General features: G+C 34.8%; 2 protein-coding genes across 4 annotated transcripts in view; one reads left to right on the top strand and one right to left on the bottom strand.

Annotated features, from left to right (window-relative positions):
- Positions 1-14912: 14912 nt before the first annotated feature.
- Positions 14913-36693, bottom strand: LOC115976023 (alpha-glucosidase 2-like). The gene is made up of 23 exons (XM_031097094.1): positions 36417-36693; positions 35325-35616; positions 35132-35200; positions 34914-35051; positions 34689-34806; positions 34027-34109; positions 33574-33669; positions 32891-33059; positions 32677-32819; positions 32521-32607; positions 32154-32339; positions 31181-31348; positions 30020-30140; positions 29855-29924; positions 28874-28961; positions 28643-28763; positions 28196-28389; positions 27957-28065; positions 27291-27446; positions 26265-26367; positions 24386-24559; positions 21047-21192; positions 14913-15242 (listed from the first exon to the last, which is right to left on the bottom strand). Exons 1-23 carry the CDS (start codon positions 36638-36640, stop codon positions 15043-15045), a joined length of 3255 nt encoding a protein of 1084 aa, XP_030952954.1. The 5' UTR covers positions 36641-36693; the 3' UTR covers positions 14913-15042.
- A 28266-nt stretch (positions 36694-64959) lies between these two features.
- LOC115976019 (glutamate decarboxylase 1) overlaps positions 64960-72089 on the top strand; it is an 87726-nt gene continuing 80596 nt past the window's right edge. Inside the window, exons 1-2 of one of the 3 annotated variants that reach the window (XM_031097089.1) lie at positions 64975-65158; positions 68146-68350. In XM_031097089.1, the coding sequence (XP_030952949.1) occupies positions 65073-65158; positions 68146-68350 (291 nt within the window). In that variant the 5' untranslated portion in view covers positions 64975-65072. Of the gene's footprint in view, positions 65159-67746; positions 67892-68145; positions 68351-72089 lie in introns of those variants that run through there. The other 2 variants (XM_031097087.1, XM_031097090.1) reach the window with 2 other exon arrangements.

Below are 72089 nucleotides of genomic sequence, written 5' to 3'. Positions count from 1 at the left end.
CTCTCCACTAAGTTGAAGCCGGCATTGAAGATCTTCATCGTTTTGTTAATGGATGAGACTTCATCGGAATTGTTTACTGAGTTGTGAAAGAATCATTCATGGAAACTTTAAAAGCTTCCTCTCCTTCTTGAAAACTACCATGATATATGCTCTGCCGAAACCACTCCTTCATCCAACTCATGGTTTCTTTCACAAGTTCTAATCTTTTATTCATTAATTTGTTTATTCATTTATCTAATTAATTCCCCTTTCTCTTCACATTTGAATCACAATTAATAAAACCCAAATCAAAGACTCAATTCATTGTTCCGTTCCCCATCAAATTGTTGAAGCTCCTGAAAGAGTTTTGAGCATGCTGGAGATGGGTTTGGAGTGGCTGACCATTCTGTACTAGTGGAAACCATCAAAGATCATTTTCAAAGATCAATTTTTGTTATAGGTTACACAAACCCAGAAAAAAAAAATGGAACTTTAATAGTATAACCTTTATTTTAAATTTTAATTTTGATTCGGTGTTGTTTAATTGGTCAACACCCAATGAAAAATGCTTGATAATAGCTGGCTTCATGTGTCCCCATGACTCTGATCAAGTTTTGATCTTGTTGGAGAAAGGCATTACAGTGGCATGTGGACAGCGGTTTTTCTAGGGAGCTGCTAAAAAGGGTTGAGAAAGAATGAGAGGGTATAATGTTAGACATGGCTTATTTTTAAGCCTTGGATTTGTTGTTAGCCACGTGTCTCTCATTTGTGTAAAAATGGGAGACAACAGGAGAAATTAGAACGGGAGGGAAGCCAGCACCGAATTATTTCCCACAATCATGCTTTAGAATTTCTTCTAATTATTTGCCACAATTATTAATTTAGAATTGCTTCTTTTCACTCTTCAACTGGTTTGCAATATAACCAATAACGGATTAAAGAAAAAGGTTCGAATTTGGTAAGGATGGGGTGTAAAACTCAGGTTTTACACCATCCAATAAGAAATTGTTGCATTAACATTTTACTTAAATTTCAATACATCTTACCACAACTAATAACATCTTAATAAACTTCTAATTTGATTGGATTTATATATGGGTATTAGAATTAATTGAGTGTGGTTGTGCTTATTCTTAGATATATATGATAAGATGATGTGGCATGTTAGGATTAGAGGGGTAAAACATAGATTTTGCATCACATCCTTACAAAATTTAATCTCTAAAGAAAATATTAAACTTTTCAACTCCAGAAAAATTAATAGATGGTGTAGCAATGGTCTTTAGGAAATCAATTGGATTTTGGGAATTTTGAGCTCACCATCACATTCACCTTTAATTGGTCTTCCACAATAATCTCCATTTTATGATTTTCTACAATCTCCTAAATTAGCTCCATTTTCTTCTCTTTAACCACCACATCAATTTCTTAAGAAGAATTATCTTCAAGTTTCAATTTGTCAAATTGTCAAAAGACTTGATTTTTTTTCAACCACTTAAAATTTTTCTTCAAAGCTTGGTTCTATATTGTTGATTCCCAATTTTATATCTTCTCTTGATTGTTGAATGCAAAATTCATCAATATAATTCAGTTTGAACTAATTGACTTATAATTTTGCTTTGTATATGACACAATTACATCATAAAAAAAGAGAGGGAAAAACTCAATTGTAAGCATCTTTGACAATGAACAAATTTTGTCTTAACCTAATTAGATTCTATGATGTTGTATTCATTCTCACCAATCTAGGGTGTAGGGCCCTTGGGCCTAGAAGTTCATTATTTATCCATATATTGGGCCTATGGCCCAAGCCGAGGACAAGGATCTACCTGAGGAGGAGAAGTCTTCGTCAGAGGTGACTGCGCTAATAAATAAAAGGTAGGGTTTGGTCATAATAGCTCCGGAGAGTGTGCTGAGGATGAAAACGTCCTCGGCCAGACTGGGTCGAGGTCTTGGAAGATGGTTTGACAGCAAGGATGACAACCCCGAAAATTCAGTTGGGGTGGACAAGCATTGCAAAGATATCAGAAAAAGAAGAACCCCAAAATATATGGGGAGAAAGCTGCTACCTCCGTATTAAATGCACTGCAGCTAACTCCCTGATCGCATTAATGTAGAAGTGATACATGAACAGTGTATTTCAGCCTTACAGCTACTACATGAGAATTTATGAGAAGTGCTGATGAGACAAGTATCAGCACTAACCATTTAGCATACAGGTGGAAGGTGGTGATGAAAATGAGGGAGAGTATAAAAGAAGAAGGAGGAAATGAGATTGAGGGATCGAAAAAAAGAGAGAAAAACAAAATAGCATTCCAAAATCAAACTTGTAATCAGACTTGTGAGTAATATAAAAGAACAGACCTCCTCGGACTTTGTCGAGGACGATTTTTTCAATACAACCCTTTTTTTCTTTTCATTCTCTTATCATTTGAATCCTTCCCAGTGTTCGTTTGATTAACTAAAGCCCAATTTTCCAACCCACTCTCTACAAATTCATTATTTTTAGGCTTTTTGGGCCTAAGTCCATCCATATAGTGGGCTGGGAACTCAAATTTGGTCCTTACAATTGGCGCCGTCTGTGGGAAGAAATACCAGTGCGATAGTGAGTTAGAAGCTGAACGATGGTAGGATCAAGTCCAAACCAGCAGAATCAATGGGCTTTCAGCATCAAGATCATTTCCGTGAACTTGAGCGAATGAGAGACTAGGAGGGAAGTGTACACACTACCCACACCAATAAGAGTCAGTCTCAAGGTAAAAACCATATCTCTCATGAGGAAAATGCCAGAAACATGCAGAAGGAGATTGATCACCTAAAAAGAAGCTTACGCCACAAGCACAGAAGGCGAGCTCCTTCTAATTCTGACTACTCTTCCGATGATGAGGAGGACAAAGACTACAGGCAAAGGTCAAGAACTCCCTCCAACGAATCTTTCTCATATGATGAAGATTATCGCCATAGACGCAGGGACAATAATTCATCTTCGGGAGCTGGTAAATGACGCCATGAGTAAAGCACTCAACCAAATTTCCAAATCACCCTTCACCTGTTGGATTGAGGAAGGAAGACTTCCTCGACGATTCACTCAACCCACTTTCACCTTGTATAACGGCAGAACGGACCCTGTTGAACATGTTAGCTACTTTAATCAAAAGATGGTTGTACATTCCAAGAACGAAGCCTTGATGTACAAGATTTTTCTGTCCAGTTTGGGGCCTGTGGCGATAAGGTGGTTTGATGGTCTGAAGGCACGTTCCATTAGTTCCTTTAAGGAACTCACCCAAACGTTTAGGTCCTGTTTTATTACGTGCAGCAGAATTCCTCATCCTTTGGCTTCTTTGCTATCTCTGTCTATGAGAGAGGGAGAAACTCTAAAAACATACTTGGACCGATATTGGGAGATGTTCAACGAGATAAAGGGTGATTTTAAAGACGTGGCTATCAGTACTTTCAAGCTCGGCCTGCCTACGGAGCACGGCTTAAGGAAGTCTTTGATGGGTAAACCTGTCACCAGTATACGTTAACTCATGGATTGGATTGTCAAATATAAAAGGGTTGAGGAAGACCAGCTGCAAGATAAGGGGAAGGGTAAGGTTATCCCTCAAGAGGGGAGAGATTTCAGGTCGGAACGCTACAATAATAATAAACCCTGGCGAGATTTTGCCGGACAATCTGGGCTTGCTGCCCCACAAGTGGTAAACACTATGTTCTGAGAACCAGTGCATCAAGTTTTAGAGAAGATCAAGAACGAGCCGTATTTCAAATGGCCGAACAAGATGAGTGGAGATCCTTTAAGACGCAACCAAAGCCTCCATTTCCAGTATCGCCAAGACCGAGGATTGTCAAACATTGTGGAACCATCTGGAACAACTAGTTAAGGAGGGGAAGTTGCAACAATTTCTGTACCGACCCAACGGACAGGGAGACCAGTCAAGATCAGGGGCTCAGGGGAATGCTTCTTCAAGGCCCCTGTTAGGCACAATCAATGTTATATTTGTTGCGCCTGGAAGGACTGGCTCTCAACCTGCTAGGGTGATGTCTGTGGCCAGGTCACCAACTGGGGACCCCAACTCTGAGCCAAAGAAAGCTAGATTAGAGATCTGACCTTCATTGAGTTTCTCAGATGAAGACAAGATCGAAACTATCCAACCACATGATGACGCTTTAGTGATCACCCTTAGAATAAGGGAGTATGATGTGAAGAGGGTAATGGTGGACCAGGGCAGTTGTGTAGAAGTCATGTATCCTGACCTGTATAAAGGACTAAACTTGAAACTTGAAAACCTAACAGCTTACGATTCGCCTCTGGTAAGTTTTGATGGGAAGCTTGTTGCCCCGAAGAGCCAGATTAGGTTGCCCGTGCAGGCTGGCTCAGAAGTGGTGGAAGTGGACTTCATAGTGGTTGATGCATACTCCCCCTACATGGCCATTGTTGGCAGACCTTGGCTTCAAACCTTGGGTGCCGTTTCTTCAACTCTACATCAGAAGGTTAAGTATCTGTCTGGAGACCAGGTTGAGGAACTGGTAGGGAGCCAATCTATGGTTAGGCAGTGCCTCGTGTCTGCAATTTTGCATCAGCCAGCAGCTGTGTTCTTGGCCATAGTTAAGGAAGGTTTATATGACGATTTGGAGAAATTCCCCATTAGTGACGATCCGGAAAAGATTTTTCAGGTTGGGGCTCAGTTGCCACCTCGGGAGAAGGAGGAGTTGGTAGTCTTTCTTAAGAACAACATTGATGTATTTGCTTAGAATGCTTACGAGGCTCCAGGAGTGGATCTGAGCTTTATTTGCCATCATCTGAATGTCAATCCATCTGTCATCCCCAAGAAACAACCACCTCGGCGTTCATCTAAGGAGCATTCAGATGCTGTAAAAGACGAGGTGATGAAACTTAAGAAGGCTGGGGCTATTAAAGAGGTTTTTTACCCTGAATGGTTGGCTAATATCGTAGTGGTCAAGAAGAAGACAGGGAAGTGGCGTGTATGTGTAGATTTTACGGACTTGAACAAAACTTGCCTAAAGGACCATTTCCTTATGCCTCAAATTGTCCAACTGGTAGATGCAACTGTGAGCCATCCTCGAATGAGCTTTCTGGATGCCTTTCAAGGGTATCATCAGATACCTTTAGCCTTGGACGACCAAGAGAGGACAACTTTTGTTACTCCTATAGGAAACTACTATTATAAAGTGATGCCCTTTGGTTTAAAGAACGTAGAGGTTACCTACCAAAGGATGATGACTAGGATGTTTAAACCACAGTTAGGGAAAAACATTGAAATTTATATCGATGATATGGTAGTAAAAAGCAAGACAAAGTCTGAGCATGTTAACGATCTCAGAAATTTTTTTGATATCTTAAGGAAACACAAACTACGACTTAATGCTTTCAAGTGTTCTTTTGGTGTCGGGTCAGGCAAGTTTTTAGGCTATATGGTCACACACCGTGGAATTGAAGTCAATCCCAATCAGATTAAGGCAATCAACAACCTACAACCACCTCGGAATCCAAAAGAAGTCCAAAAGTTAACCGGGATGACTGCCGCCTTAAATCGATTCATCTCTCGGTCAGCTGATCGGTGTAGACCTTTCTTTAAGTTGTTAAACAAGTGGAAGGGGTTTAAATGGACTGAGGAATGCGTCCTAGCGTTCCAGCAGTTGAAGGAATATTTGTCTCAGTCGCCCATCATGTCCAGTCCTGAGGAAGATGAATTCTTGTTTGCCTACATCTTAGTGGCATCTCATGCGGTGAGTTTGGTGTTAATTCGAGTAGATAGTGGTATACAGAGGCCGGTTTATTATGTGAGCAAGTCATTACATGAGGCCGAGGTCCGTTACTTACCACTGAAGAAGGCCATTTTGGCAATGGTGCATGGCACGCATAAGCTCCCCCATTATTTCCAATCACACACGGTTGTTGTTTTGACCCAACTCCCTCTCAGATATTTACTTTGGAGTGTTGACTATATAGGGAGAATTGCTTAATAGGGCACGATCCTAGGGGCTTTTGATATCAAATATATGCCCTGCACCTCTGTCAAGGGTCAGGTCCTCGCCGACTTGGTGGTTGAGTTCACCGAAACACCATCAAAAGATGAATTAGAAGAGCGAAACATGGATGGAAAATCGGTTGGCATAATCTCCTTGCAAGAGCCCCTGCCATGGATGGTCTACGTTGATGGTGCAGCTAACCACAGAGGATCTGGGGTGGGACTTGTTGTGATATCTCCAGAGAAGATCACAATTGAAAAGTCCCTAAGATCGGGATTCTCAGCTACGAACAATGAAGTCGAGTACGAAACTCTATTGGTAGGAATGACCATGGTTCAGAAGATGGGCGGAAAAACAGTGGAGATTTTCTCTAATTCAAGGTTGGTTGTAGGCCAGGTCCAAGGGGAGTTGGAGGTAAGAGATCCCAGAATGAAGGAATATTTGTGTCATGTTAGACATTTACAATCTAATTTTGAGTCTTTTGTTTTATCACAAGTTCCTAGAAGTAGGAATGCCCATGCGAATTCTCTTGCCACACTAGCAACATTCTCGGCACAAGGCTTGCCTAGGGTAATCCTTGTGGAAGACTTGTGCAAACCCTATGAGGAGGGAAGGCATGTGGACCATGTTCACTAAATAAGGGCGGGGCCTAGCTAGATGGACCCTATTGTATTATTCCTTAAGGAAGACATCCTGCTTGAAAGTAAATTTGAAGCTGACAAGATACGAAGAAAAGCTCCTCGGTTCTAGTTGTCTGTGGACCAAAAGCTGTATAAAAGATCCTTCTTTGGCCCATACCTGCTATGCGTACAACCTGAAGCAGTTGAGCTGCTCCTAGAAGAGTTGCATAACAGGATTTGTGGAAGTCACATGGGAGGCAGATCTTTATCTCACAGAGCTCTCACACAAGGTTATTGGTGGCCAAGCATGTAGAAAGAAGCATAGGAATATGTGAAGAGGTGCAACCAATGCCAAAGGTTTGCACCAAACATTCATCAACCAGGAGGAGTCCTTAATCCCTTAACCAGCCCTTTATCCTTTCGCTCAATGGGGCTTGGATATTGTGGGGCCTTTCCTTAAAGCAGCAGAGAATAAGAGATATTTGTTGGTCGGCACAGATTATTTCACTAAATGGGTTGAAGCTGAGCCTCTGGCGAATATCAGGGATGTGGATGTCAAAAAATTCATTTGGAAAAACATTGTCACCAGGTTTGGAGTCCCCCGAACCCTTATCTAAGACAATGGACTTCAATTTGATAGTAAAACCTTCAGAAGATATTGCTGTGACCTGTGCATAACGAATAGATACTCCACTCCGGCGTATCCACAGGGAAATGGGCATGCCAAGGTTGTCAACAAAGTCATAATAAGTGGACTTAAAAAGAGTCTGGATGATGCAAAGGGGAAATGGGTAGAAGAGCTATCCCATGTCCTATAGGCCTATCGGACTACACCTCGAAGGTCCATAGGGGAGACGCCTTTCTCTATGACTTATGGGGCTGAGGCTGTTATCCCTCTAGAAACCGGATTCCCCACGTTGAGATCAAATTCCTTCATTTCAAGAAAAAATGATGAGTTGTTGGAGAAGAGCTTGGATTTAATTGAAGAACGGAGAGAAAACGCCATGGTCCAATTGGTCTGCTACCAAAACAAGCTCAAGCAGGGATGATGCCAACGTGAAGTTAAGGCCACTAACAGTTGGCGACTTGGTCTTAAGAAAAGTCCTAGAAATGGCAAGGAACCCAACATGGGGAAAGTTAGGACCCAACTGGGAAGGGCCATATTGTATTACATCAGCGGCCGAGATAGGTGCCTATTATCTAGAGGATGTAGAGGAAAAAGTTGTACCATACCCTTGGAATGTAAACAACCTTAAGAGGTATTATTATTAATAAAGGCTTCCTTCACCCTATTTGGGTTTGTTGTATTATGTGTCATGCGTTATCAACATCTATCTAAGAACCTAGGTCATGCCTGACTCCTCGGACCACATACCTTGGGAAAATTGATATCTTTCAATTATATTTCTAAGTGTTAAACAGAACCTAGGTCATGCCTAACTCCTCGGACCACATACCTTGGGAAAATTGATATCCTTCAATTATATTTCTAAGTGTTAAATAGAAGCTTAGCTATGCTTGGTTCCTCGAACCATCTATTTTGGGAAAATTAACATATTATGACAACTATCTAAGAATCAAACAGAACCTAGGTCATGCCTGGCTCTTCGAACCATATACCTTGGGAAAATTGATATATTTCAATTATATTTCTAAGTGTTAAACAGAACCTTAGCTACGTTTGGTTCCTCGGACCATCTGCTTTGGAAAAGTTAACACATTATTACAGCCACCTAAGTACCAAACAGAAACTTGGTCATGCCTGACTCCTCGAACTGCATACCTTGGACGAATTGACACTTCCTTTCAAATGGCTAAATGTCAGGGCAAAACTTTAGGTATAGCGAACTTTGTGAAGTATTTGTTTATGGTAAATTAGTAAGCTTTATTAACTATTTTTGGCATCAGGTTTAATTACTCCCAAACAACAATGATTTTCATTGCAACAAGAGGTCCCAAATGGATGCTCATGAGCATCACTTAAAGCATTTGCAGGCATGCTTATGTCTGTATGAAAGTGGCCTACCTCTCAAGTCTTATAAAGTTGTTTTTAAGTAAGGCAGATTGTAATTTTAAAACCTATGTTCACGTCACAATGTTGTGCAAGTTTTTCAAGTTAGAATTAGGCATGTCCGAGGTGATTAACTTAGCAGATTTAATCTATTTTAATACTGATCATATTTTTGTGTGAGGTATGGGTTGTTACTTGGACGGATTGGTCACTCAAGATATATTCCATCACAACAAGCAAAGTTTAAAGTAGGGGCAACATAAAAACCAAAATCATAAGAAGAAAATCTGCAACTTCCATTAAGTTTAGGCCTTTAACAAAGGCTGCTAGATAACAATAAAAAGATACAACTATTTTTTCATCTTTATTACAAGTTTTTCCTTTGCATCTTTGAGAGGCTGGGTATCCGTTGCTGTGGGGGGTACTTGGGCCTTATCCTTAGGGTCCACTATTGGGGGTATGGCAAGAGTTGCCGACACCAGCTCCATGCTTTGGGAAGTTCCTTTTTCTTTGAGGAGATCCCCTAGAACAGCTGGAGCTAAGTTAGTGCCTTGGACCGTGCCTTCGTTGACATCCCCAGCTTTGGTAGTGTCCTCGGCCTGTTCCCCACCCTTAGAAGAAGTATTAGCTGTAGGAGGGGCTTTGGGTGGACTTCCTTGGACTTCACCTGCTTCTGAGGGTGCTGGGTCGACTTTGGAATCTGAAGAGCTCGCAAGGCGTAGGGCTGGCAGGTAGTAGACATTTCTTGCCTTCCTAAGCACAAAAGAGGCCTTAACCCCAACCTGGTTGAGGGATTCATCCCATGTCAGGGTGCAGTAAGTTCTACATACAGCAGGGACCTCGGCCCTAAGGGCGTCCTCGGTTTCAGCCACGCCAACATCATAGCCGTGCTACTCTGCTTCATCTTTGGCTTTCTTTGCCTCCTCTTGGGCCTTCTCAGCGAGAACTCTAGCCTTCTTGACCTCCTCCAATTTATTTTTTAATGCAGTAATTTGAGTCCTGGAGGAGGCCAGGTTGTCCTCAGCAATACGCAACAATAGCCTTTGGTTTTCAACTTGCTTTTCAACATTTTCCAGGGCTGCCACTGCATACTTCCTTTCTTTCTCCTCCTCCTGTAGCTTCTTTTTGAGTTCCTGGTTGCTCTTCTCGGCCACGCTAAAGGCCTCCATAGCAGCGTTATGCCTCCCTTCCTCTTCCTTCATCTGTCGATGGCAGGAGTTAGCCATCTTCTCGGCCCGGAAAGAGGCTTGAACAGCTTGCCAAGGAAAGAAACAAGAGTTAGAAGAGGAAAGTTATGAGAATAAGTTAGAAAGAAAAGAGGGGGACATACCATGGCAAGATATCTTTTGAGACTGAGAAAAATCTCATGTTTCCTCATATCACGTAGCTCGGCCATGTCCTCGGAGAGCAACAAGGCTTGCTCCACTGTGTCAGCCACGTAACCGGCTACTCTTCCTTGAAAGTCGCGAATGGAGGCGTTAGCAAGGAGGGGTTCCCCATTCAGCATTGGGGCAGGGAGCCAGGCTAGAGACCCAACATGGGGATCACTCCTCTTCTCGGCACCCCTCTCGGTGCCCTTCTGCCCCGTTCTGGCTTGTTTTAATGCCTTTTGAACATCATCCTCACTGGGGGGAAGGGTTTGCCCTGCTTCCATCACCTTTTTCCTTTTTGGCTCCTTCTTCCTCTTTAAGTTAGCCGCCTAGGAGGGTAGAGCAGGTGGAGGGATCGGAGGATTGGTGCGTGTTGCCTTCCTAAGTGCATCATCCCCGAGTTGGGACTCTATCAAGTCTAGCAAACTGGATTTAGGTTTGCGTTGTATCCCCCATTTCGTCGATTATTGGTGAAAATGGTGGGCCAAGATCAGGGGTTGAAGCTTCTGGGGACAAAGGATAGTTGAAGGCCGCAAATTCGTCCTCAGACTCTAATATTTCAACTACTTCTTCTTTATCGGTATGTTTAGAAGTACCAGATGCACCAGCTGTGTATTGGGAGGGGAGATCTGTTCTAGGAATACCCTCCGGGATCGATTGAATAAGAAGATCGCTGTCTCGGACGGGTTGGGTCGAGAAGGTGCCTTCTGGAACGGGGGCACCCTCAGGAAGGAGAAAGCCGGGGACGGCTACACTGATGCAGTGAAGACAGGGGTCTCTGGCTCTAATCATGCACTTTGGTGCCTGAAAGTCGGACGAGATCAGCTTGTACCCTAAGATTATGTGAGCCGCTCGTAGTTGGCCGTCGTCGTGTACAAAGACCTCGACGTGGAGTATTTTATCTAAACTTTCTTTGTTGACCAAGTTAAAATTCGATTCCACAGTGCGTCTATCTGCAAATCTATCAGGGAAATAAAATTTTATTAGATATGAAAATACAACAAATCAGAGAAAGGACTTATAAATGAGTACCCTAGACCTAGTACCCCACTTGGTTCTCCCTCACTAGTCGGGCAAGGGAGACCATCACTCCACTCCCTTAATAAGATCAGGAACTCTTTGTTTAGCCCCTTGTTGGATTCGGGGAGGCATTGAATGAGCCTAACCTCGGGATACCTTGATTTCAAGTAGTATCCCTGCCCCTTTAGACGGTGAAGGTTATAGACCCAATTGACATCATGATGAGTTAGACCTAAACTCATTTTTTCGTTAAGGGCATCCACGGAGCCTAAGATCCTAAACATATTAGGGGCGCACTGAGTGGTGGCCAACCTATAAGATCTAAGGTAGTCTCTAGTGACTCCACCCATGGGGATTTTCATCCCTTTTTCTATGAAGGCAATCATTGGGATTACTACCTCCCCGACTTGCTTATCCTCATGCCATTGACCCTCACTACAGTACCTAATTCCTATTCCTGGAGGGATCCTATAACGAGCCCTAAAGCTTTCTATCCCTTCCTCAGAATATACTAAGCTCTTAAATCTACCCATCTCTAGAAAAGGCTGGGAAAACTAAAGAGATTGAGAAAGGAAATTAGAACCGAGGAGAAAAAGAAAGAATGTGAAGAAAAGAGGAATGTGTAGAAAATTAAAGAGTAAAAGTTCAAGAAGACTTACGGAAAGAATAAAGGTGTCCTTGGACAGGTCTTTAGTATTTGTAAGGGCTCAGGTGTTCAAGGTATGAGCGCTAGAACGAAATGAATGCTAAAGTGAGAAAAGAAGTTGATTTAATAGATATTTATACCAAGGAGAGAGCAGAAAGCGGGAAAGCTCCCGCTCAATTCCCAATGAAGCCTTCAACCTTATGATTCGCATCATGCCGTAGAACGTAGGGGACAAAGAGCCGCCAAAATTTAATACGGATGTGTCTCGAATGCTGTAGTGCCAGGAGCGTGCCTTGGGTAGACAAAAGGGCGTCTTTATAAGCAGAGGAAGGGTGAAATAGGCATGGAGCTAATTTAGGGACATTGAAATCCTCCTTTCTTCTCGAGAAGCTAGAAAGGGGAATCTCGAAGGGCTATTGTAGGGCCCTTGGGCCCAGAAGTTCATTATTTATCCATATATTGGGCCTATGACCTAAACCAAGGACAATGATCTGCCCAAGGAGGAGAAGTCTTTGTCAGAGGTGACAGTGCTGATAAATAAAAGGTGGGGTTTGGTCATAATAGCTTCGGAGAGTGTGCTGAGGATGAAAACGTCCTTAGCCAAACTGGGCCGAGGTCCTGGAAGATGGTTTGACAGCAAGGATGACAACCCCGAAAATTCAGTTGGGGCGGACAAGCATTGCAGAGATATCAGATAAGAAAGAGCCCCAAAATATCTGGAGAGAAAGCTGCTACCTCCGCATTAAATGCACTGTAGCTAACTCCCTGGTTGCATTAATGTAGAAGTGATACCTGAACAGTGTATTTCAGCCTTACAACTACTACATGAGGACTTATGAGAAGTGCTGATGGGACAAGTATCAGCACTAACCATCTAGTATACAGGTGGAAGGTGGAGATGAAAATGAGGGAGAGTATAAAAGAAGAAGGAGGAAACGAGATTGAGGGATCGAAAAAAAGAGAGAAAAACAAAATAGCATTCTAGAATCAAACTTGTAATCGGACTTGTGAGTAATATAAAAGAACAAACCTCCTCGGACTTTGCTGAGGACGATTTTTTCAATACAACCCTTTTTTCTTTTCATTCTCTTATCATCTGAATCCTTTCCAGTGTTCGTTTGATTAACTAAAACCCAATTTTCCAACCCACCTTCTATAAATTCATTGTTTTTGGGCTTTTTGGGCCTAAGTCCATCCACATAGTGGGCTGGGAACTCAAATATGGCCCTTACATAGGGCATATCAACTAAGTTTATACAAAGAAAATTTAACCTTTCTTTCTTTAGGACTATCCATATAATCAAAAAAATCCTCTAAATCAAGTCTTAAGAAGGAATTCTTCTTTATAAAAACAGACATTAAATTTTATAATTCTTCAAAAAAAAAAATTTCTATAATCCTTATAAATTTCATGAAAGGAATTATGATTACCAATAAGCTTATTATGAGTCATATTTCGTGAATGTTATCCTTCTTGTTATTCAATTCAAATCTAACTTGAAGAGCATGTCTCAACTCTCATTGAGTTCACGAGTAATCTTCTCACCATTAGTTTGAATCGCCATCTAGAAGGCTTACACTTTCACGGTCGCCTTTCACTATTTCAGGATACTAACAAATTCTTATACAAATTGACTTAGAATAGTAAGTGTGAAAGGACTAGATCTTGTTCTAGCACAATGGAACCCTTATGTCCATAAGTGATTCATTGATTCCACAAGGAAAACCTAGAATCCACACGCACATAATATATATAAATATATATATATATATTGTTTTATTTGGAAATAATCCTAATTGACCACAATAGGATTCTAATTTGAGTAGAAAAGCCTTTAAAAACACCTAAAATCAAGAAAATAAAATGCTAAATCCTAAAATAACAAAAACTACAGAAAAATAAGTTTAAAAATTAACAAATAATAAAAATTGAATAATGCTATTGTGGGGGCTGATCAGTCACTGAAGTTATTAACGTCAAGTTAATTGGGCCTGTGGCCCATCCGAGGATGCAAACCTGTTCGAGGAGGTCCACATCAGATTGAAGGGGTAATCAAACGAAGGGAAGAATGAATATCACGAAAGGAGAGTTCAGTATTCGTCCGAGGACAAAACCCTTCTCAGCAATATGAGTCCGAGGACGATCAGGACGCCATTTTGTTACAAACATACCTCGGAGCTACGTCACTACTAAAGGTAGGATAAGGGGCCAGAGGAGAGAGAGAGAGAAGGCAAACAAATATCTATGGTAACAGCTGTCTCCGCATTAATTGCCTCTCAACCAACTCTCTGACCACATTAATGTGGAAGTGATGCTTGAATAGTGATGAAGTAGCCTTACAGCTGCTAGAAGGAGGTTCCAGAAGGTGTTAGATGGGACAGAAAGAGATCTCCTGAACCCAACCTACACGTGTGTGGTGAAGATGGAATAAAGAGAGCGGTATATAACATGAAAGAGAGGCATGTAGAAAGAGGGACGGGAATATCGAGAGAAACAAGGAGAAGACTCAGGAAGAAAACTTGGAAAGAAAAGAACTGTATTTGTTTCAAAGAAAAACCACTTGTTGTATCAGTTCTGATCCATCTATAAACGTGAGGTTGACTCTTTTTACTTTTACGGAGGTTAATCTAGTTCTTGAACACCCACGCTCTACAAATTATATTGTTTGGGCCTTTTAACATACGAACCCAAGATTGGTTTTGAGATCGTTACAAATTGAGTCCTTACAGCTATAATCACAAATTATTTTACAACATTTTTACAAAATGTTGATAAACCAATGTCTTATTAGTTTTCATCTAAACCCACCATTAATATCATTTTTTCATTTATCAATAATCATCTATCATATCAGCAGTTTGTAAAATTTTTTATAGAATAATTTGTATCTCTAGCATTATTCATAAAAATTAAACCTCATATTCTATCCCACGTCAGATTGGCACTATTAATCGATCAAAGTTCGTCGAGACTCAAGATGGTTCACTCATCATGTAAGAGGCAGCACCTGTTTAAGGATTATAGGGATTGATCATGGATGCATGTAACCGGTGAAATTAAGAGAGTTCATATAGTGGACCCCATTATGATGTCAGGTGTGGTGTCAAAAAAATGTTGAAAGGGAACGGTAGCCCGGGGCAGTAATTGTAAGACCCTTTTTTTTTTTTTTTTTTTTTTTTTTTTTTTTTTTGATAACCAATAACCAAATGTAAGACACATTTAAAGTGAATATAAGTTTGATTTCAAGATCGTTACAAAAGTCATAATATTTTATTTTATTTTAAATAGACAAATAACAAAATGTCATTATCGTTGGGCTATAACTTAATCCTCATACAAGACATACTTAAAAAGTTTTATTATACAGAATCTTCTGACAGCAACTCTATAATCTATATGTTGGATCACAATTTTGGGATTTCTATCACCTCGTACTCATGGGAGATCCTGAGAGGTGATTGATTTGAAACAGGTCTATCTTCTGACCACAACTCCAAATTAACTGTCCCAGTTCCCCAGTGGATGAGACACTTGAAAACCTCTTTGACATTAAACCGATTGACTAGCCCCAAGCCCAGACATTTATCAATAAGTATCCATTCACCTGAAACAACAACGGCAATAGAAAGTTAGAAACCAACTTCTGATCAATGTGATAGGAAAATAATTTCTACAAACTGAGTTAACTAATAAACAAGTCAGGCCCAATAATGGGGTTTTTCACAGTTTCTTAAGGATTGCATCAGCCTTTAAAAAGCTGAACGGTGCTTTAGCTTTCTGCCAATTTTGTGAAGTGGCTTAGACTTTTTTGGTGGCTTTTGAGAAGAAGTCCTAGGATAGCTTTTAAAAGTAATTGCAGCTTCTTATAAAAAATGTGAACTGAGAAAATATATTTCAGAGAAGAGAAAGCAATAACTTATAAAACTTGTTTCGGCAATCTTTGGATATATGGCAGTAATGGCAGTCACTAACTACAGATTGAATTGGTCATACCTTAAAATGTGTAAAGAGCATTTATATAGAAGGATATCTACAATACCCAGTATGATTTACAGATATTCAATGAATATGTAGTTTATGCTCATTTTATACCAGTTTCTTCTCTATTGTTGAGTGGATCAAATTCGTTGCTGTTCATCCACTGTAATCTTAGATATTTTTGGGCATGTAATCTAGGATTAATCGTGGGACATATAATTATAACACCTGGAAACAAAGTGCATATCTTGTCTCAGTTGCATCAACTGAGTAATCATTTTCTACCGTGGTAAGCATAGAGCATAGCTAATATTTTCAAACCATGCATTATCAATTTCTGACATAATAATTATACGTGTTACTAAGTGTAACGATATTCCTGAGAATAAGTCCTAACTCTTAGGGTTTTCTTTTTTATATAAGAAAAATAAAAGGCTTTAGGTTTGTAAGTACCATACTTTGTCTATATCTGCATAACTGAGTCATCCTTACTTCCAAGACCCTCTAATGACTCAAGCCTACAGCTGAACAAAGCAGCCAATGTGCTGTTCCTTCTTCAAGCTCTAAGCTCTTTCTAAGACTTGAAATTCATATTTTGATTTCTTCATCCAGATCCAAGCATCCGCACCTAATTTGATGACTCTTGTCCACAATGGAGATGGATAAAAACTACAACTGACATCCTTTCTTCAAGTTTTTTTTTTTTTGATAAGTAATAAAGATTCATTGATAATAAAAAGAGAGAGACACCCAAGTACACAGGGAGTATACAGGAGTGAACAAATCAAGAACGAACATTACAAAAATCAAGTAAATCCAAAATAGAAGAAAAAGGATGGTTCCTCCACACAGAGAACCAGTCCAATAAAGTTCTGAAAAATAGAAGCTTGAGGTCAGGCATGGAACGCTCAATGTCTTCAAAACACCTACTATTTCTCTCCTTCTAAATGCACCACATCAAACAATGAGGAACAACCATCCATATATCTTCATTATGATGGCGACCAAATCGACCTTGCCAGCAAGCAAATAGCCCAACGACAGACGTTGGCATAACCCAATAAACTCCAAATAAACCAAACACCATATCCCACAACACCAAAGCAACCAGGCAATGAAGGAAAAGATGGTCAATAGTTTCACAATTACACTTGCACATATAACACCAATCCAAAATGCAAACCTTTCTTTTCCTTAAATTGTCAATTGTCAGACATTTCTCCAAGGCAGCAGTCCAAACAAAGAAAGCTACTTAGAAGGAATCTTCTGCTTCTAAATGCTTTTCTGAGGGAAAAACTACTCACTATGGCCAACTAGAAGATGATAGTATGCACTACCCGTGAACCCCTTACTCTTACAAGGCAGCCAACATCTCTAATCCTCCTCGATCCCCCTTACAGGAGTGCTATAAATGGTATTGATGAAGCTCCTGGAAGCTTCCAATTCCCGATTATTAGTCTAATATTTCTGGCAACACAGCTTTATTCAGAAACTTAACAACAACAAAGCTTTAGCCCCAAAACCTTGGATCAACTATAGATACTCAACAAACTAATCAGTGTTGGCGACATGTATTCTTCTTTGTCATTCTATCCCATTCAACATCATATTTTGCATCACCATTTAATTAACAGGTCCTTTCTACTACTTCTAACAACATTAGTTTAGAACTTTCTCTTCCTCTTTACCCGACTTAAATCAAGAGACTCTTTCACATTGGTGCATTAATCACTCTCTTTTGCACATGATCAAACAATCTCTAGCGACTGTCCCTCATCTTTTCATCAATAAGAGCGATCACTTTCTTTAAATGAATTTCTTCACTTCGTATCCTATGTTTCTTTATATTTCCAATATCTTAACATTCTCATTTCCGGTACTTTTATTTGATGACATGACCTATTACTTCTTATTTATTAACTTTTTTTATAATTAACCTGTTACTTCTTAATAGTTCTATATTCAATACCACAGGGCATAATTGATCTTATAACACTCTTAAAAAACTTTGTACTTAATTTAGTGGGAATTTTACTATCACACAATACTCCAAATATATTTCCCCACTTCATCCACCATGCCCTTATCCTATGATTCACATTTCCTTCAATTTGTCCATCTTTATGAATTACAAATTCAACATATCAAAACACTCACTCTTTGGTATCTCTCGACCATCCAATTTTACAACTTTTTCATCTTTATTTCTCCTTTTACCAAACTTACATAAGTGACATTGTCTCTACATCTAGGTAGAATTGTATAGTTCACTCACTTTTCCCTCTGCTGCTGGGACCTCCACCACCAAGTCTTTGTGGTCAATATCATACATCCTTTATATTCTCCAATAACTTCTTTAGGCACTCTTTTAATACCACTGGTCATTTCATTCGACATCCTATCAAAAACTTCATCTAGGTCTCACTTGCTTTCAATCATTCTATCTTTAAACACAACTTGTTTCTCTCCCTTCAAACCCCACCACCTAATTCTTGTGTTACTCATTCTAATATCTCTTCTTTTCAATCTTCTAATACAAATATCTAGTACCACCAATCTAAGTCTGAGTGGTTATCTTGAGTTATATGCGATTTCAGCTAATAAGGCTTGTATCTTTGAGGTGTTGTGTCATCAAGTGGGGAGAAATGTTAGAACCTGGAACCGGAGATTTTATAGGGAATTCCAAGACTGGGAGTTAGCTGCATTTTTCTCTCTACTTGCTTTTATTCAAGCTCGTCTTCCATAGGGAGTAGGCAGCGACACACTGAGTTGGGGCCTTAATGGAAACGGTAAGTTTGATGCTCATTCTTTTTATAACGAGTTACAAAAGACACCTAACTGTATTTTCCCTTGGAAGGGCATTTGGAAAGCAAAGGTACCCAAAAGGGTGGCTTTTTTCTTGTGGACGGTTGCTCATGACCGCATTCTTACTTTGGATAATCTCATGCTTAGAGGTTGCCCTTTGGCGAATCGGCATTGCATGTGTGGCTGCAGTTGGGAATCTGTGGATCATCGCCTTATTCATTGTCTTGTAGTGTACTCTTTATGGGTCCTTATGCTTCAAGCTTTCAGTATTCAGTGGGTCTTGCCTGGCTCTGGAGGGGTTATTACTTTGTTGGAGTTACCGGCTTGGGAAACATAATTCAGATATTTGGAATTTAATTCCAGGCTTTTTGATGTGGACTATTTGGTTGGAACATAATCGTCGTTGCTTTGAAGATTCTGAGACGACGTTGGTTGAGTTAAAAGACTTGTGCCGGCGTAGACTTTTTGATTGGTCTTGGTGTTGGGGTTTTACAGACTGCTCCTCTTCCACAATTTTTTTCTTCTCTTAGACTAGGCTCCTGATTCCTTCTGTTCTGTTTACTGTTTATGCTTTTATATGTTCATCATCATGAACACCTTGTATGTTTCTTTCTTGTTTCATTAATAATAGTTCTCATATTACCTATCAAAAAAATAGTAGCATCTTGCATTATTTACAATATATACTATCAACTTTTTAAGGATGAAATCTATTTGACCACTGTTTGTCCCACTTTTGAAAGTAATTAAGTGTGAATCCACTTTCTTAAAGCAAGTGTTTGCAAATATAAGATTATATGTCATTGCAAATTCTATCCCCATTTCTATTTGTCTTTTATTGTATACCATTGTTTAGATCCTATATGTTCAATTCCTCTAGATTTCTCACCTACGCACTTAGTTTTCAGTAACCACACTATGCTTATTCTTCTCCTACTACAAATTGTCTCTATCATTTCCATGAGTTTCCCTGTTAAAAACTCTATATTCCAAGTTACAAAACAAATCTTATTGCCTTGAACTAAATTCTTTTATCCTCACCCATACATAGGGTTATAAATGAACCAAGTCGATCATGAACAACTTAGATTCGACTCGATAAAAAGCTCGTTCATATTTGTTTGTTTATAAATAAGCCAAGCTTGAGCCTTAGTTTTAGACTCATTTAATAAACAAGTCAAGCCCAAGAAAAAAAAATTGTTCATGAATAAGCTCATGAGCTATTAGGCTTGATACAAAACAATTCAAGCATACGCTCATTTATAAGTTTATATGCGTTAGCTGAATATACTTATTATACATATCTTAATAATGACATGACCAACATAGAACCACTACCCATTACCTTAATATTTTTCTTTCCCTCTAAATTGACCAAGAACCATTTTAGACTAGAGTTACATTTAAAAATAAATAAATTAATTAAGTGGGCCACTTATGATCCTTTCTTATCAATCATCTATGGCAAAATTATGAAACATGTTTTTTTTTTTTCCATTCATAATAGTTACAAACAAGTATTTTTCTAATTCATCACCATCTAATGTGAATGTAAAAATTGTATTTTGAACAATTTCTGAAAATATAGACAATAAATGATGAATGAATGAATTTAATTATGTAACTTTTTAATTTGAATAATGGTTAATCATAAGTAGGACTAAATGCATGATAAAATGAGTATACTATTTTTTTTCTTAATTTTAGAGATTTAAGCATTTAATAATGTAATTTTTTTTTTAAGATCTCTAGCTTAAAAGTTTGACTTAAGCTCAAGTTTGAGCTTGATATTAAGTTTGACTTTGGCTTGACTAATTAATCTAATCAAACCAAGCCAAGCCAAGTTCAAACTTTTTGGCTTTTCCACGAGCTCGAGCTCAAGCTTAAACACTATTTTTAGGCTTGTCACGAACTTGAGCCAAGCTTGAGCTTTTGTAATTTCTTGACGAGCCAAGCTTAAACACCCTACATAAAGTGCAAGAACCCTTGCCACTCACTACACCATGGCATGATGTAATGTGCTTTACAGGGAATGCCCCAGCTAGACCTAGCTAACTCTTGCTCACTTTTCACTACATCTGAACTTCAAAGTCCAATGCAACGCTTTGTTAGTAAGGGACACCAACTTCTATCTAAAATGGACCCAATTATAAGAAAAGTTACCAATTTTTTATGTTGGCCTTCAACCTACCACATCCGTCCTTTTTCTAGACTTGGACTGGCTATGAGAAAAATAAAATTCCTTAAAGATTCAATTTAGGTTTGGAAATCCCAGCTTCAAACGTTGCCTTGCAAAAAGTAACTACAGTATAAAATTTATAGGAGCTGGAAGACATCTACTCATGCATTTGTTTGTTTGATTAAAAGCTAGAGAATCACTTAATAGTTTTAAAATTTTAAAAAAAAAAAATTCTAAAAACATTATTGGGAAAAAAAATCAGAACATTTTACATCAAAGCGTTGAGTTCTCATATGAAAAGAAATAACCAGATTTTGAAAGGAAAACATGTCCTCCATTTATTTTATTCCCAGAGAAATTTTCATACCCACAACACAATAAAATAGCTTTAAGTTTTCACTATAATGGCATAAAAGATATTAAAGTGCACAAAAAAAAAAAATTACCATTAGGAAGTAGATTCCCTTCATAAAACTGCTCCCCAGATTCTGGCCACACTTCATGCTTGGACCCATCAATGGAAGTAAATGACACAAACGATTCTGTTGGGTGCAAGAGACCAAATGTAGGGTGTACTCTCAAGCAAACAAGTCTACAACACAAAAGCAAAACCAAGAATTATGCATGAATTCAAAGACAGAAATAGAGTCAAAAAGATGAAGAGTCAAAGTTAGAATCATCAAGTATGATGAAAATTAAATGTATCAAAATCTTTCCATCTAAAATGTTGGTTACAGTAAAGGTATAAGAAAAACTGCTAGCTAAGAGAGCTTTGTTGAATGACAACGCTGATTAAAAGCCAAACAAGAATGTTGCTAATTTTCTTCATAGATCTGTAATATTAATTTCATTTGGATTTTGTTTATGAATTTAATTTAATTGATTACATCGTATCTTTCATTCTTTGTTGTAATCCTTGAAACTCTACCTAAAGGCCCCAAAAAAATAGTGTCAGACACGCCCTTTGCAACTATGTGTTGCATAGCTTGGTATCAGAGCAAACATTGATCTAGTAAACTAGACCTTAACATCCAATCCACCATAACCCTTGACCCCAAACCCATGAAACTGCCACAAACCTACCACCTACGACAATCAACGATCCAACAAGCCACCCATTGTTATTTGTTACCTCAGTCATCAGAAGCCTCAAATCACACAATCTGAACACCACAAGCTCAAGCGGCAACCATCAATAATAAAATCCAAACATCCAAGTTTATCAAGCCCATCCAACACACTGAGAACCAGGTGAGACCTACCCACTCAACCAACCGTTCAAAATAAATAAAAAAAATTAGAGAGAGAGAGAAGAAGAAGAAGAAACTTCTACAACTGATGATAGCCATCAAGCTCCAAATTGGTTTACATAGCAAAGTTCAAACCTGACTTCTTGACAGTCCCAAACTGCCGACATCAATAAACCCACCAACTCACACTTGTTCTTCGACATCAATATATTTTGTATAAAGTTTAGTTGTCATGGACCACATAAACCTTCATTTGTAATCTGTAGGATGGACTCAATTTTGAGTCTTCATTTATTAATTAATTAAATTCATTATTATATATATATAAAGGGTCAAGATCAACTTGCTCATGAAGTAACTTTAAGTAATGTTACACAACCTAATAAATTTTCAATGGATAAAAAAAGTTTAAATCTCACACCGCTATATTACATGTTTTCTATATTCTTAACACGCAAACCAAATTTTGTGCCAACTGGATGTTATTTATTATTTAATCCAGAAACTTATCTTTTATGCATTATTTTAAAATACATAAACTTGAAATTCAAACATTTAATAAATGACATAGTCATCGATCTTTGATCATTTCTAAAATTTGCAAACATGAAGGGTAAAAGAAAAATGTAATCTAACCATGGATATATACACCTATTGTAGGTAATCTTTTCTATTTTTGTATTTTTTTTTTTTTGTTTCCGGGTGGCGGGGGGGTGGGTTCAATCAAATCACCATTTCTTTTAACCTTTTGTACCCCCTAATGTTATATGATTGGCTGCTTAAAAAGGCTCATACAGCCCAACAGAAGCTCTGGCATATTGCACCAAGCAGCAGGCTTTATGCAGGTTTAGGAGGCTCCGTCTTGTAACATGTGGATAATCATGGAGAACAAGCTGACCTTCAAATTCTAAACCTTTGAGACATGCATTCCTGTTCAACAACCACAGCACCACAACATCCACAATGAAATACTATGCAAACTGCAAACTGTGCACATGCTATCACAAACTGGGTTATTAGAACCAGACCATCATGACAGATCTAGCTTGTTAGTGTACACTTTTTTCCACATTGTAAGATCACTTCCTGACAGTTAAAGCTTTTGGGTTTGATAGTCTCCAGCAAAGAGCAAAGTATCAGTCTAAGGGTCTGTTTGGGTACCATTTATTGCTGAAAACTGAAAGCACTATAGCAAAATAATTTTTAAATGTGTGAATAGTGCCGTAGGACCCAGTTTTAAAGAAAAATTTGCTAAAATCAGTACTTGCAGGTCCCGTGAACAGTGCACGGGACCCACACAAAAAGACGCAGCCGCACGGATAGCGCGCAAAACATGCTATCCAAACTCACACTAAGTTTTTCAAAAGGTCTTGGGTCGCAAATAAAACAGAAACTCAAGACTTAGAGCTTCTGACCCTAACCGTTCCCAATTGTCGATCAGCACTTAGGGAAGACCCTAGAATGCTGATCAGCAGTCAGGGAGTTCCATTTGGCAGTTCTCTTCCCCAACGAAGTGCCAATTGGAACTCCTTGCTCTGAGTGCTTACATTTTCACATGGCAGCTTCCCCTCACTCCCATGCAAGTGGTTCAGCCCTGAGTTGACAATCAAGGGCTTAGATCAAGAGTGCACATAATAAGGGTTAGTTAATTACAAGTTAGTTATTACTAGATAGACTAGACTAGCTTGAGTTAGTTAGGATTTAAGCACATTTATCACATTAAACACGTGTAAATCCAAATGATCATATGTTAAATTAGTTAGCCAATAATCTTGAGCCAAGTCAGCCAATTAGATCAAAGCTAGTCATTTATAAATAGACTTGTAATTTCCATTTCATTCATCAAGTGGAATAATAGACTAGCTGTTGCTCTCACTATTGTAGTCTTGCTTGGAGGTAGAGATTCCCTAGAAGCAATCTCATCTTGGAGAAGGTAACTCTCTTGAAAGAGTCACAACCCATTCATCATTCTCATGCACAACCAAAACCCTAATCTCATCTTCAACAAACCCTAGCGTATTTCTCACCAAGAATCTTTATCAAATACTTAACACACTATACCCCTAAGATCTAGGCAAATCCCTAGGTCAAACACCTTAATCCAGCAACCAAACCTTCAAGAGCCAAAATGACAGATCAACACAAACCCCACGTGCATTCCATACACATTGTTGTTTCTATTTCCATTTTCCTTTTCATGGCCAATTTTGGGACTATATGGGAGGAGGGGCATTACTAACAATGGACTGCAGAGTTCAGTCAAGGAGTTCTGTAAGGCTATAACAACAAACTTAAAAGACAAACAAGGTGTGCACACGAAAGCATGTAAATTTGACAATATTGTTGCAGCAATTAGATAAATTTTAGCACCAAGATCAACCAGGCAACATTAACCAATTGACTTGGGAGGATAAATATGTCAAGCAATTCAATAGGGAAAAACATATGCATATTCACAATTCCATCAGAGTGTTAGAAACACTACCAAAATTCTTGACATGCCAAAAAGGAAAAGAGAAAAGACAGTAATTTCACCTTGAAAACCCACCGGAACCAGCACCAACTTTACGGGCAACAATGCTAGAGTCAATTCGGAAAACCTTGGGATCATTCTTTGGAATATATATTTTCCGTTGAAGGGCCAATCCACCACCAATATCACCTTCTAACATAATTGATTCCTCCTCTCCTGCATGCTCAAGTTTATGCCTACAAAGAAATAAAACTTAAAGAATAAATGGAATTATACAAGTATTCCAAGGGGGAAAAAAAAAAAAAAACTGTGGCAATAATGCTACTAATACCAACCCTCCTTTTGAGGCAGCCATGCAAAAACATAAGCTAGGGAATCCCACAAAATATTGTTCAATGAAATGATTGCGTTGTTCAACACCATAAAAAATTCTATTGTTCCTTTCTCTCCAAATTATCCACAAGATGCACAATGGAACCACTTTCCATATCTTGTATTGTTTGTGCTGTTGACACTAGCATTTGCTGCAGTCTTTGGTATAACCCAAACTACTTCAAATAAGAAAAAAAACAAACGACGAAATATCTCAAGCTTTTGAAAAATGAAGTAGAAGGTGCTCAACTGACTCCCCACTATTCTTGAACTATAGCACCAATCTATTATTACCATCCTTCACTTCCAGAGATTACCCACTATCAAAATTTTACCAAATTCTGCTTCCCCAGTAAAGAAAGCAACCTTTCAAGGTCTTAGCATTCCAAATCCATCTCCATTGGTCCCATGGACTCTCTCAAAATTTCAAATTTTTTTTTGATAAAGAATAGCTTTTATTAAAAGAAATTGAATGAACCAAATACATAGTGCGTATACTAGATCTATATCACAACTAAGCTCTAAAAGTACAATGATCTATAAATTCTAATAAGTTGGAGAAAGGAAAGATTCTTGATGCTGTCATCCATTCACACAAAGTCCAAAGAGTGCAATTTTATGCTTTGAATGGTTTGTTCACAACCCTCAAAATTTCTAGCATTTCTTTCCCGCCAAAGGAAGCACATCAAGCAATAAGGGATGGCTTTCCAAATCTCACAATTCTGATGTCTCCCAAATATGCTTTGCCAGCAATTAAGTAAATCTATAAGCCCCCAAGCCATCACACACTGAACTCCAGATAGAGCCAAAACCATATCCCACAATTCTTTGGCAAAAGGGGAATATCACCTGTCTCCCCAACCCATTTACACAAACAACACCAATTCACTAAAATAATATTTCTTTTCCTCAAATAATCAGCGGTTGAGTTCTAAAGACGTTGTCCATCCTTGCTGGTGCAACCCATCACCATTGATCTCAAAAAGGAAGCAAAAGAAAAATTCCCTCATGATTTCCAGCAAGACCTTCAATACCCAATTGACTTGCTTTCCTTGTAGAGATCCTGCCAAAACTGAATTTGATCCAAATTTGGAATATTTCTTTGGTCCCCTAAAGCTAGAGATTTATATCTATAGTTCAAATTCAATCTTGTTCCTCTCTTTGCTATAATATGCAGCCTTACTACTGGCATTTCTTCATAACATTTTTGTTAATGTCAATTAGCAAGAAACGTAACTTCCTGAACCACATCCATATCTAAGCTTCATCCACTGCATCAAATGATATCAAACCAGGAGATCCTGGACCTAATAGAAGAGTATCTAGATCCAAGCGAAAGATTCTATATCAAAGCTATTTCACCACATAACACAACCGTGCTAATGCAAACATATCATTAATAATAAAAATTAGCAGCTGATTCATAAATCAGATCCTTGACAAACATTGGAGTGACTACTTACATTTAGTAAGTAATTACATACACATAATTTGTATATTCTATATGGATCATTTAAGCTTATGCTTCTCCTATAAAGACCGTTATTAAAAAATAGGTTAGCAACTCACTCAATGACATTGTATTCCTCAGAACATCCAGCTGACCGGTACTCAGTGCCACTATACTCTTCATAACCATTGATATCAACCCTGCTGTGAAGCCATTGCATTCCTACATTCATGATTACATGGAGGAGAGATGAAGCATTACCCATAAAGAGTGGATACTTTATATTACAACAATATAAATTAGCATACTTAAGATGACCTAGCAATCATGATTACAATATATATGACATGATCTAATATATGTCAAATGAACCATTTGATCAGCAGTGACTGTTCTCTCCATTTAACATGAGACTTATTAAGCTAATTTAATCATTACAAAGTGCCAAATAGGTTGGGATTGGGGAGACTTCATAATTGAGGTGTGATGTAAACCAACAAAAATTACTCTATGGAAAAATTAAAACAAAATTAGCATCTTACAAACTTGCTATTAGAGAAAGGAAAATTAAATGGTTCTTTGATACTCAATTCATATTCAATAAAACAACAAATTGTACCTATCAATATTTACTTCACTGGAAGTACAGACCTAATAAGGAGTTTCTTAGAGGATTTGCTGAGCATGATTATATACAACAGAGAAGCTCACAACAAAAAAAATGCAGAAAAGGCACAGAAATATTTTCCAAAACTTTTTCCTAAAAGATAGCAGAATGCTTAGTTGACTAGAAAACTTATTGGGCGCTAAACCAGGATAACACCAGTTTGTAAAATCCTACAACTGAGAGTGCCTTGGTAGTAGTGCCCATGCAAATAGTTAAATATGTAAGGCATAATATTGATTGTAATAATTGCTGACAAATCATAATCTATTATCTACCTCCAAAATGTACCATACCAATTCTTTTAAGGTCGTCCTGTATATTCCTTAATACAAACATCAAGTATCATGTTATCTCAAGGTACAGCCATCCCTGAATATGGCTCTGAATCAATTGATTCTAAAATTGGAGCTATTATTCTCAAATATTATCATGGAACAAATTCAAAAATATTGAGCTTGTACCAATTCAAAAGAATTACCTGAGGGAAGGTGCATCATGGAAATAATTCTACCCCCAATCCATGGAACTACTTTTAGAATCCAATAACCATTGTTCAGTTCTATTGGAGTCCTTGAAAGTTCTACTCCCTTTTGTCCAGAAACCTCTTCTATATCTGGAATGCGCTTAGCATTTTCTGCAATTAACAACCTATTTCATCAGCAAAAAGTATGACAACCAATAAAAATTAACGAATTGCATTAAAAAAATTCTTTTAGTGACAAGAAGTGTACAAATAGTATTAGATACTCTTTAGAAAAAGAATGCAAGACAAAAATGCAAATCATGCACCTCATACACCCAAATCCCCGCACCCAAAAATAGAAAGAGAGGGTGGGGCTGGGTGAGAAGAATATTGGCAAGAACTGAGGGACAAACATGCCTGAAAACCTATATCTAGACACAAGAAATTATAATATATATCTAGCAAGAACTCTAGTAAAAAAAAGTCTGAAAGCCTATGTACAAACACAAGAAATCATTATATATATAACGCATAGCCAACCTGAAATTTTAAATTTCCTTGTAGCAGAAGGTTTGGATAAAGGCTAATTGTTCAGAAACATATTATCATTTAGCAAGACTAATATGCACATGTAACCAAAAATATGTGAGCTAGCACACCGCCTTGCAGAAGCTGTATTACCCAAACAAGTCTTGTAATACTTTTCACTGGTAGAAACCAACTTATACACTTCTTGTTCTGAAGGCATCATAATTTGCAGCACTTCTCCATCCATGCCCCACGTATCAAGCTGTTGAAGGTACCCAGATTTGAAAAAATCAACAAATAAAAATAAAGCAGAGGACCACCTATGTTGGTTTACTACCATATGCATGTCTCAAGAATGTACAGCCTTGTCCCTCCAAAAAAAGAAGACATACCATTGCACCTTCACCAAGCAATAACTGCACATGTATACGACGCTTTGGCCTCTTCCATAATCCTTCAGTCTTGGAAACTCTCACAGTAACAATTGATGATTGAAGTTCAGCAACATAGTGTGTCAACAAATATCCACCTTTAGTGAATTCATATCCATCACCATCGTCTTCAAACAGAAAACCTTCAGCTTTCCCTGTAAATAAAAAGAGAAGTATGTCCTTAGACCATACAATGATGTCTTTAAAGCCAATCTATCATTTTAAACAGTCCATGCAAGACTGAATACTGTGGACAGAAAACTCGGACTTAAAACAGCTCAGGTAAACAAGCAGGCTTCAGAACCTGGCCTGAATTGGTGAATAGCCAGTTGAAACTTGTAACTACTGGAATCAACAAGTGAACAATTTACATATTATTCCTAACAATATTGAAAGCACCAAACTTACCATGTTCATCTAAAGCCACAAGAAGTGTCAAGTCATCTGAAGGATTAGATTCACCAACATGCTGATGAGGTGGACCCAAAGGTATAACCGATCCACCTTGTAAATATAATGCTGGCAAATCCTGACATGTCCACAAAAAATTAAAATGAGAAACCAACAATGCAAAACATTTTACTGCACACACACAGACAAAAAGAAAAGAAAGGAGGCAAGAAGTGAAGTAAAAGATACCGGATGCGAATCATCAAAGTCAAACCTCAGCCAAATTCCCTTAGGCAATGTACAGTCCAATTTATCCAAACACTGACCAGGCATAGTGCTAATCAAGATGTCAAGGATGTTAGTACAAACTGTATGGGTTAAATGCATATGTATTCAGCAACAGAAAACAAAAAATGTATACCAGTAAAACCAGAGAGCACAAAATAGACCTTTATGTGGTAAAGGCTTATAATTAAATATTCAAAATCAAGAGAGTCATAACATCACGTTCACATTTTCTGTTTTTATTTTCCTCAGCAATGCAAATAAAATAAGTCGTATAAAATTGGATAAAGTTATGTGCAACAGATAAGAATCACAGATATCACAAGAATCTAAGTATAAAAGTGAGTAGTAGTAATTTCTAATTGTAATGGTTGCTACACAATAAGGCTTTGTTTTATCTCGTAAAAATGAAATTAGGTATTGACCTTGTAGGAATGAGGTATCTGGAATAAAGATTGTGAAAAGAGTATGGTATGCCATCGGATGGATGTATTAATGAGAAATAAGACAATGTTTGTGAAATTAGGTATTGACCTTGTTAGGAATGAGGTATCTGGAATAAAGATTGTGAAAAGAGTATGGTATGCCATCGGATGGATGTATTAATGAGAAATAAGACAATGTTTGGCCAGCCAACTTATTGAAGACAGCCACCCAGCATTATATTTAGAAAATTCTTTCATTAAGGTTCAAAGATTCTAGAAGTTCTAATTATTATTATTATACTTTTATAAGTAATCAATTCTATTACAAAAAAGAATACATCAAGTACATAGGAAGTATACTAGATGCAAGGTTAAATGTTAATTTGCAAGAAACAAAGTGTATGTTAACTATAATAATCCAAGTAGCAGAATGAGCAAGAAACTGAACCATATAAACACATATGAATACATTCTACAATCACCCAATAAATAATCTATCTGTGAAGGAAAAGATGAAAACCTTGCATAGATTAAAATTGGTCCCAGAAGAAAAGAATTTTCAAGCTTCCTTAAGTTGGGATCTTTTGGATCTGCAAAAGGAATTGACACACATCAAACCCCATAAGTAATCAATTTCGCAAATTCCATCAAATGGAATTTCTTATTAAACAGTACAAGAACCCACCAGCAAAAAAAGTAGGCATCGCCACTGGAGTACCAATTGTATGAGCCTTAAAAAAAAGAGTGTATATGTGTGGCAGAAGGCGGTAACGCCTTTTCAAAGCTAGGCGGCAAACTTCTTCACACTAATGAACAAAACTGAAGTAAGTTCTGAACTAAATTGTGGCCACAACAGAATAACATGAATTTAAAGAACTTTACAACAATTTAATAGGTGGCAATCAATAGAGCCTAAATATACGACTTCAAAAAGTCATTTCCAAATTCCAATAGTTTAGTCTGATTGGATTTAAGCTCTCCATATACTAGTGCAATATACATAAATGTGTGCGCTTTAATAGTTCCAACTATGCAGTATACCACTCACTCAAAATTCAGGTGGAAAACTGTAGCTTGAAGACACATGGTTCATTCTACTCAAGGTGTTTATTGTATTGGCACATGTCCAAGAGCATCCAAGACATAGCGTATACATTTTTTATAAGATGTAAATATCATTGTAAAATTTTGGGTACGTCTATGAAATGAAATATATATCAGGAAGTATCCAAGAGCTACTAGCATTCAATATAGATACCACAAAGATATGGCTCCATTTAGAAATATTGGGACCTATGGCCCTACCCCAACCCCCTCCTCACATTTTTGAGATGATAGAAAATAGGCTAACCTCTCATCCAAATGACCAGAAAGAAAACTCAAATGACATTAAACGTACTCTAACCTCTATCATATTCTATGTACTGCATGATGATCCCTTCAAGCCCAAAAATAGGAATTAGAAACAGCTGAAAAACTAGGCATAAATATGTTGAATATAAAACTCTCATGGTTAATGGTTAAGTATTAAATAACTTAAATTCACCATTTTCTAACAGATTAAGCTTTTGGTATAATCAATAATGTATCATGGAATACAAGCAAGTGATCCTGAGTTCAAACCCAAGGATTTTGGGCCCACATAATGATTAAATTCTTTATTTCCTAACAACTTAAGTTTTTGGGACAATTGATAATTTATCAATCATCACATGTTGTTCTAACAAAAATATATGTCTGCAATTAATGAAGTGGTACTATGATGCACTCTGATCATCAATAAGTTAAAAAGGCTCATTCACATACTCAACATAAGTTATTGCTGTATTGCTAAAGGAGGACAAACCTCTTCCCCAAAAGACCAGGGTTCATGGTCAATCGTGTCAATTTCAGAATGCCCGCGGCAAAAAGGAAACATAGAACTTACACCCATCCACCTTCCAAAAAGCTGGGGTGTTGCATTTCCAGCAAACCCACCAATATCAGGTCCTGAAAGTGGCTGACCACTAAGTCCCTGAAGACAAACTAAAACCAAAGTTAGAGTAGAGTAATACTAGAAAAAGTTGAACATGAATACACTTATCCAAAGTATCATCTGGAAATGAAAAACATTTCATTGTGTCCAAAACTGAACCAAGAAAAGGAAGAAAAAGGAAAAATATCTAAATTAAAGTTGGGATAAATAAATTTAAGATATTCAAAAAAGCATATTCATAAAACTTTTCTTCCTTAACTTTCTTGGACAGGACTCCTAAATTGAAACAAACAGAATAGTTCTTAGCACTATTAGAAATCCAAAATTAGAATACTCTTAGACCAAACACAATCAAGTCAATAACCATAAAAGTAAAATTATATGCCAGATCTTCCCCTGCTCATAAAATACACCTACAACTTCCAAACCTGTAATCCAAATTAGGAAAATGTTGTGGCCCTAGACTCCTAATGACTTAGGTTCGAACCATTTAAGACTTGTCTCAATCCAACATTGCATGTAAGTCCCATAAGTAAAAAGCATTTAACTCAACAAAACCAAAAATTATCCTAAGATTAGCAACTTGACCCTTATTTTTCATGGCTGCATCAATGAGTTTGATTTCCCATGCACATACGACAATGTAGACAGCCCCAAAGTTCTCCACAAGACCACTGGATGAAAGAAAAGATTTGTGGAAAGTTGGCAGGAATGGCAAAAGCATAAATTACACAAGAAGGCACAAAAGTGAATTCAAGTGTCCCATTTTGCTTCAGGCAAACAGCACAGACCGCAAAAATCACTATTTTTTTCTTTAAATAAGTGTGAACTCCTAATTGCTTACCAATTGAAGTACCATGGATATACTCATATGAAGATGCTCCCAGTTTGAAAGGTTATCTCCTGTCCATGTTGCAGCATACCTTTGGCTACCAATAAACCCAGCCCTGGTGAGGACAAAAGGACGCTTATTTTCATTAGCCAACTTCATGCCTTCATATGTTGATCTTGCCATCAGCATGCCATACACCTGTAATAGCCAAACCCTTATCTGAGAGAAGTTCATAATTTGTTATGCCAGTCTAGGTCATAGAAAGGATCCTATGGGACCAAAGCAATTCATTTCAAATGCATTCCGACAGCAAATACAAACTAGGTTTAACAAGCATGTAACATGGAAAAAGCAAAAGGCTAGGGTTACAGAGTAATACATTGTGATAATAAGAGTGATTTTGACAACCTCCAAGCTCATCATCTCCCCTATGAATATTACTTTGAGGCATCGTTTTTGTTACAGCCTGCAAAGAAAAATAATTAGATCAAATAACAATGAAAGAGGCAAGTACTAAAAAGAATTATTGAATTACCTTAAAAACAGCTGGTTCATTCATATCATTCCATATACCATCAACACCATTAGATGTGAAATCTTTAACTAAACTAGCCCACCAGGAACGAACTTTTGACTGCGTAAAGTCAGGAAAAACACAGGGTCCAGGCCACACATCCCCTGAAATTGGATTGGAATATTTTAACACATCAACTGTCAAAATTAAGTACTAGTGAATGAAGAAGATATACCAACAAAAGGCCTTCCATCAGCTTTTTGAGTCCAGACATCACTTTTTGAACCGCTGTCATAGACAAAATAACCCTCTTCGTGCTTGATCCCTGGATCAAGCATCCAGATAGCTTTAAAACCATTCTGGTGAAGATCATCTACCAAAGATTTTGGATTTGGGAAACGGTCCTGAAAGATACCATAATGATTTATTGTTCATGTCAAAAATGATGTGAGAGATTTTATGCAAGACAGCTAATTCATTTCCAAGTCACAACACAAACTACTTTTTGTAATTAAATACTTTTTGTAGTAGTGTGTAGCACAAGATAGAACCTACTATGAAAACACTAAATGTATTTATCAGTAAAATTAGATTATTGTAAATAACAAACACAAAAAAGGAAATAGCCACAAGCAATGGATTACTCAAGTAAAAAAACCATGATTTATTATTCCATTACTGAATGACTGAAGAAAAAATGGATAAACTTCAGAATTTGTTGGGGAGCAAAACCCAATAAAAAAGGTAAAAGCAACATATTGATTCATTTTTCCACATCAAGAAAAAGGATATAGATTTAATCAAGAACAGCCAATCCACTTCCAAGGAACAAAAAAATATGTGACTAGATTCAACTGAGATAGCTAATAATTTATGCCTATGGAATTGTCATACAGAAGACACTAAAGGAGGACATGCCTTGTCAAAGGTGAAACACCGAAAACCATCCATGTAATCGATATCCATCCATATTACGTCACAAGGTATACCTTTCTCCCGGAATGTTCTGGCAATCTGCAAAAGTAAGGTGTTCAATAATGGAGAAAAAAAAAAAAATTATTATAATAATGTTCAAAACAGAATCGTCCATAGAGGGTCCATGATTGTAAAACAATGAACTAACCAATATGAGCATTTTGCTTTCTCCTTAGAAAAGATTTAGAGAATAAATCAAGAATTTTGACAATATACTGTATTCTTCACAGTATAGTCAAATTTATTCACATATATCACTCGGGAAATAAAAAACTTAAAAAATTAAGAGAACTTATGTAGAGTACTTGAACATGATTTACTGCAAGCAAGCATGTACAAATACATGCAGGAAGGAGAGAGGCTGGTATTAACCTGAGTAAACAAGAAATTACTAACCTCAAGAACTCTCTTGTCTGAATCATAGCTCCAACGACATTGTTGATAGCCGATGGACCACTTTGGAGGCATAAATACAGATCCTGAAGAAAAAATAATCAGTTATTCAGCATATATAACTCACTACCATAATGATAATTTTTAAGAATAAAGGACAAGTCAGTAGATACTGGTTGCACTGTGTGGTAGTCAAATAATTACTGTTAACAATGTAATTTTTTTTCTTCATGAACAAGACACAAATACAAAGATTTGTTACATATATCCAAGTAGAACTTAGTTCTTGCCGAAAAAATAATGCGACACAAAAACATTAAAAAAAAATCTCCATGCTAGAATATGATTCAATTGAAAAGAGACATTCTTAGATTAGAGAAACTTTGAAGTCTTATCAAGTTCTTCTAGAAGACTCACTGTTGAAATTTTAATGGAGTCTCATAATTAGAAGTAAAGCAAATATTAGAAGACAAGTAATGATATATGATCATTGAGTAAAGCACACTAGAACTAGGTAGACTAATACTATGCGATATAAGACACCTCAATCAATGAATTTTAAGCTCTTCTGTAATCAATTTGATAATTGTGGCCACATTAAATTAATTGAAATTATACATAAAGAGGACTAAAGAAATAATAGCTAAGATGGATCAGGAAATTACCAATTGCATGAGATAGAGCTATCAAGACAGCAGTGGGTGAAGGAAATGGACCAAATGTAATAACAGGATATGAGGATGGAGCAACAAACTGTATCCTCGATTCTTTCCTCAGGTCAATCTGTTTATGAAAAGATACACACAACCAATAGATACGTAAAAAACTATAAAGCATAACTATAAAGATTTCAGAAAGCTTTATTTCCATATATTCAATTGTCACAGTACCTCACAGCGTTGTGTTGTGTCAGCAAGCACCCCGAGTGCCTCCCCATTGGGCAGAACAGCCATCACCCAAGGATGAGACTGGTACAAGGATGTAGTTCCTGGACCATAACCCCATGCATCCGTGTTCCAAGTAAAAACCTAAAAGAAAGGCAACTGCTCAATATTTGTAGAGCAAGTATAGAGATTTCGTGGATGGAATATCAAACAAATTGACTTACTCTCTTTCCAGTCCGCTCAAGTTGTCCACTAACTTCTCCAGTCCCATAGAAGGAGGTACCAGAAGGAAGCTAAATTAGAAGCAAATTCCATTATATGAATTAAGAGGAATAATGTAAGACTTGAAATTGCATTAGAAAAGAGATAAAAAGAAATGTGGAGAACCAAACCAAAGAAAGCAATGAAGGAACTGACCTCAATTTTAACAATCTGATTTTCAAAAAGACATTCAAATTTCGGAGTGTATAAGGGCACCTTGTGACTCATAATGGGTGTTTCCCTATCCTTGCTGTTTAAAAAAGATAAACTAGGATATGCTGCATCTCTATCATTTGGAGGACAATCAAATCGAAAGACTCCATCCTCCAATATAGGTTGAAAAATCATATCCCCTGAGGAGACATCTGCAGTGACTGCCTTTTGTTCATGGTCAGCCATTTTAGATATCAACCTCTCACCAATCAACCTCCTACTAAGCCTCTTCTTTCTGCAAGCCAAAATTTGCATTAGTAATCCTTCCCCGATGTGTAGTATTAGTATTCTCCCCTGTTCTCTTCTCAATTTCTATTTTTCCAAACAACACAGCAGAGGACGATAATGCTGAAGATGACATTAATTAATAAAGATTTAAGCAGGCAACGGTTCATCACTCTCAGATATTTATCATTTGTATAAACATCATATAAGAAACTATCCCCTTACCCATATACACAGAAAATGAAAACTAAAAGTTTAAATACATGGTTGGTCCCTTAAATTTAGCCCAGATCACAGCTTTTTGGGACTAAAAGCGATGACTTTAAATTTGTTTGTTGTGAACTAAAAGCGATCACTTTAAACTTCAAGGATTAAACCCGCTCATGAGCTAAGGGACCAACAATCATATGAGAAACTCTTTCTTTACCCATATTGACAAAAGGATAAAATTTAAGGTTTAAATCCATTGTTGGTCCCTAAAGTTTGGCCCATGATCAATTTTAGTCTCTAAAGTTTAAATTTCACTCTAAGTCTGTTAGAGACTAAAATAAACCAGATCACTTTAAATTTTCAGTCAAGACTAAAAGTGATCACCTTAAAAATCACTCATGATCTAAACTTTATGGAACAAAGATATAATTTGGCCAATAGTGAATGCGGTGGAATTAATGCGCGTGTATTAGTTCAAAACTTCAGAAATGCATCAATCCTTCACAAAACTAATATGAGTATGCACCGTGTATCATATTCTGGCTAATCTGATATGTAATTGTATTAAACAAAGGCCAAAGGAGGAACTAGTAAGAGAACCTGAGGGTGATGAAGCCAGACGGAGAAGAAGGAAATGATGAAGTGAAGATGTGGCCCTGAGTAGCTGCAGCAGCAAGACCAAGATTCCTCAACCTGACCACTGGTCCACTCCAACAACAGTTAAAACTATTATTAATAGACACACTGCTCGTGCTAGTGCTAGTGTTGTTGTTGAGTGGTGCGAATCTCAACGCAGCTGGACCCGGACCTGCACCACGTACCATTTTTGTTTTTTTTTTTTTTAATGAGAAGTGAGCTAATTGCTAACGTAACTGGATTCCATACACACAAAAGTGGAGATAACTTTGTACCTGAATTTTTTAAAAGAATCAGGACTGGTATGCCGATGGTTTTATATATTTGGGTAGAAATTGTTGTGACTTGTGTTTATAAATTAAGGGCTTAAAATTAGAAATAAGAAAATGAGAAAAGTAAATGAAATTCGTCTTTTTTTTTTTTTTTAGAAATTCGAAATTATACTGTAGTGTAATGAAAAACATAAATTATAAGGTTTTATTTCTTGGTTACAATCTAAAAAACATTTTGGATGGCCTTGATTTCTGGTTAGCTTGAAAAGGTGCAAATCTATTTGTTGGGCTTGCCACAAAATGATCCATGGATTTTGACAAGGGTAGACCGTAATACTTGTAAGCTCATGTCCAATTGCTTCCACTTCAATTAAGCTTTCCCTGCCACTACTAAGCGGTTGTGGTAGTTGTAGCGTTTTGAGGTGGGAAGAGAGCAATTCTGTGAATGTCTCTTAACACTTTTTATAAGTCCTAACGTGTTTATGTATCGTGCGTCAGTTTTGCAATCTAATTAAAGAAATTAAAAAATAAAATAAATTATAATGAGTTGTAAATTTGTAAGACTTATAAAGTTGATATGTCAAAATTTTAATTTTAAGAGGATAATAAAAAGTTGAAAGTTTCGATTTTGTAACATAAGTATTTTAATAAATAAAACATGCAACATCCATCTAAGTTTTAGTTGATAGACACAACTTATTTATTCTTATCAATTTCTTTAGATAAAGTAATAATAAGTGTTTTGACAAAACATACAACATGTATTTTAGATAAAATAATAATAAGTGATTTTATAATAAAAGTTGGGTTTAGAAGTCGTGGTTGCGTAAAGTGGTTTCCTTAAATTGCAGCAATTTTTTCTAAACCGTGGTTGCGCTAAGTGGCTTTATCAAATTACAACAATATTTTGGATAAAAACAATTTCTAGATAGAAACAAAAACTTATTTGTTTTTATCAATATCATTAAATAAGATAACAATAAGTGTTTTAACAAAACATGTAACATGCATTTAAGTTTCAATTAATAGAGAGAACTTATTTTTTCTTATAAATTTCTTTAGATAAAGTAACAATAAGTGTTATAACAAACCCGCAACATGCTTGTTAGATAAAATAGCAATAAGTGTTTTAACAAAACATGCAACATGCATTTGAGTTTCAGTTTATAGAGACAACAGCTTATTTATTCTTATCAATTTCTTTAGATAAAATAACAACAAGTGTTTTAATAAAATATGCAACATTCATCTAAGTTTCAGTTGACAAAGACAACTTATTTGTTCTTATTGATTTTTTTAGATAAAGAAACAATAAGTGTTTTGTTTCTTTGTGTTGAGAAACAATAATAAATGTTTAACAAAACATGTAACATGCATTTTAGATAAAATAATAATAAATGTTTTTATAATAAAAGTTGAGTTTAGAAGTTGTGGTTATGCCAAATGACTTTACTAAATTGCTGCAATTTTTTCTAAGTTGTGTTTGCACCAAATGACTTCACCAAATTACAACAATATTTTGGATAAAAAAAATTTAGATAGTGATGACAACTTATTTTTTTCTTATAAATTTCTTTAAATAAAATAACAGTAAGTGTTTTAACAAAACATGCAACATACATCTAAGTTTCAGTTGATAGAGACAAAAACTGATTTGTTCTTATAAATATATTTAGATAAAGTAACAATAAGTGTTTTAACAAACATGCAACATTCATCTATGTTTCAGTTGATAAAGATAACAACTTATTTGTTCTTATAAATTTTTTCAAATAAAGTAACAATGAGTGTTTTAACAAAACATGCAACATGCATCTAAGTTTCAAAAATCTACTCCAACTAAAAATCTATTATCAAAATTTCAAAACTTATATATATTCACCAATGATCTTTCCATAGAATCTCTCTTGCACCTCACATTTTTGTTTTTTGTTTTTCAAGTTGCAACTTACGCATATTTATTTGTATTAGAAGGATTTATATGTTGTATAGATTCATAGGAGTTGATAAATTTATACTCTCTCTCTCTCTCTCAATTTTTTTCCTAATAAACATATACTCTCATTAATTATTAAATTAATTTTTTTCATTAATTGTTAGGATATATTTTCTCAAATTAATAGATAAAATTAACAATAGTTTAATTTACATAAAAATTCATCATTTAAATATTAAAATTTTAAAATTTTATTCAAACTAAAAGTTTATTATATATATATATATATATATATTTAACTTCCTTCCCTAGGAAAATCATATTATATATAATAAAAGTTGGGCTTAAACGTCATGGTTGCGCCAAATGGCTTCACCATATTGTAGAATTTTTTTTTTTTAGATTTTTAGATTTTAAAAATATATATAATTTTTATTCTCCTATAATTTCTAAGTTGATAAAATATATCCTAAATTTTGTTCTTATCAACTTCTTTTTTTTTTTTTTTTGTTTTTGGATAAAGTAGCAATTTGTGTTTTCCTATTTAATTTTTACTTAAACTTCTTTTACCTCATATCAACTACTTATTTTATAATTCATATAATTTTTTTTTTTAACTTAGAGTCGTGAGAGATTTTAGAATTGGGAAAGATATAATTAAAATACGTTGGAAATAAGATTTTTAAGATAAATTTAGAAGTTGATAAAAAATCTTAATTGATAAAAAAAACTGCTACACGTACTACTTTAAGTCTTCTTATCTTCTTCTTTTTTTTAATAATAATTCTTCTTACTGATTAATACACTTCTTTTTCTAGCCTTAGATTTCTCTTCACTTCCAAATTCTTTATTTACATATCTTCTCTTAATTTTATTATTTTGAAATTAATTAAAAATATTAATCTCATTATAATTTAAAGTTCTACATTAGTTAAACCTCTTTTAAGTTGATATATCATCTATTTTTTTGGAGAAAGAGAAACTCACATCAACATATAAAAATCCTCTAATGCCCCGCACCTCAAGCTCACTCTTAACCCTATGATGATTTCTCAGAGTTTTTACATTCAACATGGTGAGCAAAGCAAAGAGCAAAGCAAGAAGAGCAAGAGGTTTGGTTTGGTACTAGGTTTTAGGTATACGAAAGCTAGGGTTTTTACTTTAGTTAGGGAATGCTTGGTATGATTGTTGGGCTGAAATTAGTCATGTGTATCTCTATAATCATTAAATTGCAAGAAAAAAGTAAAAAGATTGTATCTTTTTTGTAGGTTTTAGGTATATGAAAGCTAGGGTTTTTACTTTAGTTAGGGAATGCTTGGTATGATTGTTGGGCTGAAATTAGTCATATGTATCTCTATAATCATTAAATTGCAAGAAAAAAGTAAAAAGATTGTATCTTTTTTGTTTTTGGTTTCAATTTATGTGCAGATAACAAGTTATTGGAGATGGGGTTTAAGTCAGTTTACAAATTACAGGAGATATTTCCAAAGGTATTAAAAACTTGGTCACATTTATTTATTTATTTTTGTTGTTAAATTGCTACCAGTACTACTTTAATTCTTTTTATATTTTTAATAAAAATTCTTCTTATCAATTAATACACTTCATTTTATAGCCTTAGGTTTCTCTTCACTTCCAAATTCTTTATTTATATACCTTCTCTTTATCTTATTATTTTTAAATTAATTAAAATTCTTAATCTCATTATAATTTAAAGTTCTATATTAGTTAAACCTAAATTTACCCTTTTTGTTTGAGTCAAATCGGTTATTTTTGTGGGTTTCCTTCTCTGGCCTCACAATTTCAAACAAAATTTTTAAAATTGTTTATTTAAATTTTATTTTGGACACAAATAACAATCGAGTTTCAACTTATGGTCCTGTGCTTTAAGAGTATTTGTTAATGAACTATTTAAGGAGAGTTTTGGCATTTGTTAATAGACCAATATGAGGAAAATTTGGAGAAGAGAAACTCACATCAATATATAAAAATCCCCTAATCCCCAAGACATATATATGTGGTATGTATTTCTCTTCTTTAAAAAAAAACTCTTTTTAGGTGGTTAACATAGTTTATTGAAGTTTATTTTTTATTTTTTTTTGGCTTACAATTATGTTTTGATTTGGACAATTTGCACAATTACATCCTATCGTTGTGGTTTGTTTAAAAGCTTTTTGTTGCTTGCTTTTGTAAATATTGTATTCTAATCAAAGTTTGTTCTAAATATGCACTTGCAGGTTGGATGAAATATTTTATTAATGCTACAAGTATGTCTTATCAATAGAAATAGATTAATTTATTAGAGTATTCCTAACAATGAATTTCTTGATTATTCCTAAATACTTTGTTAAATGAATGTTGCTACATCACATGATTATTTTGATACTTTGTTAAATGATTGTTGTTGTTGAACTCACACGAATAACTAAAGAATTATATGGATTAAACTCTTCACAGTTTATATATATATTGCTAATATATCCGTACATCACACATTTAATTAAAAATTATAAGTTCTACACTTATACTTCTATTATATGAGAAAATTTTACTTTTTTAAATCTTTAGTATGCATCAAGTGATTAGGTCTTTTTTTCTTCATATATTATTTTTTGCACTAATATCATGAAAACAAGTCTATAAGGGGTAACTAAAACTCACCTGTATTTGACTTTCCCATTATATTTTGAATCTTAAATTTTAATGTCTTGTAAATTTAGTATATGTTAGCTATGATTTATGTTGATTCATATTGGTGGGTATGGATGCTGCTAATATATGGTTTATACTCTATAGCTTTTTCCTAGCAGGTTGGATACTCAACAACTTATATATATATATATATATATATATGGGTGTGCAAGACATTGCCAAAAGGTATCACTTCTTAATTTTCATCATATCCAAATGCTAATGAAGTTATTTTCGATTTGGCATCTCCTTTTATATTAGTTACATAATTATCTACCGTTTTCCATTCAATTAATTTTGGACTTATATATGATTTTTTTTAATAGAAAACTTTACTTTAGTTTTATTATCTATTTTATTATTTAATTTTAATTAAATTAATAAATATTTTCTTTAGTATGCACATTTTTCTTGATTAAGCCGTGCATCGCACGGGTATAATACTAGTATTTTTAAAAAATTTAAACTAAAATCTGGAATCCTACACAACACCCCACGCTTCTTCCCCCTTAAGTTTCATCTTAGGTTTTATTAATAAATTTTAAAAATTATTTTATTAATTGTTAGGATATATTTACTTGAATTTAGGGATGAGATTTAATTATAATTTAATTTAGCTAAAACTTTATCATTTAAGTTTCAAAAATTTAAATTCTACTCCAAGTAAAAATCTATTATCAAAATTTCAAAACTTATATATATATATATATATATATATTCACCAATAGTCTTTCCCTAGAATCCTTCTTGCACTTCACATTTTTGTTTTTGTTTTTTTGTTTTTCATTTTTCGTTTTTTTTTTTTTTCCATGTTGCAACTTATGCATATGTATTTGTATATGATAGTTTTGATTAAATAAACTCGTCTTACTATTGTTATTTCTTTCTAAATTTTCATGTATGGATATTGATGATGCAAAAAATCAACAGTTGAGCTCCTTGTTGTAGTGGATGGACGATGCTGTGAATGGTATCGTCTCTATAGGTGGAAAACCTACAAAATGAACTGGGTGAAAGAGTAACACACCAGTGTGGTGTCAGCCAAACCGCCTTTGATGCTTAAGTTAGTAGGGGAGAAAAATTCTTGAGACAAAAAAAAGAGTGAAGAGTGCTTTCGTAGAGTATTTGTGTGTGTGATTGGTTGTACCTTGGGTTTCTAGTGCTTTCTCTTTCATAGTTGAGTGCCTAATTAATGGGCAACGAATTGCTGTATTTATGTTCAACGGCTAGTGCGTTACAAAATTTTTGTCTGAAGTTCACAACTCATTCTGTGATCGTTGCTCCGTCAGTTACGTGTTGTCATCAATGAGAGTAATAAATGCTTGACATCGTCCTTTGGTTAATGACGATTGTAAATTTCTGACTCATTAGCTGCCCCCTTGTTCAAATCTTTGTTTGTTGGACGAGATGAGAACATATTTTTTTAACGCTTCGTATTTCGTTACTGCACATTTATGACAAGTTGATTTTTGAGCAGTTGGATGCTATGTGTACGGTCAGGATGCGTTCAACGTGCAGACGTTTCTCGATTTTCCCGCGCATGCTTTGGCCATTTATTTTGCATTTTTCCCTCTTGTTTCCTTTCTTCTACAATCTTTCCTTGTTCTGTTTTTGTTCTAGGGTTTGTCTCTCCTTCAAGCTTCCTTTCTCTGTCCTGCGTCCCCTGGTAAGTTTTTCGTGCTCCTCCTTCTTTTCCTGTTCTTCCATGGTAGATTACTCTGCTGTTAGGGTTGATTGTCCTTTAATAGCTTTTTTCTTTGCTCGCCTAGGTTGTTTACTCAAGTTTGTAAAGGGAGAGTGTCTCAAGTGGGTCAGTCTCTTAGTGGGGGAGGACTGCCCATACAAGTCTGTTCTTTCTTCATTATTCGCTCTGGTTTCCCATTCTACTAAGGTAGCTAGGTTGTTAAAGATGTCTAAGGTTAGGTCTAGTGACTTGGAGACTGGGTTATCCTCATCTGATGATCGAGTGATTTCAGAGGCTACTTCTCCTTTCACCCCTTATAAAAGTTTGGAACATCTCGTGTTCTCTTACATGAAAGGACGAGAAGCAGATCAGGGATATGTTTCAGTTCCCTGATTCGGTAAAGAGTAGGATCCTGAGTGACAAGGAGAGAGCCTGTCACTCCTATGCTGATGAAGTTTGTTTTTACGAGGCCGATTTTACTAGAAGTCTTCACTTCCCTGTTCATCCCTTTGTTAAGGAACTTTTTTCTTATTTGCATCTTGCTCTAGCACAATTAGTGCCCAACTCTTGGTGGATCATCATCTCTTGCATGGTGGTGTGGATGTTTACCAATGATGGCGATGTCATTAAGAGGGACGAATTCCTTCATTTTTATCGTCTGAGAAAATCAAAGGACTCTGGCTATCTAGCACAATTAGTGCCCAACTCTTGGTGGATCATCATCTCTTGCATGGTGGTGTGGATGTCTACCAATGATGGCGATGTCATTAGGAGGGACAAATTCCTTCATTTTTATCGTCTGAGAAAATCAAAGGACCCTGGCTATTATGAGTTTACGCCGTGGGATAGGGCTTCTAGGTTAATACTTGATTACCCATCGTCTCTCCGAAATTGGAAGCCAAACTTCTTTTTTGTTTCTGGAAGTGGTTGGGAGTTCATCCCTGGTAAGGACTTGGATGAAGCCCTTAAGTTTTTTCATAGTTGGGGAGTTCCCGTGTCTAGTGCGTCTTTCTCGTCTTTCTGTTGTTTTTCTTTTCTTTTATGAGTGATGATGGTATGTGACATACTTGTGTTTTTGTTTGTAGTTTCCCAACGTCCTCGTCTGAAGAAGAGGTATCAGTGTCATGTTGAAAAGTAAAGGAATATTTGGAGTCTGTCAAGAATTTTGACGAGCTTGTCTCTCTCCAAACTTTATTTCTTCATTTTTTGGGTCCCGAACCATCTACTAAGGTTCGGAAGAATTTGGAAGTTGTGAAAAAGAGTAAGTGCTTCTTTCCCTTTCTTGAAATCATGAGCTTATGTCTTCTTCTCTTCTTCTTCTTTTTTATTTTATTTTATTTTTTATGTTGTCTTATTCCTTCCAAGAATGACGACTAGGTTCAGTAAGCAAAAATTAGCTAAGGCCCAAGACAAGAAAGCCAAGGGTGGGCCTGGGTGGCATTGTCAGTGGTCTTTTGTCCAAGAAATGTTCAAAGACGGGTGACGTTTCCAAGGAAGATCCTGTGGTATAGACACATATACAACAATAGAACTTACAATCTCCATCAACTTGGCCATTAACATTATCTCCATCAAACGTCTCCACATTGTTTTAAGAAGTACAACTACATACATATCATAAATTGTTACTTGCAATACAGAATAAGTTGTACGATTAACATACAAAACAAATGTAATAATATAAGTCTGTATTATTACATACATACACATCCCATTATGGCAAACACCTCTGCCTGATTTCGACTTCCCCAAACCTACTAGACAAGGTAAGCAATACTACAAACATGACCCAGGAGACTACTAGAGCTATTGTCAACTTCTTTACTTTCTCTTTAGAAATCATGTGTGCAGCCTTGGCTCTTTCAGCATTTCTTTTTGCAACCTGCTCCCTTTCGAATGCTATGTCTGTCAGGGCGTGTGCTTGCTTCAACTATTCGTTAGCAACTTCCATCATATGCTCTAATCGCTTGAATTTGGCTATAACTATAGGTGTTGTTGCTGCACCATGCGTACAAAAAATACCGGTGTCTAGCCACTTGAAGAACTTGTATGCACGGTCATCGTCCTGCACAATAAAATACAGCACATAAACAGGAATACAACGAATTGGTTCTTTAATGCAAAATACAAATATTTTGCCAATCCTTGGATATGGTACTTACCAGCGACTAATAGCGACAACTATAAAACCTCCTACCAAATGTATGAAGTTTCAGGGAAGTCTTAATGATGCAGTTGTCAACATCACAAAAATGACTATTACAACTAGAGAGATAGTTACTCGTTTCCGACATTGGTATATTTTTATCTTGAAAAAGAAAAATAGAGGATAAGGTGCATATGTAAGTAATCAATATAACTAAAGAAATAAGAAAGTTAAATAACATCAACCATATAAGCAATCTCACTGGTAACAAGTTGAATTGCTAGTTTGCTGTTTAATTTGAAGATAGCAATATCTGCTTCAAAAAGCAAAAACAAGGTAGCACAATCAGCTAGGGACCAAAGAGAATATTTATTAAAATGGGATTAAGACTTTAAACTGCTATACACAATTGGATAGGATAAAATATAAGTTTGAACTTCTGGAAACTGATAATAGCTTAATTTTGCATATTTATATCATTATTAGAAAGTATTATCATACTTATTTTGAGTTAATTCATGCAATTTATAGTTGATTTTGGAATAATGCTGAATAATCAATTTTGTACTTAATTGAATTTTAATGCGTGAATTTGTCTTTCGTAGGGTAATGAAATTAAATAAGTGGATTTGTACAAAGAAGAAATCTAATAGACTTTAATTTTACAAGGGCCATGATGAAGTCAAATAAGGCCAACCCAATTAAATTCAAGTCCAATTGGAGTAAGGAATCAAAAGAAATTTGCACCTAATCCAAGTCCAATTCGGATTAAAATTCCAGCTTGCACACCAATTAGTATTTGGAGCATAAATTTCGGCTCAGATCTTCAATAGAGATGATTCAAATTGGGCTGGAAAGATAACTTAAAAGGTTACAACTTTGTAGTTTACCAAAAGTCCGAATTCTGAAGTTAAATGGGCCAAAAACGTCAGTTAAGTAAAGCCTAAAAACCTTGAATATTCTCCAAATAGGAATTCAACTTGTAATAGGATTTCTTGACCTATTTAAAAGCTCTTTAGGGAAAAATTCAGAGGAACACTGCCGTAGAACATAATTTAGGTCTTCTTAAAGTTTTTTTTTACAATTTTTAGAGTTTTATTTGTGTTATGACTTGCTAGAAGCCTTGCTGAAACAAGGGGTGAAACCCAACCATTTATTAGTATGTTCTTAACAATTATTTATTGGTTTTAATGCTTATATTTTTATGTTTTTGATTGTTTTACTCGTCTAGAAAGGTGTTTAGTTCTATATAATCTTTTGATTTATTGTAGACTCTGAGCACATTAAATGCTTAGTATTTCCTGTGAACTAATTCACTAGTTTTGTTTTGACTAAAATCAATCAATTGCATGAAACTACCTTAGACAATTAATTCTTGAGTTTTTATTGTTAAATCATCTGACTAAGATCGTCCTTCGTATGAATTTTAGTTGAGTTATAAAATAAATATTGTTAAGACTACCAATAGATGTGTTGTGTGTGGATCCCTAAACCTTAATGCCTTAATATATTGTTATTTTCTCTCAATTTAAATTACCTTTACTAAACTATCAAAAATCTCTTCAGTTAAACTTTATTATTTTAGTTTTATTCTCTTGTGGTTTGCTAATCAATTCCCTTTTCCCTGTGAATTCGACCTCGGACTTATCGAGTTATTACTTCGGAGCATTATTTAAGTCTCGCATTCTAATTGGTGACTTATTTATCTTTTTATGCTGATTGTAAGTGTGATGTTTATTTTGGGCTAATTGGATTGCATGTTTAATCTTCTTTCATTGAACTTTCACATGATTGCTGATACAAATATTTACAATTGGAACAACAATTTCTCTTATCATTAACATGTCTCCTCCCAAAAGGGCTTCTTAACAGTTTCTTACCTAGAACAAACTCTCCATGTCAACGGCTAAAAGAAATTTTTTTTTTGAGTGCTTCATAAATTATATAAATTAAGAAAGTCTAATTCCTTCATTTTACTTTTTTGATTATTAGTCTGCTGAGTCCCATAATTAGAATGAATATTTCATTTCATAGCTTATGCTCAAGGTACTGGCATAGTCAACTAATCTGAATCCTATTGGTAGGCAATGGGATAAACCCTTAATAAGTGATGTCATACACTCGTGTGGGAATGGTAGTAGGTTTAAGTACCCTAGGCCACGGGCCAAGTGTTGCCCCAATCTTGATAATGGGCTAAAACATCTTAAATTGTCTAGCGGCCTGATTCCTCTTCATTGTGTTTATCCTTGATTACATTTTGTTTTTGGCCTAAGAGCTTAATGGAAAATGGTAGTGGTAGCAGTATAGCCATCAAGGTCAAGTTAAAACACTTTGTTGTTCAAGATTAATATATTAGGGACTTTGTCAACAGTTCAGTTTAAGATATATTTAATGCTTTATTATTCAAAATCCTAAAAGCATTATGCACCTAGGGGGAATATGACAGTGACTGCAACTACAAGCAACCAACCTTGGTTGCACCTTGTTGCAGGGTATGGTGCTTGCTACCTATAGATCTCAATATGAATACAAGTCAAATGTTGAAAAGCTCTTTGATAGTAATAATCATGATGATGCTAGGACTATTTTACTTAACTAATGAAGTTGGAATATTTTGGGACCAGGAGCAGAGCTAGCTAGGAAACAAAAATGTATATGTTTCAGGTTCAAGATGTAATAATGACTTTAGCTCCATTGTATTGGTTAACATATTTTAGGGACCTCCTGTTATATTTCCTAGTGACGTGTGTGTAGCCCTAATAGATTCTAGGAAAAGGTTTCAATTAGGCCACCATTGTTTTGTCAAAGTCTATTTATTAGCAACTACATTGCACCATAAGAACATGGCACCAATTGGCACTATCCTAGCAATTTGTAATTGGCACCAATTGGCACTATCCTAGCAATCAACAATTGGCATTATCCTTGCAACCTATAAACTTAATCTATCATCAATTTACAAAAATCTCCCATCTCTTTTCAAATTTTATTTGAACTTTACTCTCCCACAAGTTCCTCGCACCATTGGAATTATGTAATCATTCCAAATTCACCATTAATAAATAATAGTCTGAAGAGAAATTTATAGTAAAATAGTGGGATACATTCAAAATTGCTAGAGTAGTCAATTTTATTCAACAACCACCAACTTCCCAAGCGAACAATCTCAATTTTTGATTGAAAGATCAAATATTCAATCAGAATTTTACCAAACATTCTCCAAGAAAGTGGTAAAGTAAAAATCGAAGGGTGCCCTCTCTCAGCTCAGTGGAGAAAATGACAAAAACAGTAACCAAGAAAGTTCAAGTGCAGCACCTAGAAACTGAACCCCCAGCTAGGCTATAGATTCACATTCACAACATCCAATTTACTATTGCTGACTGATTGACTGTTAGCAATTCAATCAATCAAAATGTGGCCTAAAGATCAAAACTTTGTAAAAAGGCAAAGTGACTAATAAATAGAGAGGGCAAAACTGCACTCTATCAAATCAAATTAACTAAATTCCAGCACATGAAAAGAAACCCATTAACAAGAACTAAAATTCGAACAAAATAGGATAGAAAATAGTGATTTTTTGTTGTTGAGAAAACTCACCTTAGGGAAGTGGGTTTCGCTTTTTTTTGCTTTTGGTTTTTGAGCTCAGGCTAATTCAGCTTCTCTTTCATGTGTGTCCTAGTTCCCAACTGCCATTTATTTCAAGTTTCAAGGAGTACTGTCATGGGTTTGAGAGGAGTGAAATTGGGGAAGAGGGTGAAATGGGTTTATAGAAGGAAGAACCTGATCTTCGCTAGCATTGGACATGGTTGTCTTCCTCATGGATTTCTCTTCTGAGCTCTTCGCCGACGTCGGACCAAATTGTCTTCCTCGTGTATTTCTCTGGTGGGTGTGGACTTCTCTTCTCGAAAACACAGACGTTAGGGTGGGAGAGGAGAAAAAATTAAAAAAAAAAAAAAAAACGCGACCCTTAAATACTTTCAGTTGAGCTATAGTAGTCAGACCCAAAAATAATCAGCTGGCGTTTTTCAATTATTTGCTATAGTATTTTCAGTTTTCAGCAAAATTAGTGGTATCCAAACGGACTCATAATTTGGTTAACCAAAATGGACCTCAACAATTCTTAAAATGTAAAATTACACGAATAGTTCACTATTTATTTTTATTTTTTTAGACTTGTTAGACCTAAGTTAGTCTTCTAGGAATTAATGACCTTTTTTAGGTCATGCAACTCATCAAGACATGTCATGGCATACAATTTTTGACTTAACCAAGGCTTTATCAGTCAATATAATCTCAAATTAATTGACAAATCCGCCATATTTCAAGCATAGAAAACTTCAATTTTGACACGGCATAGCCTGGGTTTAAGCTTTTGCTGTAATTACATATAGATTAGATTAGATTTACGAATTAAAATGTCTATTTTAATAATAATAAAATGCCAATAATTAGAAAGGGGAAAGATATTTTATCTGAATAAATTGAAAAAGTAAAATACGCATGTATGTGCAGCAAAAGAGGCAAACGTGAAATTGTTCAATGAAAGGTATACCGTATACTTGCCACCAATATTCATCTAAAAAAATAAAAAGGTACTTAGATCCGTTCCTGGCCATCTAATCTTTTTTTTCTGTAGCACGTTTTGCAGGAATTAATTAAAAATAAAAGAATGGATCATATAATATAGTTCCCATTTTGTTGGATGTTTCCGAAGGACAGGACGAAACGTCTCAAATTCCAAGGCACCGACAAAACACCACTGCTCACTTGACATTTGACAAATCTCCTTTTTGGGTGACTGGTGGGTCACTCATACGGTTGTTGCGTATGTTGATGCAAGTAGGGGGATTCGGCTCCTCCAACTTAACCCGGGTCATCAAGAAAACTCAGTCAATTTTCGACGCGTTGCAACTTGCAACTGACCAAAAAGACCCCAAACACATTCTAATTTTCAGCGTGGGAGACGGAGGGTGCAATTCATCATTTTTCATCACAGATTTTTTTCACTTTTTAAAAAATAAATGATTAAGTGTGTGTTTGGATATAACTTATTTTGCTGAAACTGAAAACTGAAAACTGAAAACACTGTAGCAAAATAATTTTTAAATGTGTGAATAGTGCTGTGGGACCCATTTTTAATGAAAAAATTGATAAAAAATGAAATTTGTGGGTTCGTAAACAGTGCACATGTGCATTGTTTACTGTAGAAAGTCAACATTTGCGGTTACTGTTCAATGAACAGTAACCGCAATACTCCAAAAACGCGTGTAAACCAAAAAAAAAAAAAAAAGAACAGAAACGCAAAGTAGAAAACGTAGCTGTGAATAAGTTGGATCCAAACATGCTCTAAGATTGAAAGTTACTTTTTAACAATTAAAATAAATTGCATAAGTAGCACTACTCCTAATTTCAATCCAAGATGAGACATACTCACCCAACAAAAAGGACAATTTTTGCTGCTCAATCATCAATGCTCATATTTCTAACAAGAAAAGAAAAAAAAAAAAAATCTAAAACCTTAGTGAGGAGAAAGTATAACCATAAAGGGGACGCACTGCTGATAGAGAAGGAGACGGAAGCACAGTAATAATGTAAATGGAAATAATGTAAAGAACTTGAAAGTAAATAGCTTGAAAATAAATAACTTGAATGTAAGAACAATAATAAGGCGGTAGAACCAGCTAAGCAGTATATATCAAAATAATTCAAAGTAAATAAGAAATGTGGGTCCGAGAGGTCTGCAATCCGGCCCAAACTCTATCTGGGCCTAGGGCCCGTGCCGAGGAGGTATCTTGCCGAGGACGAATTGTCGATGGCCGGGGAGTCCAAGGAAACGGCTGAGAAGCTACCCTGTCCTCGGCGCTCCAGAACTTCGATGAGACGATCAACATCTTGGTAGAAGCTATCCCCAGACAGTCCCCTGAAGGGGATGTAAGTAGAAGGGGGCCCATAGGGAAGCAGGGTGTAGGATTGGATCAAGGATGACGCGTCCCCTCCGTATTAAATGCATCTGCCAACACCCAGATCCGATTAATGAGAAAAGACGTTGGGACGGTGTAAACTTCGATCTTCGCAACTAGTAAAAAGTAAGATGGGATGGTTGATGGGATGGATACAAAAAATAAGCTCCTGCCTGACCTACAAGTGGAGGGCCAGGATTAACCAAGACGGACTATATAATAAAAAGATAAGTAACCTAAAGAGGAGGCTGGGAAAAATGGCCAAAAACCAGAGCCTCCCAGCCCACCTCCAGGAGAAAGACTCCATGGGTGAAGATAACCTAGACACGCACGAATACCACGAAAAACTCACCGCCTGGTGACTAAGGCCTAGCCTTCTAAACCCACGCTCTACAAATGATATTGTTTTGGGCCTTTTTACGTGCGAACCCCACACCGCTACGGTTCGTTACGAATCGTGTCCTTACAAGAACAATAGTTCAAAATAAATGAAAGCAATTTAGAACCATCCGGTATGGCGATAATCCGTCCAAGGTGGTGGTAGTAACAAGTAAAGTAATGAACATAGAACGGAAAATACTTCTTATTGAAAGTAGGATAAATACTTACAGTAGTAGTAATGAATACAAGATCTCAACAGTTACAGGTTAACAATTACAAAGCTTGAACTAGTCCTTAGTTACAAGGTTTGTATGATTACAAAGTTTGTAGTGAACAAGGATGATCAAGGTAGTAGTAGTAGAAGTAGGGTGAGTTCTCTCTCTAAGAAGGCTAGTTCTAAGGGAAGAGAAATCAGAAGTAAAACTTGACTTAAAAGAAACCTGAAATTTAAGGGACAACCCCCCTTAAATAGGCAAAATTTCGGAGTGAACAATGTCATGAACAGTAAAAGTGAACAGTAATCTGTGAACAGTAATCCGTGAACAGTAATCAGTGAACAGTAAAGTGAATAGTATTTTTTCCACTTTTTGAAATAAAAACTTCTGAACTTTTGTCTTTTATTTGGTCCAACATGTCAGGAGAAGCATGGCAAAAGGCAAAAGGAGAAGCATGCATGCCACCACCAAGTACGTAGATGCTCCATTCTTTTCTAAAAAGACTTCAAAGGTGACATCTTGTATTGGCAAAAAGGAAGCTTTTGTCAGAGCATCATCTCATTTCAACCATCATGGCCTATGCCTTTCAAACTATTTTGAATATTGTAATAGATATGGCCGTTGTGCAGGCTAGACAAATAGTGGCCGTTGTGCAGGCTAGACAAATAGGGGAATCATTAAAATCTTTCGCAAAATCCTGAGTATCATGAATTAGTTCCGGATTTTCCGCAACATATTTGTGAAGGACAATAAAATATTTTGGCTGTTGTGCAAGCCAGACAAATAAAGTAACACCAGTCTCAAAACAGTAGTGACCTCATCAATCAGTAGAGGGAGCATCTGATGGATAACCATCAAAAGGACCTTGTGGAGAATCACATACATGCTCATGGTAAATAGCATACTTATTACAGAATCCACAATATAAAGTTGGCTCAAACTTTGGAGTTTTTCCTGGGATAAGAAGACTGTTTAGATTAGGATGATCTTTTGTTTGTAGGTGAACAAAGGCATCAGCATAGGGTTTGGGACCAAAAACAGCAATTCTACCTGTACTTCCTATAAAATGATAATTTTTCCATAGATCATGAGCAACTTCACGAATTTGATTATTAAAATAATTTCTCCAGCATTTTGCAAGACCAAAAGGATCTTTAAGGGATAATTGAGAATTTCCCTTAAACCATGGCCCTTGGTGAGTATAACCATTAATGAGAATGAGATGCTTGGAGGGGTTAACATTCATCCAGTTATTTCTCTCCCATTTTGGTAGAGTGCTCCAGCATCTAATAGTAACAAAAGGTCTAGTGGAAGAGTTTTCAAACCCTTTAATAGCATCCTGAATGATCTGTGGAAGTTGGCTGGCCTGTTTATGACTTGTCAACTTTATAAACCTAACAAAGCCATATTCGAACATTTGGGAAAGCCAGCTAGAATTAGGATCATCATCATCACTATCATCGGAATCTTCATCAGTGAAATACGACCCATCATCAAAATTAATAAGGAGACCAGGAAATGGATGTTTCTTTTCATATACTCTAAGACTGCTCCCAAAGTGATCTTCCCATTCAAGCTGAATAAAGACATCATCACCTACGTCTATTTCATTAGGGTCAGGAATAGTAGCAGTAACAAGTTTTCTGAAATATTTGGACCATAGGTCAAAAGACCTAAACATAGCCTTGCTATCCAGAATACGAGATTGTAAATCTGAAGGCAAGTTGGCAACAACACTTCTTAACATGGATTGGGTCTTAAGACTCAATCTAGCATAGTCAGTGCCCATTATAGTCTTTTTATCCATCGAATGGATTTCCTATTTGCCAAAAAATTGACTAATGTAGGCTTTAAGACGGCTCACAAGAGCCTCATTTTTTGAAACAAGGTTATTTTCTGGAACAAAGTCAATATTTGAAGCAAGGTCATTTTCTGGAATAAGGTTGCCATAATGGCTCATATAAATCTCATTTTGAGCAGTAAGGTTAACAAGATGGATTTCAAGGGCTCTAAGGGTTTTGTGAAAAACATTACTGTGGTTTTTGGTAAAAGCAAATTGTAGGTTATCAAGAATGAATTTAATAGAATCTGGTAATTCTGAATAGGTTCCATTGTGGAATTGTAGATTTTTTGACAAAACTTCCTGTAAAGCAATTAATATATCACCATTAGAGTATGTCACCTCTGCCGAGACATCTCCTTGAAGGGATGTTGATCCTCTGGGTTTTACACTAGAAGATGCGCCTTCATGCATTTTAAAAGGTCGTCCCGCTGGGAACCCTTTGTTTTGAGAATAGTCCTGTGCAGGAGCTTTTCCCTTGTTTTTCTTTTCCATAATAACCCACTTACTAGTGGTATAAATATGAATATTATTATTGTCCCACTTATTAGTGGTATTTATCCACGCATCATTATCCGATTCCTGCAAAGAATCATTAATATTGTTAGGATAATGGATAGTTTTTAACATTTTGGTGTTATGAAAATTACCTTTAAAATCATCAGAATTCATTATTAGTTCTTGAACAAGTTCATTCATGGGAGAGTCTTTCTTATAAGACAAATTATCAATATCAATTTCAAACTTTGAAGCAAATTTGAATTTTACTTTCTGTCCAAATGGATCAGTAGTAATTCCATCATGTTCAACAAGAAAGGGATACAAAGCATTAATAAATGGCAGACCAAGAATCACTTTATCAGTCATATTTTTGACAAGAACAGAAGGAATCTTGAAACAAACATTATCATGGCACACCTGAGCATGATTCAATTCATACTTAATTTTCATTTGAGAACCATTAGCAGAAACCAATCTTTCAGTAGATTTCTCAAAATATTTTGAGGGAATTAATCCTTCTTGGATACAGTTCATATCTGCACCAGAATCAATCATAGCAATAATAGTGAAATGATAATCAGGAGAAACAACAATTTTAACCTTTGTAAACCATTTTGGAGGAAATAACTTATTAACAAAAGCAAGTTGGGGATTAATGAAAGTATCAGGAGTACCTTTATCAGAAAGAAGAGTCTGTTGACTGGAATCACTTCCATCATTGTGCTCATTTTGTTCGTTACTGGATTTATTAAGATCTTTATCAAGTTTTAGCATTGCCATTCTTGTTTGAGATTATGGTTATCACTTTTCATGCTTTTAAATTCATGTTTTAATTCATTTATCTCTTGTTTAACAATATGAATTTCATTTTGGAGATCATTAACAGTTAGTTCTTTAGATTTCTTTTTATTAAATCTTTCCAAAGTTTCTTCAAAACTTATGGTTGATTTTGGTTTTTTACCAATTTCATCTCTTATCAAGTTTTTCTTAAACCTATCCAAATATTCTTTTTGGAGTTCAGGGTTTTGAATTTGATTTATTAGCTGAATTATCAATTTTTCATCTTCTTCACTCTTGGTGAGAGTATTAATAACATTGCAACAGGAATCTCTACAACCAATTTTAATATTAGGAGAATCAGAAGAATCATCAGCAGATTGATAGCAAGAATCAGATGAAGAAGAAAAATCATCTTCCAAAGAATCAGACGGGGTGTTTGATTCAAGGAATCTGAATAATTCTTCTTGCACATTATCATTAATGTTTAACATGTTGAGCTTGTTTTTTAACTTACCGGGTTTTTCTTTATAGTCTTTACTAAAGTGTCCAGGTTTACCACAGTTAAAGCATTTACCTTTACTTGGTCTTTGTTTAACATGTTTTTTAGAAACATTTTTCTTCTTAGCATAGAAATCATTAGGTTTAATAAAGTTATTTCTGTATTTTTTATGGCTTTTATCATATTTTTTACTTTTTTGCCTAGAAGGAGCAATGGGAGGCAGACCATATTGTTCACAGAAATTTCCCATTTCATATTTAGCTTTTCTTTTATTCTTTAATTGGTGTTTTAACAATTTTTCATCATTGCACATATTAATACCAAGTTTTTTAATAGTATTGAAAATATAACCATAAGTTAAGTTATCATAATCAATAGAATCATTTTTACCCATTAATTCTTATTTTACCTTATGAGCAAAGATAGGAGGCAGACCGTCAATAAACTTTTCTTTCCAATAAGGCTTATGGCAATCTTTCCGGAGCATCACCCTGGAAGTAAAAACATCTTGATACCATCTGTAATCAGACATAGTTGGACAACTCAAATTATTCAGATAATCAGAAACACGGGATGAAATGTTAGATGGAGTACCAACAAAATGTTTGAGAATGGTATAGATCAAGGTATTAACACCATCAGGAATACCACGACCAATACTTTCATCAAAAATAGGCAAACCTTCCTCATTCTTTTTCACAGCATGTTTAATAGACTCTTTGGATTCTTCAGTGATGTATGAATCCCACCATCCTCGAAGAGTACCAGAAAAACCAGTAAGAAGCAAGTTAACAATTTCAGGTTGATCAAGATCATGGTTGTTTTGATAAGCAATACCAACCATAGACATGTGACTCATTTTATTAATGATTTCCTGTTCAGACAAACCATCAATATTCCATTCATAGAGCTTATCAGTAGAGACAGAAAACTGTGTTTGAAAAGATCTCTCTTCAAACTGCATATCAGGAAGAGTAGGTTTTGGATACCAATTTTTTGTAAAAGACATGGGTTTGGAGTTCCCAACAAATCTTTTAATTTCCGGGAAATCATCATCAAAGATTCTTTTTGCAGGAACAGAAGAAACAGAAGAAACAGTATCAGAATCTGTATTTTCTTCAGAAACAATTTCTTTTTTGGAAATAGTTCGAGCAGTTGGAGTACTTGTAGAAGTACCAGTACCCTCAGTTTTAATCTTTAGATTAGAAAGCATTTTGTCAACAATTTCAAGAGTCTTGGACTGAGAAGTTTTAAACATAACTTTTTCTCTTTGACTGGGTAAATCAATCAAAGGTTTCTCAGTTTTAACAGGAACAAATTTTTCAGAAACAGAAACAGATTTTTCAATAAATTTTTCTTCAATACGGTCAAGCTGTTGACCAATAATATGCAAAGATTGATTAGTGAAATTGTTTTGTTCAATAAGGCTAACAATAGGAGTTTGATCATCAGCAATTTTGAAAGGAGAGGCCTTCACTTCCTCTTTTGTCACTTCATCTTTTTTAGTAGTTATCAAAATTGAATCAAGAGGAGGATGACTAGACCTAATAATGGTTATCAATCTTAACAAAATTTGATTTCTTTATCACATTCAAATGTTGTTTTGAAACCTCATTATTTGGAACATAATGGTTTTCAAGAAAATCAAAAAACAAAATATGTTTTTTCAATTGATTCATCATTTCCAACCATTTCCTTTTAACACGGTCTTTATCAGACTGAGCAAAATTATTTTGGAAATATTTTCTCTTGGTTTTGTTTGTTGCAAGCATAAACTCATTGTACAAAGAATCCCAATCGATTTCAAAATCATCATTTAAAACAGTCAAAACTCTTAATTGATTTTGGTAAACAGGAGGATTTTCAATAGGAGAATCAAAATCAGATGGAGTAACAGAAACAGTGTCTTCCTCATCTTCATTAGCAGTTTTACTAAATGGAGTGGAAGTTTCACGTTTAGTTGAATAGTAAACAGAGCTAAATTGGGATTTATCACTTGAAATACCTTTTAGCTTTAAATCAGAGGATGTTTCCAAATTCTTTTTCAAAAATTCATTGATCTCGCGATCTCTTTTTGAAATACTTTCAGATCCAGCAAAGGAATGTCTTCCTTCGTTGATCCTCAAAGGTGGATTGTTTTGAAAACTTATTTTAACAGTACCATCAAGATATTGTTGAATATGGGTGAGATCAAGCTCATCAAAAATGGGTTTAGCAGGAGGGGTTTCTTGTTCTAACAACCAATCATTAGGAAGTTTAACATCTTGCCATTGAATCATTTTTGGAACTTGGATTTTAGCATCAGGAGTTGAACATTGAATTAACATGGTTTTACCTGAAGGTTCTCTAGGCATTATAGCACAAGGATTCATTTGAGTACCCATTAGTTTGTAATAAATGCGATAGATCAAAGCAAAAGGCTTACTACCCTCTTCCATGTGATAGCCAGATGAAGCAATATTCAAAGTCAAAGCTTTAACAATATTAGGATCATCCAAAGCAAGAGTAAGATCAGGATAACAGTTAAAATAAACAGGACTATCATACAAAGAAGCAGTGATCATACCAAGAATGCTATCTTTAAAAATCTTAAATCTAGCATCTCTTAAACACATGAGAACAGAAGCATTAATACCCTTTCGGGTAAGCGGTTTAATAGCAACTTGAACCATACCAATATGTAAATAATAGAATTTTTTAGCAGCAATGAAATCATTAATATTCTTTTTAGTGAATAAACAACATTTTTCATGAATTCTCGAAATAGAGAAAATTTGTTCAACAGTTCTAGCTTTATAAGCAGAATGAAAAGTACTTTCAACAAAACTAGTTTTATAAATAGTTTTAGTATCAACTTTAGGAATAGTCCATTTACGAAAATCAGGGATCACCTCATTATCATCAATAGTGTGATCTTCTTCATTTACAATATCAGGAGGACAACTAGTCCTGGAGCTGATAGAGGAGTTGGATCTCCACAACTTATCCATACTATCCTAGGTTCAACACTCAGTTATCATGTTTTTCTCACAACCATTGCATTTCGTAACACATACCCTAACCAACCTTATACCTCTCATGCCCTACACGCCCTCTCTTGGCTCAAACGGGCCTTACAGCTAGGTTCTAGGACTTCACTTTACGACTAGGGTGGCGCCAACGACGGTAAGAAGGGAACACAACAACGGAATATCAAGCGTTCGGGTAGACACGGACAAGAGGACAAAGAACACAACCACACTACCACCGGCCAGAAAAGAGTGGCTCTAATACCATGAGAGGAGTGTAGTCATTGTTTTTGTCTACTATAAATAAAGATTAAAGGTATTATCAAAAAGGACAACAAAATTTGACAAACTAAATTCACATATCCTGTCAACGGAAGGATAACTTCATGTTTGTAAGTGTGTTTGCCTCACATAAATTGTCTAAGTATAGCTCTTTTTGTAATTTAACTTAGGAGTTTGTGTGATTTGAATCTTTCTTATTTGTATGAACTTGAATTCTGAATTAAGATAACTACATATTGTGATTACATTGCTTGTTCCCTTATTTTTCTTAGTTGAATATTTTGTACTTTTGAAGTCCTATTAGTTTAGGCAGTGGCAGAGCCCATCAATTTGGTGTGAAGTCTTGTCTTGCAAGTAGTTCTTTTCAAGATAGCTTGTATTCTCACAAATAGAAAGACATCAACCCCATTGGAGAAAACATAAACCAAAATTTGCAACGATTATAAAAAGTAAAAACAAGAAGTGGTCAATTTGCTCATCTTTGTGTCGTGTCGGATCCGATGTGGCTGAGGCGAAGCTTCCACTGTTGAGACTAATCTGCAATTGCTAACGCCGATCATTAGCCATAGAAGTTGTAGTAGAAGAAATAGAAGCAGAGGACAGCACTAATGGCTCTTTGGGAATCTTCGTGGGGTTATGACTAGGTTTGAGTGTGTTAGTGTAATAGTGTGAGAGGCTGATGGTGATTTGTTGATGTGTTTGGGTCCCTAGAAAATAAGAGAAAGGCTGGAGTTTGGTTGGCTATTTGGGTTGATTTGTAGGGTGGTATTATGGTGATTGGGTTCACGGTGGAGTTGATTTTGATTTGGAGTGATTGCTGGGTTTGATTTTTGTGTTTTTAGACTTTGTTTGTTGCTAAGAAAGAGTAAGAAAAGTTGAGGAAAATTTTGTTAATTCACAATTTCAAATTTTTTATTTTATTTTTTAACATAGATAAATTTATTTTTAAACTTATTGACATGGCTTTTTAAATTGCAATTAAACATTTTTTTAAAATATTTTATGAATAATGCTAGAGATAGAAACTTTTTTACAAAATTTTATTAGTTATTTGTGTGCTAGTTGTGCACACCATTTGCCATGTAGGCGTTTTCCATTAGTAACTTAACAGTAAGGACCAAATTAACTGTAAATTGAAAATATTAATAATCAAATTAATTACTATCAAAATGTATGGACCAAATTACTACAACCTCAAAATATAAATACTAAAATAGTATCTTCACCTTTTACTTTTACAATATAATATCAATCATTTCTTCTTTGAATAAACAAATAGTAAGTGTCTCTAACCTTAAAATTTCAATTTATATAATTTTTTTGATACGTTGAGGATTCACATGTGATTCTAAAATATTGAGATTATGACTTTGTTATTGTTGTCATAGCTATATTTGGTGGTGTCGAGTATCCATCATTTCTACCTTATCAACATATAGTGGCGGAGCCACATTGGGACCCAAGGTTGCCTTGGTCTCTTTCCCCTTCCCCCCCCCCCCCCCCCCCACCCACCCCCCCCCCCCCCCCCCCCAACCCAAAGTTTGGAAAAAAATTAGTATGTATATATAGTAGAGTTATTTTAATAGAAAAATGCTATATTTATAATATTTTTACAACATTTTCACAATATATTTACAATAAATCTTAAGTGGCAGGTTGTTATTAGCTGTTACAGGCGAACAAAAAAGTTATTTAAGTTGTGTATTAAAATTAGAACCAATAACAACTTACCACTTAGGATTTTTTGTAAAATTATTGTTGTAAAAATATAGTGGACGTAGCACTTTCCTAGCAATTATCTCAACAAATAAAAGGGGGAAAAAAAAACACTTAGAGCATTTGCATCCGGTATTTTCAAATTATTCTATTTTACTATCTCAAAAGTTACTTTATTTATTATACCATACTATTTTACAACACACCCATTATCCCAAATTCTATTTTATTATACCACTCATTAAAATAATTTATACTACCCAATAAAATAATATAATTCAACCTATCTCTCGTCTCCTTCATCTCTCTCTTTAACCACCAATCACCACCCCACACAAAACCCACAACCCACCAAATTACCCACATAGCCCACTGCCACCACCACCAAGCCAACCCATTGCCATCAAGCCAAACCCAACCCAACCTACACCCCCCACCACCACCACCATTAACCAAACCAAAATTAAAACTCTCATCTAATCACCACCATCAACACAACCAAAACCACCACCACCATCAACCCACTACCCACACCACCACCACCAACCCACAAAAACCACAACCACCGAACCAAGGAACAATGAAACCCAGCCACCCACACCACCAAAAATGAAACCCATCCACTGATCCATGAAACTCATACTTCCAAAAATGAAACCTAGCCACCAAATACGAAACCTACACCAAAGAAGATGAAACCCAGCCATCGATCCATGAGTCTCACGCCACATCTCCACCATGGAGGCTTGATTTAAGGGAAGATAGAGAGAAAAAAAGAAAAAAGAGGTGAGAGAGAAAGAAAAGGGATGAGAGATCAGAGAAAGAGAGGAAGATGAAGAGGGAAGAGAGTAAGTGGGAGAGTAGATGAGGCAGAAGAAGGAGAAAGAGTTAGATATTTGTTGGTAGGGAATAAAAAAATATTATTTGGGTTTAGAATTGTAACGCCCCAAAATCATAAATAATAAAAGTCTATTCAATCTAAATAATTCATAAAAAATATTAAATAAAAGCAACCAACAACCTAAAATCTCATCACAAATGTCAGAGCTCTAATCCACCAAATATAAAACATCCTCAAAATAATTCTTCACTACAATGTTTAATACCATAAAAATAATAATAAAATCCTTAGTTCCACAAAATAATTCGTAACTATTTTCTTTCAAGAATCTCTACTCCAATAATCCCTCTAATGTATTTGTAAGGGGAAATAAAGGGGGGGGGGGGTGAGATAATTCAATAAGTGGAATTTAATAATATTGGGGTGTGGGAACAAACCTTTCAAATAAATAATTCTTACAACAAATTCATAACTTGTAACTCATCAATATTTTATTATCAAGTACTTCATATATATAAAAAAAAATATCTTTATTTGTGAGCCATCATAATACATATATCAATACCATCATATAAACAATTTCTTAGGCTTTTCTCGTGGTTAACGTTTACGTCCCGTTGACAGGGTTATGTTGTCCCCTTTTAGGATTAGAACCTCATTTTCATCCATTTTTTTAAGGATGACTCATTTGGAATCTAAAAGTGCACTCCCTTGCTAAGGAGTTTCCTTTTTGGATCCTCAATAGTATACTTCCTTGCTAAAGAACTATCAAATGTGCATTGTTCCCTTCTAGGACTGTCCCTTACTAAGGACTGGCTGTAGTATGACTGTCCCTTGCTAAGGACTAAATACAATATTGAGATTTTAGTTACGACTTACCATAGGTTTTCAAAACATATTCAATATGCTCACAAAAATAATCCATTCATAATTCTCAAAAATATAAAGATATATTCACACATACAAGTTTAAATAAATTTAGTTTGTCCCACAAGTTTTTCATAAAACGAATAGTTAATGTGCGAATTAAACATTTATAAAATATCAATTTATATATAGAATATCAACATATTTCTTGATACGAGAATAGTTTGATACTCAACATTATTTAGGAAAAACCCCCAAAATTAGTAAACACCACTTACCTCTTATTTGCAAAAATATGAAATCAACCACCATTGAGTCATACTAAATCAGTAGAATTAGAACCTAGCAACACCAAAAATAGGTTCATCAATACACGAATTTCCCACTTAAAATCAATTTTCACACTTAAATAGTTTAATCTATCAATATTAAAGCCTACGGAGATGTTAGATTCTCTGTACCACTCTGATTGCGGTACTGAGGCTGCCTTATAATTCAAACTATATGTAGGGCCTAGTTTTGCTCAAATTTCTTTTCCCTCTTTAATGCCCAATTTCATTCCTAGTTAGTGGATGTTTTCTTTGCTAATATGGAAAGACAATGAAAACATTATTTTGATGTCATTGGAAAGGATATAAGAAATATCTAGATATTTTCTTTGTTGGAAATTTCTTATTTTAAGGAGGCATCTCAACCTGCTAGTGGCTGAAAGGTCAAGACTATATCTGACGATGAAAATAGGGGAAAACAAAAGGGCTATATGCATCATTCTTACTCTAATATAATAATAATTATAAATTATCTTCTCCATTAATATAAGGATAGGTGGAGATTGACAGGTCAAACATATGCCTAGAAGTCCCTTTTCTTTTAATATATTGATAGGTTAGGTTTTATAAAGTGATGCCTATTATCCTATTATCTACTAAAGTAATTTCAAGCACAATTCTTTCTTGCAAACGTGGGACAAGTCTAGCCATTAAATATTCAACTCCCTAAATTTAGAGTTAAGGGAAACCATACCTGTTGCAATCTTACGTTCAGCTGCAAATTAGAAAGAAAAAAAAAGTTGTTCAATAGTGTGTTGTGGCTAAAACAAAAGAAAACCTAACCTTTTATAAGAGGTAAAAGGCTAGGGTTTTTAAAAGCTTATTAAGGCTCATATATTTACTTATGCCACCTCACTTGGGCCTCTTATACCATACTAATTATCATATTTAAATATTTTAGGCCCAAACCAATTAAATCCATTCAATTGTGAGCCCCCTTTTTAATTTACATATAAGAATTAAATTAGTATCAAAATTATGGGGTGTTACAAGAATGGTGCTATAGTACCATCATAAAAGTAGGATGGTAATGTAGCATAATTGTAAATTTTTTTACAATTGGAAGACCTAATGGGGCATTTTGTGTGTTTGATGCTAAAATATATCAACATATACCATTTGAGAGACCGGGTACTAAGGCTCTTATAAAGCTAACTTGTGTCACAACAACAGAAAGATTGAAGGAGCAAGGTTGCAAGAAGGCTTTGATTCGTCACACCACAGGGGTGAATCTCTCTCTCGCTGTCTCTGTCTCCCTCTGGCATCTCAACTCTCATTCTCTCACAGCTCCATCTAGTTTTTCATCATTTACAATGTAATAAAACAAGTGAATAAATAGTTGCAGACCTTAATCCTTATCGTCCTCCACTAGACAACCACGACTATGATTGAAATCCTTTCTACAAAAGCAAGTGTGTAGCCGTGTAGGCTACTCCCATTTTTCTAGGTATTTTTATTTTATTTCATTTTGTTTCATATGACTTTTCTCATATGTTTATTTGTTCTTAAAATAATGAATATATCATAATATTATAAATGTATCTGATTAAATTATACTATTTTTTATCATTTAATTTATAGATAAAATAATATAACATGTATTTGGTTGTAGTTTATTAGATTTTTTTATGTATTAAAATTTGAATGATTGTTTGTCTTTTGTTTAGCGATCTTTAAATTATTAGTATTTTTTAAAATCTAGTCATTATATTTAATGGGTGATAATTTAATTTGAAAAATCTAGGTTTATGGACAAGTTTAAGACTATTAACTCGTTTTTTTATTTATTTAAAAATAAGGTAATTTAGAAATAGTATATTTTTGGGTTCTAACTATGAAATTTTATGTACATTATTATTAGTATGGATATAATTAATATACATAGAGAAAAAAAAATTAGTTATCTAATTTTATGTTTGGCCCTCAAATATAAATTTCTGTCTCTGCCACTGATAACACATAGAAAAGTGTCTCCAACCCTCCCTTTTCTTTTTATATAATTTTTTTTTTCAACAATCTGTTGAATTTTACTAATATGGTAAAGTATAGCATTACTTTCGGAGTTCTATTTATGTTACACTTACATGTGAGTCACTCACCAAAAGGCTAACAGCTCATTTTTTTTTTTTTTTTTTTTTTTTTTTTGAGAATGGGCTAACAGCTCATTTGATTGGCCTAATTGGAATCTTTCCAAAAAGTCCAAGCTAGAAACTTCAAAGAGAAAAACTGACCTTTAGAAAAAAAAGATGAACTAGATACCCACTAGCATAACAAACATATATAAACTAAGCAACTTTACATCATACAAATGCCATGATGGTTCCATGTACCACTTTAGAAAGAAATTAATGGAGTATATGGTAAAGTTTCTGATGGTTGTATAAGAGATTTGGGGTTCAATTCCTGCCTACACCAAAAACTGATTGGTGTCTTGGTCCGATAAGAAAGAGCTATCATCAGGAGCGGACGCTATAGGTTAAAAACTCTCTTCAAAAAAAAAAAATGTTTATTCTTAATTGACTATGACTATTACTTCAAACGTGACTATTTCTCCTCATAGTTTATTTAACGCCCTGTGTCTTCCTCAGTCCTCGCCCCTTTCTTGTTTCTTCTTCCTTCACATTTCTCATTCACACTTTTTCTTTGTTTCTCTGTTTCTCTCTCTGTTCACCATGGTTCTCTCCAACACCTTTTCAAAGTCCGATGAGTCCATTCACTCAACCTTCGCTTCTCGCTATGTTAGGACTGCCCTTCCCAGGTAATTAATCTCATTCCTAAGCTTTCTGATCCATTCAATTGTTCATATTATATATATTTTTCCCCTTTGATTGAATGAGATTTAGTAATTGAAAGCAGGTTTTAGTGATAACCTGGTGATATAATTGTTTTGTTTCATATCATCAGATGCAATGATGATAGAGAACTCTATGTATCTCTAAGATGTTAGCATACCAGATCATATATGTATGTATATATATATATATATATATATAGCATACCAGATCATATATATATATACACAAATAAATAAAATCGTGAAAAAAATGCACTACTATATGCATTTTAAGGTTTTGATTTTATGGATAATTAATCTTGAAACTAGCTTATTCTCAAATTAAGAAGATAAAAGTGAATGAAAACTATCTGGTTGGAAGTTTCCAAACACAGATTTTAATTTGTTTTCAAAGTAAATAAAGATAACTTACAAAGTTGATATTGTCAACGGTTTGTTTTCTTTGAACTGAAAGCTAAAAAGTTTTAGAAAACATAATTTTAATATTAACTAATAATAGTAAAAATTATGTACTATTTTAACCTTTAAGATTTTTTTTTTCAAATTCCTTTGGCAATACATCTGGTAATTCATTTTTGCACTTGTCTAATTGTTTTATAAGTATATTTTTTCAAATTACTTAAAAAACAATAACCAAACGTGCTTTTTTAAAATTTAAGGACAAAAATTATTGAAATTATCATGTTGATAATTTTTTTTTAATTTGAAAAATTATGAATTTTTTTTTTTTGAAAACAAGATCTAACATACCCTAAAAACTGTATAAAAATATAAAAATAATTTGAGCACGTTACATCGTCCAAAAAGGGATCCTATTCTCTTTCTTTACCTAATACTTTGTTTATAAATTTATCTAAAAAAAAAAAAATATAGGTTTATGTTATGGTCATTGAGCTAGTCCAACTTGGCAACTCCCATGCCATCTCTCTAGTAACCCCATCCAGCTTTCTTGGTGATTTTTCTTTTCCTTAGACAGAGTTGGTTCGAATTTTATAGCACACGTCTCTAGTCTTTTTGTACCCCAGTAAGAGTTGGGTCTAGTGCTCATATGTATTGAACCCATTGAGATTTAAAAACATATCAAATAATTGTCAATGGGTTCAGTTAATTAGTTCTTTGGTACCTAATAATTTGTGCTCCGGACTAGGTGAAACCTTTCCAACTTCCTATAATTCATATTACTACTGTCTTTCACGCTAGCTATTAAACTATATTTAGTGGCATCTGATCTAATCTATGACATTTCGCCATCATCGATCTGCGGAATTAAATTTAGGCATCAAAATGAAAGTAATATTATGAGGTGTTTTTTTTTTTTTTTTTTTTTTGTCTTTATTTGTTAATTACTCATTCACAGTACACACAGACAAAAATGCACCTACAGTCATATTAATAATAAAAAAAGAAAAGAAAAAGAGAATGATAATGTGTAATTGCTTCCCGGCCTTTGATGTCCTTATAAAAATTGGAACATTATTGAAAATGCAGACAATTAAATCAATAACAAAAAATACAAGTGTTTCCTATGATTCTAACTTCATAGTTCATTCATAAAAATTAAGAAGCCCTAAGAGAATATTAATAAACAAATAAGTCCTAAGAGCCTTGTATGCATCTCCTAGTATTTTCACGGGAGATATATAAAATTTAAAATCTCTGATTCCTAACTTTTGAATTAAAAATAAAATAAAATTGAGAAGCCTGACGCGTACGGCAAATTAAAGAGAACTTGGGTGAGAAATGGTGGTCAAAGAAGAAAAGATGGAAAATGAAAGGCATTCATTAACACAAGACTTTGGCTTTTGCCCAGGTACACACGTCCAAAATAATTACGTGTTGGGCTAGTATTGATTGGAGTACTCAAAATGGTTGCTTCTTGCTTTGTTGGAACTTTGTTTGTTGGTTATATGGCCTAAAGTTAAAGTTTGAAACTTTGAGATTTTTTTTTTTTGGATGAAAAAAAATCTCCAAGTATCGTTCAATTGGGTGTGTGTCATTATAAGGAGTAATTGCCTAGGCATGTGAAACCATGAATATTAAGAGGCTTGAGGAATCACTAAGTCAATTATTTGTGGTTATTACAATATTTAATTTAGTTTGACTAAAATAAAATTAAAATTTCGAGTAGTTTACTAAGTAGGTTAGTTATTGATAAACATTTATTAGGAATTTAGTTTATATGAAAATATATATTTTACCATTAAAAGAAATTATGATATGGCAAGATTTTAATTTTAATGAAAGGTTTAATTCTCATTAAAAAGTTTAAATATAAAATAATATGTCATTAAATACAAAATATATATTGAAATAATGAAGTGTATAAAATTAGAAGGCATAAGATATAGAATACAAAGTTAGTTGGCATCATCAATTTTATATTATTATTACAGATGGATATTTCTGTTTTGAACTACGCGTAATTCACTCATCCAAACTGATGAACACTACACGCATCTATTGATCATCGGTTGATGGGTTAATTAATGCAAACCCCATCACTCTCCTATAACTTTATTTTAAGTCCTTTAGCTTTGCCCAATTCCTCAGTTCATCTCTCTCTCTCTCTCTCTCTCTCTCTCTCTCTCATACACTCTCTCTTTGCACCATGGTTCTCTCCAAAACAACATCAAATTCTGATAATTTCACCATTCACTCAACCTTTGCATCTCGATATGTTCGGACCTCATTTCCTAGGTGAATTAATATCATATCTTGCTTCTATGCCTTCTAATCCATTACATACTTCAATTCTCTCTTCTTCTTCTTTCTTTTTTTTTTTTTTTTTTTTTTGATCGAACTATATTGAATTATAGATACTTCAATCACATTTATTTATATACTCAGATCTGTCTCACCTTAATTATAATCACACTTTGATTAGAAAAACATATAAATACATATGATGGGCACGTAACATGTTTTGTGATATGCACATGATTGTGGTTTAGATTCAGAATGCCGGAGAACTCGATCCCTAAGGAGGCAGCATTTCAGATCATTAACGATGAGTTGATGTTGGATGGGAATCCAAGGCTAAACCTAGCCTCATTCGTGACCACATGGATGGAGCCCGAATGTGATAAGCTCATCATGGCTTCCGTTAATAAGAATTACGTCGACATGGATGAGTATCCCGTCACTACTGAGCTCCAGGCAAGTCCTTTTTACTTTTTAAAATGGTTTATTAATAAATATCCTGTCACCAATGAGCTCTAGGAAAGTCTATTTTATTTTTTAAAATGATTTACTTTGATTTTTTACATGCATTTAATTTTTTTTTTGAGAAAACATGCATTTAATTAATTTGTCATTTCTCTATTTTTATTTTTATAAATTGGAAAGAGGATAGGTAACTTGAGATCTGTGTTGACATGATGCGAAATTCTAGAGTATTTAGGATGTCGTGGTGAAGGTTTGTGATAAAAAATAGCACACGGTTTCGCTTTGCTTTGAATTTGATAGTTTCAAACTCATTTGTAGTCGCTGGATGCAATCACTGATAGGACACATAAGTATGTGTTTTTCCTGTGTTGCTTACTATATTTAAAGATCTTGATCCATCACATAAGGTCCCAATTGACTTAATATTTAGTAAAAGACTTTAAATATACATTCATCTGAAATAGTTCTAGCCTTCAGATGAAGGGTTTTGATTAAATTAAACATGTTAACATCATTGAACTAAAATAATATTTGTCTTTTTTTTTTTTTTTTTAATAACTTTCTTCTAAAAAGAAAAAGTGCTGATATGTCGTCTTCTATTAATGTGGTCTGTTCCTTTACTACTATACTTACACTATTTTATGTGGTCGTTTCTTTTACTTACTATATACTTAAACTTCAAATAGAATAAAATAGTTTCTCAAAAAAAAAAAAAATATATATATATATATATATTTCTCAAAAAAAAAAAAATATAGACTAACATAATATAAGCTTATTTTACGAAAGGATATATATGTTTTAGGTAAAAGACAGAATTACGAAAGGATAATTAAAACATGCATGATGCATCACTTTTATATGGTGTCTCATCATATAATTCAAAGTTAAGAATATGCGCTTCAAATATGTTTTAGATGTGTTAATTTAGTTATTGATACATATCTTAGAATTTTTGTGAATAAAAAAAAAGAATAATTCTATTTACACATTAATTTCACAATAAATCTTATGTGGTAAATTATTGCTAGTACTAATCTATTTGCCAATTCTAATCTAGGGTCATCACTGGATTTACCTTTTCTTTTTTTTATTCACTAGTCTCTGTGCTGACTCAAAGAAGCATAAGTTACAGTTTTGTAATCAATAGCCAATAGCCTCTGGTAGCATTATAGTTCACAAAATCCTCTTTTTCATATACACGGAAACAATTAGGCAATAGCTTAGCATTATAGTAGTTTATTACAATTAATTTAATTGGTAAAACTTTGTTGTAGAGAAATGAAATATTTAGAATTCAAATTTCGTATATATTAAATACTAATTGGTATAATAAAGAATCATCATAGTTAATAATTAAAAAAAAAAGAGAAAAAAGAAAAAGAAAAAAGAATTGCGGTACTTATTGATTTTTAAATTGGAACCGAACCAATCCTTAGGACCTTAGGATAGACGCGTAGACATAAGCATGGCGAGATTGACGCCATGAGATGCAGTGATGAGTGGAGCCTGCCTTGACTCAAACAAAGTTCTAATAAACTATTCTTGTCTACGTTAATTGGACCAACGGACGCGGTCTTAAAAAACACGCATAAAAGCATGGTGCTTGTTTTCTGAGAGTGGGGCCATTATTGCCATTCTGCCTCCCTCATCAGTCATCAATCATCATCATTTTGAAACTACCTAGTACTGGCTACTGCCAATCTTTCACACTGACCTCTCAGTGGGATATTTGCAATTTTGCATGATTTCCAAGTTTGAAAATAAACAGCTTTTTTGTGACTTCTTGCAAGTTGCGACTATGTGGTTTGTCTTCAATTTCGGTGGACAATCATTTCTAAAATAGTTAAATTAATTAATTTTTATTAATAATCGTAAAATATTTTACCAAAAAAAATTGTAGTGTTTTTAGAGTTATTATTACTTCTATTTTTTTTTTTTTTTTAATTTTTGAAGTGATTGTTGGATTACAATTTTAGAGCATTCGTATCAGTTTTTGCAAAAAATTTTGTCTATTTTAACATAAGAACTTATTTTTTCTATTTTACATATTCATTTTTCAAAAAACTTAATCAGATTATATATTTTACAATACATTTCATTAAGATATCAAATTTTCATGATTTTTTAAAATCATTTCTTTTTTTTTTCACACATAATAATCACCATTCTATTTATTTCTTCATCCTCGAAATACATAAAGAAAGAATAAACAATTAAAAACAAAATGAATAGTGTTAATATAAATTTACACGAGTTACTATAGCAAACTGGTAAATTTACATAATTATACTCATACTAATGTGGATCATTTTTAGATAAAATTGTGTATATTTTACATTTTTTTTAATATATTATTATACATGAGAAGCTCTAATTAAGGAACCAGGACAAAACGAATTTTGATATAATGTTTGAATTCAGTGAGTGCTAAGCCATACAAGAGTTTACACGTAGAGACGACATAATTAGCAAAAGAATGATATGAGGGGTGCTCATAGTCATAGGGCCCATAGGTCAATCTGACTTAGGTTTAGTGTCAACTTATCAATCGATCTAATTACAACAGGTTTGAGTATCAATCCAACCAATATTGATTAAGACACCATGGCTTATCGATTGATCCACTGAGGCTATGTTAGAGATCAGGTTGGTCCAGATAATCGTTTAAACAACAGTTTTCAGTGTTTAAACACCACAACATGTATTCACTCACATGTATTTCTACAATATTTAAATAACGATTCTAGAAATTTCTTACCAAACAGGCCCTAAGTGCTATTGAGGTGCTCAAGTTTTATGGAGATTAAGTTCAATGCAAATTTGATGGGTTTCTTGAGATATCCATACAATCTGCTAGAGATCTTAAAATCTCTATTGAATCTCACAATAGATCTTTGTTAAGGGACAAAAAGAAAAGGAAGAATAACGTTTGGTGTGGTGAAACAATATGCGAACTCATCAATTGAGGTAGGTGCGAATAGGAACTAATCTTTGATTGAAAATGGTCGGGTTTGACATTGTAAAACTTGTCTCTGATCGAACAAACTGAAAAAATTGTTTGATCCAGATCAGGTTGGTTTGGAATTTGGATTGGCCTCATGAGTCATGAGTTGGTTGTCTTAGCACCCTTAGTCTATTGATGACTTGTAAAGAGTAATTATTTAGTACTCTAAACTAGGCGTGCATTCAGTATGATATAATATTGACACATTTGATGATGTTGGAGAAACTTGATTCATTATTACCAAAAGGGAGCTTATATAGAATCTCTTTTTGTAGGCCGGTGTTTACATTGATTTGAATTCTTTAATACTTAATTTTTCATATCACAACTTAAATGTACTAATTTCTCAGATAAAAAAACTAAAATGTATCAAGAAATGAACCTCTCAAAATTTTATCATCTTTGTTTGTAGAGTTAGCTTTAAAGTTGCTTAGATATGTAGATTTTGTGATTAGGCCTTGATGTGTTTTTCTTTTCTATACATGTTTTTTTTTTTTTTTTAAATAATTTTTTTAATTTTTTTATAAATAAACTTAGGAGAAAAAAATTGCATTTGTGACATATAAATGAATGTTTGGTTCGCACATCCGAGAAAGGATCATCTTCATTTGAAATGGTTCAATTTCATGGTTTATTTTATATTTTACAAATCTAAAGATTTATAGTCTAATATGTTAATTAAAACTTAAATTACATATAGTTTATACACTATTATATCTTTGA

Source organism: Quercus lobata, chromosome 2 (genome assembly GCF_001633185.2).
Source record: "Quercus lobata isolate SW786 chromosome 2, ValleyOak3.0 Primary Assembly, whole genome shotgun sequence".
Taxonomy (NCBI): domain Eukaryota; kingdom Viridiplantae; phylum Streptophyta; class Magnoliopsida; order Fagales; family Fagaceae; genus Quercus; species Quercus lobata.
This window is presented reverse-complemented; position numbering and strand designations above follow the sequence as displayed.

Bases quoted from the DNA above. Each gene is read 5' to 3' on its own strand.
- LOC115976023 (XM_031097094.1), bottom strand. From the start codon at position 36,640: ATGGTACGTGGTGCAGGTCCGGGTCCAGCTGCGTTGAGATTCGCACCA. The intron at 35,201-35,324 runs GTCAGTTCCTTC...CTTCTAATTTAG, and splicing joins ATCAGATTGTTAAAATTGAG to CTTCCTTCTGGTACCTCCTT. The intron at 31,349-32,153 runs GTAAGCAATTAG...GTTTGTCTTCAG, and splicing joins TATCCATGGTACTTCAATTG to GGACTTAGTGGTCAGCCACT.